The 55,987-nt window shown below is 37.0% G+C and overlaps 5 protein-coding genes and 1 non-coding gene across 13 annotated transcripts; 3 read left to right on the forward strand and 3 right to left on the reverse strand.

Annotated features, from left to right (window-relative positions):
• The first annotated feature begins 578 nt into the window (after positions 1–578).
• LOC113773585 (zinc finger protein GAI-ASSOCIATED FACTOR 1-like) lies at positions 579–3,352 on the forward strand. Its single transcript, XM_027318222.1, has 4 exons — positions 579–777; positions 1,602–1,998; positions 2,188–2,802; positions 2,962–3,352. Exons 1-4 carry the CDS (start codon positions 579–581, stop codon positions 3,350–3,352), a joined length of 1,602 nt encoding a protein of 533 aa, XP_027174023.1.
• Positions 3,353–4,974: 1,622 nt separating this feature from the next.
• LOC113752931 lies at positions 4,975–5,065 on the forward strand. The gene has a single exon (XR_003464931.1). It is a non-coding gene; the product is annotated as a small nucleolar RNA R41 (small nucleolar RNA).
• A 3,144-nt stretch (positions 5,066–8,209) lies between these two features.
• On the reverse strand, positions 8,210–14,624 carry LOC113751575 (metal tolerance protein 2). Its single transcript, XM_027295632.1, has 12 exons — positions 14,020–14,624; positions 13,834–13,903; positions 13,300–13,397; positions 12,955–13,109; positions 12,426–12,541; positions 12,196–12,292; positions 11,185–11,269; positions 10,217–10,279; positions 9,990–10,095; positions 9,060–9,199; positions 8,637–8,728; positions 8,210–8,509 (listed from the first exon to the last, which is right to left on the reverse strand). The coding sequence occupies exons 1-12, from the start codon at positions 14,407–14,409 to the stop codon at positions 8,350–8,352; spliced, it is 1,572 nt and encodes a 523-aa protein (XP_027151433.1). The 5' UTR covers positions 14,410–14,624; the 3' UTR covers positions 8,210–8,349.
• A 660-nt stretch (positions 14,625–15,284) lies between these two features.
• Positions 15,285–24,943, reverse strand: LOC113777568 (homeobox protein LUMINIDEPENDENS). Of its 2 annotated transcripts, none has more exons than XM_027322699.1 (13): positions 24,580–24,943; positions 23,624–23,651; positions 23,197–23,327; positions 22,316–22,665; positions 22,112–22,205; positions 21,929–22,022; positions 21,199–21,328; positions 21,056–21,107; positions 20,930–20,973; positions 20,766–20,836; positions 19,993–20,427; positions 17,075–17,616; positions 15,285–16,480 (listed from the first exon to the last, which is right to left on the reverse strand). In XM_027322699.1, the coding sequence occupies exons 1-13, from the start codon at positions 24,757–24,759 to the stop codon at positions 15,509–15,511; spliced, it is 3,123 nt and encodes a 1,040-aa protein (XP_027178500.1). In that variant the 5' UTR covers positions 24,760–24,943; the 3' UTR covers positions 15,285–15,508. The 2 variants fall into 2 exon arrangements, with proteins under 2 accessions (XP_027178500.1, XP_027178494.1); XM_027322693.1 differs by having other exon boundaries at positions 20,751–20,836.
• Positions 24,944–29,757: 4,814 nt separating this feature from the next.
• Positions 29,758–38,736, forward strand: LOC113780197 (cullin-1-like). 2 transcript variants are annotated; one of them, XM_027326020.1, is made up of 20 exons: positions 29,758–30,099; positions 30,821–30,992; positions 31,183–31,282; positions 32,138–32,323; positions 32,449–32,496; positions 32,577–32,780; positions 32,887–32,964; positions 34,103–34,192; positions 34,285–34,365; positions 34,495–34,554; positions 35,248–35,277; positions 35,361–35,447; positions 35,527–35,676; positions 35,768–35,823; positions 35,977–36,097; positions 36,185–36,346; positions 36,460–36,603; positions 36,690–36,908; positions 37,010–37,177; positions 38,292–38,736. In XM_027326020.1, the coding sequence occupies exons 2-20, from the start codon at positions 30,853–30,855 to the stop codon at positions 38,391–38,393; spliced, it is 2,226 nt and encodes a 741-aa protein (XP_027181821.1). In that variant the 5' UTR covers positions 29,758–30,099; positions 30,821–30,852; the 3' UTR covers positions 38,394–38,736. The 2 variants fall into 2 exon arrangements, with proteins under 2 accessions (XP_027181821.1, XP_027181813.1); XM_027326012.1 differs by having other exon boundaries at positions 30,827–30,992.
• A 3,228-nt stretch (positions 38,737–41,964) lies between these two features.
• Positions 41,965–52,791, reverse strand: LOC113762776. Of its 6 annotated transcripts, XM_027306377.1 has the most exons (15): positions 52,220–52,791; positions 51,454–51,526; positions 51,247–51,377; positions 50,771–51,160; positions 49,324–50,669; positions 48,497–48,963; positions 46,583–48,411; positions 46,347–46,504; positions 45,158–45,318; positions 44,708–44,868; positions 43,687–43,905; positions 43,081–43,518; positions 42,852–42,985; positions 42,670–42,765; positions 41,965–42,178 (listed from the first exon to the last, which is right to left on the reverse strand). In XM_027306377.1, the coding sequence occupies exons 1-11, from the start codon at positions 52,358–52,360 to the stop codon at positions 43,711–43,713; spliced, it is 5,052 nt and encodes a 1,683-aa protein (XP_027162178.1). In that variant the 5' UTR covers positions 52,361–52,791; the 3' UTR covers positions 41,965–42,178; positions 42,670–42,765; positions 42,852–42,985; positions 43,081–43,518; positions 43,687–43,710. The 6 variants fall into 6 exon arrangements, with proteins under 6 accessions (XP_027162178.1, XP_027162210.1, XP_027162172.1 ...); XM_027306409.1 differs by having other exon boundaries at positions 43,081–43,905; positions 44,708–44,817; XM_027306371.1 differs by having other exon boundaries at positions 43,081–43,905.
• Positions 52,792–55,987: the final 3,196 nt, after the last annotated feature.

Genomic DNA, 55,987 nt, shown 5'->3' on the forward strand with positions numbered 1-55,987 from the left:
AAAAAAAAAAAACCCTGCTCCACCTAGTGAATTTAATTAATGATAGGGAAAATCCAGGATTGAAATTCTCTCTGTTACTTTTCTGTCCATTTATTTATACATGTTTTTCTATATATATAAAGGTGGAGCAGGTTTTTTTTTTTTTTTTTTGGGTTGGGGTTTCAAGTCAAGAGTCTAAAGTCTAGACTGGAGGCCTTAGGACTTTTATAATTTTGTTTTTCCTACTATTAAAGTTACGGGCCTTTACCTGTCATTCTCCCTTCTCTTATCAGTACTATATATATAGATATATATATTAGTATAAGCCAAAGAAAACCGAGTTTGTATGTTGTTCATATGCCAGCAAGAGTTCACTCTTCACCAGAAATAGAGGAGAGTTACCTGGTTTTTGTCTTCCTCCGCTGAGAACAAATTCCTGATTTTAAGTTCACCAAAAAACAAGCCCCAGTTTAGATTACACCAAGGCCAACGTTAGCACAGAGAGAAAGAAACAGTACAAGCCTTTAAACAAAGAAAAGACAGACAAACCAAACTTTATCTATTACCACTACTATAACTTCCTTAACAGCCTTTATCTGATGTCAAATCTTTCAGGTGATGAGGGAAGTTTCTCTTCAGGAGAAGAACATCAAGCCGATAAGCAGCCACAACAGCTGCAGAGTCAGTCCCATGGCTCCAATTTCGCTGCAACTAATACCAATGGTTCTAGCTCCCAACAGCAGCAGCAGCAGCAGCAACCTGGAGCCAAGAAGAAGAGAAATTTACCAGGAACTCCAGGTGATGATCATTTATTTCAGCAGCCCTTTACCTGAGTTTTGTTGCTTTTGTCTCTTGCTCGATGAGGCTACTGCCATCTAGCAAGAATCAGTTAGACATGTGCTAAAAGTCCAGTTGAGCACTCGAGCATACAAGCATCAAAATTTCTTTAAAATAGCTCAAACCTTAGTCAAAACATATTTTCTTCTCATAGCAAATATTCAGATTGTAAACAAATTAGCTGAAAGACTAGTGCAGTCCTGCCTTAATATTCCAGTATGATACATCGGGAGGGATATTGATCCATAATGTACTTACTACAAAAGAAGATGTGAGAAATTTAGGACGTCTTAATCTGTGAAAAATGGAGGAAAGATAATCGATTTTTCTTTTTAATCAGTTTATTCAATCCAAAATTCAATGCATAATATCTAATTGCGCTGGAGTTTCTAAATCTTTGGAGAGTGCTCTACGGAAATCAATTCTAGTCATTCGAAGAAAGAAAAATGGAAAATGGCAGAAAGAAAATTTATCAATATTGTTCGAAATATCAGATCAAATAATTGATTGGAGATGACAATAATTGATTGACACTGTGCATGATTGCACCTTTCTTTTCTTTCAGCTATTTAACTGTTTTATATGGCTAAGGGGCCATCAATACAGTGCGCACTTTTTGGATTTGATGAATCTATTCTGTAGTCTCTTCGACACTGATGGATTTACTGAAACGTTAATTAATGTACATTTCCTAGCACTGAAGATCAAGCATTCCGGCCCCCCAGAACATTCATTAGAATTAGACTGGCCTTGGTTTGTGACTTTGATCTTTTTCTGTCCTGTAGATCCAACTGCAGAGGTCGTTGCTCTCTCACCAACGACGCTCATGGCGACTAACAGATTTGTATGTGAAATTTGCAACAAGGGATTCCAGAGGGACCAGAACCTCCAATTGCATCGAAGAGGTCATAACCTTCCTTGGAAGCTTAAGCAAAGAACCACAACTGAGGTGCGGAAGCGTGTCTATATATGTCCCGAGCCAACCTGCGTCCACCACAACCCTGCTCGTGCATTAGGGGATCTTACAGGGATCAAGAAGCATTATAGCCGGAAACACGGCGAGAAAAAATGGAAATGTGATAAGTGCTCAAAGAAATATGCAGTGCAATCTGACTGGAAGGCTCATCAAAAAACTTGCGGCACCAGGGAATACAAATGTGACTGTGGAACCATCTTCTCAAGGTGATAATTTTCACAATCTTATTTTTTTTTAATACGTGCCCTTGAAAATACAAGTGCCTGCGTCTTAATTAGTATATGATTCCAGTACATTAGCATAGGGTTGGGTTGAATTTTTGTGTTGAAACAATTTACATAGGTAAAGCCGGTCTAAGATAGGACAAATGTTCACTAGAAACGTATTTGGTGCAGGAGAGACAGCTTCATCACTCACAGGGCTTTCTGCGATGCGCTGGCAGAAGAGAACAACAAGGTGAATCAAGGCTTGATGAACAGCATGGGACCAAACATGCAAGGCCAAATGCCCGACTTCATGTCGTCAATGCCCATGAACCCCAACGCTAACACATCCATGGGGCTGTCCGAATTCAACAATTTTGACCCCAAAAACCCACTAAAGTCACTCCCTCAGGACCTCGTGCCCATGCCGTTCAAGCCCACGAACATGGTGGGTGGCATGTTTTCGAGCAGTTCAGGAACTCTTTTCGGCAGTCCAAAGGGCATATCCTCGTCATGCTCCGGCCTTCAGCTCAGTTCGAATACGCCTTCAAGCTTCAACTACCTTCAAGAAGGCAAAAACGGAAGCCAACTTTCCGGATCGCCCCACATGTCGGCAACCGCATTGTTGCAAAAAGCAGCCCAAATGGGGGCAACCGCCAGTAACACCATTAATTCTCCCATGATGCAGAAGAGCTTCGTCAGCAGCATGGCCGGTCCCGATCAAATTGCTGGGCCCAAATCATCAGCATACTCTTCGATGCAGCAGCATAATATTAACAACAGCAATAACGCTTCGTACGAGAACTTCACAACTCATCAACCAGACCAATCAGGGTTAGCAGGGCTTCACAATGCAGGAGGGTTTAACCCGCACCTCTTGCACAAGGGCCCATCACAAGAAACCAATCATCATCATCATCATCATCATCAGTTGTTTGATCACTCTGGAGATGCTGCGGCTGCTGGGACCTCAGCTATGAACGACTTGGGAATGTACAGCGGAATTCTACTGGGAAGCGATCAAAACCTGGGATTCATAAAGGGAATGGATCGCCGCGGCGGTGGAGACGATAGCGATAGTCCTGCAGGCCTCATGCAGAGTAGAGGTTCGATGAGCAGGAGTCCAGCTGCCGGGCCAACCAGAATGCGGGGGGGAAACGGGAACGATGTGACGACAGTGGATTTCTTGGGGATTGGAGTATCCCGGCCTCCAAATGTACATGAGCAGCAACAGAGGCTGGACCAGTTGGAGGCAATGAGCCAACATCGGATGCAAGTGATGGACCCTTTTCACCAGCAACTATCCCACGGCCATGGGGAACCCGCTCACGTTGAAAAGCCATTATGGGATGTTTGAGAAATGCCAATGATCCAGAAGAGGAGGTACGTATATGGTGCAAAGTGCAAGACGAGGGTCAACCTAGATAGCTAATTACAAAAAAGTTTGACAGTGCAAAATTCAAATTCATATACGTCAACCAAAAAAAAAAAAAAAATTACTCACTAGAGGAAGACATGACTGGTATGACTGTGAGTTTCCTGCATGCATGTCCCTACGCCACAGCTGTAATGCTTGAAATAAAGCCCATTTAGAAATTAATTCAACGATTCAATTTCTCTACAGTAACAGTAAGACGACCTTTTTGTTTTCCCATCACTTCGAAATTTTGATTGCAATGACTTCTCCAATCATTAGTCTGCCGTGGCTATAAAGGAAGTGTACTTTCCCCATCACAACCCCTCCCCACCCTCCTAAAATCATACCAATTGCAACTAAATAAGCACTCAGTTACTATTGTCAAGAAAAATGAGTGGAAATCACTGCTGTTGACCCTCTTTAAATAAAATAAAGAAAGAGAGAGAAAAAAAAAAAAGCACTACTATTTAGTACGTACCCTAGGAATGAAATGGAGACTAAACGCACACAAAATAAGTAGCAGGACAGCAAAATGGGAAAACTCATATGAAAGTTGAGGAAAAAAACCAAAAGCGTGCATGGTTTTGACACAGACAAACAAAGCAGTAATCTGTGTATTCTTCTGCAGGCTATAAACTTGAAGGGTTAAATGCTTACCAGTTCGGCAAGCTGCTGAAATGTGACCAATAATTAAACTCCACGTTGCATTAATGGCCCACTTGGTTTTCTGTGTTACTGATTGTTGAACTAATTAATTGGGTATGCGTGTCATCATTGCCAAGTCAAAGGTCCATATTTTCAGTTCACTTGGGTTGCCTGTCGGAGGCATCATCATAATATGTTCTTGGTTTGAAGACTAATTTCGGGTGAAACAGATTGAATTGAAAATTATACTTTACCAGAATTAAGTTTAGATTTTGCAAAATTTGATAAGTATATAATATAACGAGAATCAGCAAAAACTCTTCTTTTTTTTTTTCTGGTCGATTATAAACTTCTTTCTGTCTATTAAAAAAATCTATAATTCAGATATAAAAGCAAATGAAAGATTAAGAATCTATAATTAGCTAAAATAATTAACAGTACATAATAAGTATAAACTTTGAGGGAAAGGAAATGATTTGTGCAAAACATTTCCCCCGCTGTCAATGAGGTCCAAATGTCCAATGGATGGGTTAAGCCCAATCGGGCAAACTTTCAGTTCCCCACATGTTAAGCCTCCGCAAAGCCCAAGTTGAGTTACCTTTTGCGGGTTTACCAATAGAATGGTATGCCATAGGACTGTCAAGACCCATGACTCATGGGCCTGAGCCCCTGCAATCACGAAAATAGTCAGAGCTTCGTGAAAGTCTTAAAAGAAACCCTAACCCTAGTTGCCAGGCGTCTTATAAATGGAGTATTATTCGGTAGCTCCTCAGTCTTTGAAACTTCCATTCCCTTGTCAGGGTCTCTATCCGGACGCCGCTGGTTTATCGATTTTAAGGTAGATTACTGTCTCCGTACTGTGCCTGTGCTTATTCCTTTTTCTTTTTTCTTTTTTTCTTTTTTTTTTGTAATTCTGAATGAAGGCTATGATGTTGAGAACTACCTATTTTCTTAGGGAAAAATTTCCCGTATGATTAAACAAACCAATGGATCCTTCTGAGCCTTTGAATCTCTCTCTCTCTCTCTGTATGATACGCATATCGATGTGTGTATTGGTTAGCTGTAATTTTTTGCCCTTTACTATTTAGGGAGGTTTTGATAGGAATTTGTTTGTTGAACCATTGAGGTGAGGATTACTAAGTCGGAATGGTCAATGTCGATTAAAAAAAATGCTTCCAGGCTACAATTATCTGATCAATGGTTCAGCCTATTTGTCATTGCCTGCACGATTGTGTCTGTTTATCTGAAGTTCTCGGGTTCTAAGAATTCTACAAAGGATGAAGGTTTTATGATTTTTAGGTTAAGCAACATTTTTCTAAACTAACACCACTAGTCTTCAGAAAAAAGAAACATTCCAGGATTGTTATTGAGCGGCTTGATTTTTTTTTACTAATAATAAATAAAAAAAAAAAGATTTCCCAGGATGTTGATTTGTTATTCCCCCACCGATTCTTACAATTGGTCGTTGCAATGGGCCTTCTGCCTAGCCTTGGGAGCGGAGGGCTTGTTGGCCATCCAATTTTTGCTTAAAAGTTTGTTCTGGAGAAGCGTGGTTTCTGCCCTTGCAGGGCTTGGTTTATAAATTAAACCGTGCGTTAGCAAATCATTATCAAAAGGAAAAGGTAAAGATTAATACTAACCCTGCATCGTGGAGTTTAAAAGGAAAAAAAGAGGAATGAAACGATAGCAAACTTAAATGAGCTAGTAATGCAAGCCTACAAATTTCGTGCATCCAAAATAAGTGCCACCTCCCCAAAAGTAATGCCAAGTTTACTAGAGGTGGTAAACATATGTGCGAGTGGAACGCAACAATGACAAGAATTCTTCCCTGGTATGTTTTCAGACTTAGACTGGACATTGACTCGCAGTTGAGTTTCTGAATTACATATTGGACTTTTAGGTGGATTCTCTATTCCCTAACAAATTAGTATCAGAGTTTCAAGTTATGAGATTAGGCTACTCATGGACAAGTGAATTCTTTTCGGAGTTGGACCGGTAAAAAATTCTCTTCTTGATGGTGGATCGAGGTGCCAAGGAGTTTGGTAAGTGTTGGACTAGGTGTGCTGTGGGTTGGTAGGAGTCCAAAATGTAGTTTAGATGTTAAAGAAGAGTGGGTCCATGTTTAGAAGAAGAGATGACCTTAAGTGATAAGGTGGGTTTGCGTTAAGTGATAAGGTTGGTCATGAAGTGTCTAGTTTGTGAGGATTGGACCATGAGATTGGTTCGAGAATTGTCAGATTGATTGATTGCAGATGTTACGACAGAGATCGAAGAAGAATCCTGTCAGTTGAATTGTGATTATGAAAATCATAAAGTAAATTCAATAAGTTGACATCAAATTGGGTGACGAAAACAATCTATCCAAAAGCATGGATTATTTTTTGCAAGTGGAAAATAAGTTGAGTGACTCTATACAGGTGTGTGGAATATTACAGCAGCAAAAATCAAGGGAGATTATTGATCGTGATGATGGTGAACCTGGTCCAAGAGAGAGCAAAGATTATTGATCGTGGTGAATCTAATCCAAGAGAGCTTGATTTAAGGAAGGCAATGTTGGCATATTAAATCAAGGCTCAAAATTAAAAATTTTCATATTATTATTTAGTAGTGTTGTAGTCAAGGCACCGAGGGTTTGATTGGAGCAGATGACGTTATATATATATATGTGCGTGTGTGCGTGTGTCAATTTTTTCCTGCAAATTAAATATACAAAATATAACCAAGAACTAGTAATGCAAATCCAGATCGAATTCATCAAAAAATTAATTCAAAATGATTATATCAAAGCAAACATTAGCTGAATTGTTAAACTAGAAACTAAATGAATGTACAGGATTGATTTTCCAAATTTGCTTATTGCAGCCTTGCGAATTTACTTATTGCTTTAGAATATTGTCACAAATTACATACCAATATTTAAAACAAGAAATTAGGGCAAAGAACTTCTTTGGAACTTTAACTAAATTTAACTCTCTTAAGCTGCATATGGTTACAATTAACATTTTTTTAAAAATCTAATAAATATTTTAAGCCTTTTGAAAGTAAAAATTTCAAACATTTGGTTATGGTTAACAAGAGTGGAGGTAACCTTTCCAAATAGTAACAAGAGTGGAGGTAGCCTTTCCAAATAGTGTGTATATTTTCTCCAATTAGAGTGTGGTTGTAATCTCTAATCAATTTTTCAATCGCACACTTTTTGATTTTAGAATCATGAGTTCAACTAAAATAATTCAAAACAAGGGCCACAAGTAACTTCTTAACTTCATAATTACACTTGAAAGAGTACAATTAACATGCCAATCAACACCACAAGATGGTAAAAGTATGCCCAGATCAATGTTCACATGAGAAATCCAGTCAAAGGTCACGCAACATCATCAATCCAATAATCCATCTCACATCACGAATTCTCCACTGTAATTTATTTGCAAGTATAGTTTTCAAACATTTGTACATCACAGAGATCAGGAACAGAGGAGAAAAATCAGTTGAACTTGTCCTCTTCAGGCAATAAATTAAGAGATATGCCCAAACCGATTCTTGAAAATTGTAGTTCGGCAAGGTCAGCATATTTTGAGATACATTAATCACACAATTGAGAGCTTAGTCTTATATTACAACACGTTGTGAGTGCATGACCAAAAAGGGCCAAATTAATAAAAGTTTTGAGAAAGATTCAACCTGCTGCCTCCACTTTGAATTTTAAGTCTGAACTCCGAAGGAGGTGGCGGCAATGGAAGCTTGAAGTCTGAAAATTACCAGAGGAGAGGCGACTGCAACCTTTTAGGAGCGGCGGTGGTGGACTCACGATGGAGGAGCTAGGGTTACCAACAAAGTAGAACCCAAGAGACATCACATATTTCGTTTGGCACGCTTTGCAATTTTTCCAGCTTTTTTCCTCTTGTTTGTTTGTTTTAATCGGTCAAATGAAAGACCGAACGTTAATGACTTATGTCCTAAAGTTTAGAAAAAAAAAAATAGGCAAAAAAAAAAAAGAAAAGGAGAAGAGAAAATTCGGGTTTAATACAACTACACCGGTTCACTGGTTAGACCAGGTTTTACCGGTTTTTTTAATTTTCGAGTTTTTATACTGACTTGAACCGGCTACCTGGTCCTAGTCTGACCGATTCAACCGACCATCCGGTCCAAACCTGAAAACAAATGCTTCCTGTCATCTAGGATTAGAAATCGTGTCGTGTATTCTAATACTACTGCTTTTAGACAACTTAGATTCATTTAGGGCTTTGCACCAAAAATAGCCCCAAATGTCTGTCGAAAAGAACTGCATTGAACTATGGAGATGTGACTCTACTGCCATTGTCGCTTTCTTTCCATTCATAATGCAAGTTTGGTGTTGCATGTGCAAGTCGTAGCTGCATAGAAATGCTGACATTGTTTGGTACAGCCTCGAAGATCACTTTCTCTGCCTCTTCTGCAACTTTGACAGCATCCCTGGTCATAAAACGGCCGTTACCAACGAAAAAGAGTAACTAGGCAGAGGAAAGAAGCAATTGATACCATATGGTGCATCATAGTCAATGAAGCAAATGATGCCAGTGAGGTTAGTAAAGGTTTTTACCTAATTAACATATCAGGAGGCATAGTAACCTCAATCTGAAGCAAAATCCGCCCTTGCAACATGTGACGAGTTATCCGCTGAACTGTCAGTTTCTGAAACCAAAATCCATAAAATGTGTTGAGATGCACGCAAGAGTTTTGAACCCTTCTTTTTTGTGTCCTCTAATGCAAGCAATTTATCAAGTATATGCCATGTAGCAATTTTTATCAACCTTTTCTAGATTATAATGAAACGCTGGAACAACAACTACATGAATCCAATTTATGAAATCCTATCTTCGCCTATCTTCTGGAGTCAAAATTTTCCTAAATCAGCAATAGATGGCTTTACTCCTACTCCGCAGTAAACAATTACAAGCTACATGCCACAACCTTAACGCATAGAGCATGCCCGTAATATGAATTAAACAATGAAGATGTATACCTCTGCAAACTTTGATGACAAGATATTGGACACTATATCTTCAACATCTGAGCATTCCAAAGACCCACTAGGATTTTCATTAGATTTACCATCTTCCTCTGTCGCACTATGGACTGGTGGAATACCGGAGCTTGAAGGCTCTGACAAAAAGATGAATATGAATGAGAAGTCACATGAGAGGCAGACACCTTAAAACATGATGAAAAATATAGACAGATATCTCTCTTTTTTTTTTGGGTTGGGGGGGGGGGGGAGTGTGGGGGGTTACTGTAGTTAATCCATTGAAAGAAAAGTCACAATTCAATTGTCCGCAATGAAAAGCTGCAGTTCCTACGAGACAATAACGCATCCTTTGCCCCATCTGAGGCAACCAAACACGTTAGAATCCCTCTAGACCAAAGCCCCAACATGATGAACCTAAAAAGAGGTAGCATGGAGGCTTGTTCCCAAACTCGCAGCTAATCAGCAAGAGAAAATGGTGTATTGTGTATGAAAACAACAAATCAATACACTATTTTATTTTGTGTGACATACGTGTTTCACTTATTAAAAGAAGGATTAGAAATTCCAAGAGAGTTGTACAGAAGAAAGGGTCATCCAAACTCGAAACATCACTATTGTTTTCCACATTTATGCAGTATGACCAGCTAAGACATCACGATCAGCCTCCAAACCTAGCATTCTTTGAAAGGTGTCAATAATATCCATAGAAAGCACCAAGCATAAGTTTTCATGTGTCTAGGTAAAAAATTATTCTATTCTTTCTCTTTTGATCATTTTAATTAGTTTTCAAGATGTGTCTTGCACATCCTTGGATACACAGGATGTTAAAGCTGGGCTTTTTAACCTTCCAATTCCATAATCAGAGTCAATTGCACTTATTTTGTTCCCTTTTAATCTTTTTGGCGGATAGACTTAAAAGTGGTTCACCTATATGGATGAAGACTTCAGCTATTTCAGGATGGGACTGCTGTATTTTCCGACGAACATTTTCACCAACATCATGTGCAGCACTAACACTAGAAAAAGGATCAACCTGAAAGACAATACTTGTCAGATGTACATCTAGTCTAGATAAAAGTGGAGAACAATATGACCAGATCATAACAGAACAGCTTTAAATATATCTAATATATTGAACATCATATGAAGTGTACCTCCACGTTTACATCAAGATAGAGAAAAGAACCAGCCCTCCGTCCTCTCAAATGGTTGCATCCCTACGGATTTCAGTGCAAAAAAATTATGCATCCATATCAAAAACTGAATTGAGTATTGATAATACTAAAAGCAATACTGAATCAAATTGTAAAACAGCATCTATGAGGCAGCAAGGGTTGAATCTGATTTCAGGAATAGAAACCAAGAAAGCATCTTTCTATTCTAGTCGTTTTCAGATAGTTAAAATGCTAATGCACTTCCTTTCCGCTGATCAAGTAGTTTCATCCCAAAATAAATGGCAAATGCAACAAGAGAGGTAAATGATTGGATTTAAAACTAGGACCAATTTGGCACCAGAGTACAAAAAGGAGCAGAAAGATCACATAATACTCCCCATAAAATTCTCAACTAAACTTTTTAGAGCAAAATGAAGGTAGAATACTACTAGACATGTTTAAAAACTTAACCAAATTCCAGTAAGACAAAAGGATTAAACACACGTTGCAAAACTGAAGCATATGCACAATCATGCCAAGACATGCAGAGACAAAATCAGTCTTTTGTTCCTTGGACCAACCTTCTGTCAGGAAAATGTGGTCTTCTGACAAAGAGGTGGTGCTGCGAGAAACAAAAAAGCAGAGGTTGTGTTTGAAGAACAAATAATGCACAACCTGCAAAAACGGCTTTTAACCAGAAAATACATGCAACAGAAAAGCAAAGTTTGTTTACACCAGCTCTGCATGAGCAATTATTACTTTTAGATTTGCTCACACAATCAACATAATCTTTCCACCAAATAACAAAACCAATAAAACCTACAAGATAACCGGGTACACTCAAAATAACAGAAACATTGGAATCCCCACAAGCTGCACGAGTAACAGGAGTAAATAAACGTAATAGCACATCTAAATCAACCATATTAGACTTATGTCATTCTACATGGTTATTCTGATTGACATACCTTAACTCCTTCAACCTGCAGAATTGCATTTCTATAAGGTTCCATTAGTTGTGATGGTATAGCAGCATCTACCAGTTCCAAGACACTGAAAGAAAATTCAGGAGCACAACAGATTTACAACAGTAAGAAATACAATGTGTTAAGGTGGAGTAATCCAAATAAGTCAATAGAATTTAGCCTTCAAAAGTTCAAAACCTCATCACCTACAATATCTTATAACGAGAAGTATATCGAAAAACTATTTTTTGACAAGGATTTCTTTTGCTGGATGGGTTTCAGAAATCAGTTACTCAAACAACAAATTATCTTGTAACAGAGCATGGGTATTTGAAGATGCAGGATGATGCAGCAGTCAGACTAGCACTGATTATAGCTTCAAAATGATAATGGAGACATATACAGATTTTTGGAGGATGTTGATTTTTTAACAAATACAGATTTTTTAACAAGCAACAAACAGCTTCCCACCCAAATCAGGGCAGGAAGGTCTCAAGATATCAGATTGGCAATACTTTTGGAGGATGTTGATGATTTAGCAAATTTGTTTCCAATGTGCTTTTTTTGTTTAGTTAATACACCCTTTTTGTTTAGTTAATACAAATAGTATGGATGTATGTTCCAAGCTCAGCTCATATGCTATGAGCATATATCAGGATAAGGAATGGATCTTTAGAGTTCCTTAGCGCTTCAATGCACACTTTGTATAGGCATTTGGGCCTTTGTCCACACTAAAGATCTACATATCAACACATTCCATCTTTGAGAGGAAAAAAGTCTTAATGGCTTTGAAACACAATTTTAATGGCTTTCTAGGAGAAACCACATAGTAGTTTCGAAAATCAAGCTTTCAATGATTCGCAACTCAGTTGGGTAAAATGAAAAGGTACAGATATTCAGATTGTGTTTTTCAACAATGAAGCATCAGATTTGCAACCTATAGCAATGCAATCTCACACTGTTGCCATTAGTAGCATCAATCATTTGACCAAAAGATTAAATATGCAAGGTCACCTTTCATAACCAGTTTCAAGTCCAGTTTTTAGGATCATGCCAGAGACAACTAGTCCTGCCAAAGGATCAAGGAACCTCACTCCAAGTATGGACCCTCCTGATCTCAAAAGGTAATCCATAGTCATAAAACAGATCATGCAAACATGTTAGATGGTTGAGAAGAGGAGTTGAAGGGAAAAGGAAAACGATTGAGAAGAAAACAAACAGAAACAGAGGGGAATGGATATTACCAACCCCTATAAGAGCAACTACTGATGAAACAGCATCTGCACGATGATGCCAAGCATTGGCTTTCATTAGCCTGCTGTTAGCCCTTTCCCCAGCCCTCTTGGTAATACAGTATAACCTTCAATACAGAAACATTCATATAAAACATTGATCAGAAAAATGAAGAGTAAGCATACCTTTATTTATTGTCATAACCAGACACAATTGTTCCAAGAAGGAAAATATTAAGTTGCCATCTGACGAAAGAATCAATCGATCAAAGAGAAGAATTCAAGTTGCCATGTGAAGAATCAATTAACAGTCAAGGAGTTTGAAGATAGAGTGCTTCTTCCTAACAATACTGGAGTTCATTTTTGGCCCCAACTAGTTATTCATCAGAATAAAGCACTAGGGATGCAAATGAAATCTGCAATGTAATGTTGAGATAGATTCATGACTAACAAGAAAAATGGGAATTGCTTGATCTCTGAGGATAAATATAGATAAGCAAGATCTGATGAGCAGTATTTACAACTTGGATGACCACCATACCCTTCTTTAACAGCTATAGACACTATGGTCATGTTCAAAGCTAGGACAGGGTGAGCCATATCAATTCCATGGTGATGTCCACCCTGACCATGTCCATGCATGTGTTCGTGAGCCAATGACTGATTAATAACCTCAGGAGCTGCACACCAAAACCCCTACATATCACATATGAAAATTTAGAGAAGAGATCTAAAAATAGCCAATATCACTATGATATAATTAAACTCAATGGGTTGCTGCAAAACTAACCCAATTCCCGATTTTTTTCTTGAATTTCATTTCAGCACCAAGCAAAACTTTCATTTAGAAGCTCATGAAGAATTAGTTACAGAACAAGAACAATACCAGCAAAACATCCACAGCATGCCATGCAATTCCTCCAGCAGTAGCCAAAAGCGCAGCTGAAATTCCAAGGGCTCCAAGAGTCTCAAATTTACCATGACCTAAAAGATGGAAGAGTAAGATAAATCCCAATGTCTAACCAAGAAGCTCCTACACAACAGTTACTGGAATTTAAGAGTTTGGCGTATATCATCTGTCAAACAGGACATCATCCGAAGTAAACCATAAACTCCATTGGCACCAAATTTGCAAGCTTAGGTTCCACTCTTACTTACAGATTTCACTCTTCAAAGAGCATTTGATAAGAACCTACATCTCCCTTTCAAGTATTTACAACACGCAATAACAACAAGTAAACCGTATCTGCTTCCATATAATTCCCTGAAGATAACTAGCAGGCTGGCTTCTTTTAACATTCTCAGCTTATTATTCTCAAAGATGACGGGTAATTTCACGTCTCAAAAAGGAAAAAAAAATGTAAAGTGCATATGTATGTGATAAAAATGGAGTAGGCTGTAGATACAGATCAAAAGTAACCATATGGGTGTTCTTTATCCTTGGGGACCCTTGCAGCTTTAAAAGAAAACAATGCCACTCCACTGAGAACCTAAAAAACATTTTAAAAAAAAAAACATGTAACATTTATTGTTGGCTCTAACATTGCACAAAAAAGCGACGACCACAACCACCGTCCTTATTAGAGACATAAAAGAAAAAGATTACCACGTCGGAGACAGAGTGAGCGGCATCGGCAATGATGGCGGTGCTACCGGAGAGGTAACCCGTCAAGGCTTTACCAGCAGCCAAGCCGACATCGGAGGCGAGTCCCAGGCGGAAAATCCTCTCGCCTTCCTTGCCGGAGAGGAGGTCGTCTTCATGATCGCGGTGGTGGTCGGAGTGGCCAATGTGCCACCTCTTAGAAATCTTAAAGTTAGGGTTTTCAATGTAGGCCAGGGAATGGTCATTTTGGTGAGGGGAACTGCTGAGTGTGAGAGCTCCAATGACCGGATTGAAGTTGGTAGTACGACCACGACCACCTATACCTAGCAACCACAGGGTTTTCTTGTGGATGATGATGGTACTAGCCAGATTTTTCAATAATCTTATTCTCATTTTTTTTTCTTTTCCTTTTTTTTTAATTGCTCATCAAAACCGAAATAGTATATAAATATATGATGTAACACACTCTATCATAGTCGGAAACCAACCAACCAACAGAAGGGATTCTCCATTTTCATTCTATAGCATCTTTGATTTCCGAGGATTTGGGGAAGATGATGGTCGTAGTAGCGTTAACGGCGTGCCGACGCAGTAGCCAGTAGTGGAAAATCCGCCGGAGGGGGGGGGGGGAGAACGCAAAATAGTCGCGTACTACTTACTGTACAGGTAGTAATTTTCTGTCTTAACGTGGGAGTGATCGGGTGCGGCTAGGGACACGGTGAGGCGTAAGAAACGACCTATCAAACCACATAGCAATAACCGACTTTAGGGTACTTTAGTAAATTGATGGTACAAAAGTTGGACGGCTGTCGTCCTGCCCGATAGTCAACGCCCATCATCCAGCCCATACTCTTCCTCCCCGCAAGAAGTTCTGTAAAACTTTCACTCACTATTCCTTGTTACTCGTCTAATCGTGAAAAAATACAAAAATACAAAAAAAAAATTCCACCCTCGCCCCCCGCTCCCCCCCTTTTTTGTTCCATTACATTGTCTTACATTGCAGAAAGTAAGCATGTTTTTGCAAATAAACCTAATCCCCTCCCCCCCTTTCGCCAGAAACAATCCCCGGGGAAGAAGAGACATTTTTCCGCATGGCCTTTGGTGAGCTTGTTTTACTCGCATCTTTTCCTCTTTTATTAATAACTTTGGTGTCCGTGCATCCTTATTTCAAAAACATCAAAAGTTCATTTTACTTCGCCATGGGTCGGACGCAAGGATAGGGTTGAACCGTCTTGGTATTTTCTTCCTACTTATTTTAACCACTAGACTAGAAACAAGGAAGAAGATATCGGTTGAATCATTTACGTAATCAATATATCTTTACTACACCTGTGAAACCAAACGGGTCCCAAAAAAGGGTGCTTCAACGTTCAGACATCCTACACCCAGCACCATCTCCATCTCCATCGCTTCAATGTACAGTCCCTGAATAACATAATCAATCAGCAGAAAACTTAGCCCACTCCTCCGAAGCCCGAACAAAAGCCCTGGGCTATCTTCTTCTGTCGCGCCATCTCTTGGTCCCACTTATACCCGGATCGTGGTATCCAGAACTAGGAGGATACCCGGCATGCCTATATATTGGCCTTTCTGGTCTATAGCTTTGCCCAGGGTTCACCATAGGTTCCTGGACGTTCCATCCAGGCACGTAGCCATGGGATCTAGTAGGACTATTCTCCGGGCTCCATGATTCAAAGTCCGGCCCAACCATCAAGTCATTTTTCTCCCAAGAACTCCGGGCAACTGGAGCCCTAGCTGATGCTCCGACAAATGCTTCATATTCGTCTGGGGTTACATTATTCTGACGAGAAATAGGATCCAAACCCGGCCTCGGCCTCCAGGAATGAGCCAGCGGAGCCTCTGGTGCATAAGAAGGCTGCATTTGGGTTTGCGGGCGCAGCGGGCTACCTACCAGGGACATTGACGAAGGATTAACCACCATGGCAGGTGCTACTCCATTCATAGAATTTGTTAGTGGAGGTGATCTAGAGAGAGAGGTATTGTTCATGTTTAGCAACAGTTCGGAGGAGGACTTCAGTTGCGCATTTGAGGCGTATGCGGGGATATTATGGTGCAAAGAGGAAGTCAGAGGAAGCAACCGCTGTTCATGCGACCCAAGCACTTGAGGTGCCATTTGTTGGGCTAATTGTTGGACAGTTGCTGCCTGTTGGGGTGCCAAAACTGTAGCAGGTAAGACCTGAGGCTGTACCAGGCCGCTGGCTCGAAGCTTCTCCTCTGAAAGAAGAGCATGCGGAATTGCATGTTGTGCCAATTGTGGGAACGTTGTCGACGGTTCAGCAACCATGGCTCCGGTTGGCAGGTTATGTGATTGCACCACGTTACTAGCTGGTACGCTTTCTTGTGAACGGATGGCTGCGGTCCCTGGGATGCCAAGTATTTCATTGTTCAGTGTTGTTTTTTGCTGGGAGAAGGGATTTTTGGCATAGTCTGGCTTCCGTGCACTCTGCAATTGCAAAAAGAAAAAAAATATATATATTAGAAATGCACGAGACAGCAAATTCATCAATCACCCATCCGGAAACCAGAATAATATTTACTGTTAATAATGGAAAATGTTTAGATCACTGACAGACAGTTTCTACTAGTGCACACAGACAAATGGAAGATGTTTGGTTATTTCTTCTTTAAAGAGTGGCACATCAAACTACAGCTGATTGCTGGTGATGAAGCTTCCATCCAGACCACAACGCCTCAATCCATCATCACGCTGCCAATTTGATTCAATTTACTTTACGGTAACTCTATGATATTTAGTAATTGCCCATCTTTTTTTTCTAACTCATTTCGATGCTCATTCAATTATAGAAGTAATCTCAGTCCGTTTTTCGGTGCAACAGAGGAACCCATTTGCGTGCATGTGTGGCAAACCCCCTTTCAGGGAGTATGGTAGCTACAGTTACAACTAGAGCATCCAACAGTCAGCAAGTGAGACGGATGAAGAAAGAATGGAAGTGTAATTTAGATGAGGAAAAATAACCGGAACCAATTTTACTATAAATTTTCCATAAAGTGGTACAAAATGTCTTAAAAGACGCACCGTTACAGGATCACTGGAAGGAGTAGGGGATGGTAGAGAAACTTCAACCTTCTCCTCAGGTTTGCTTTTTCCTGATGAAGCAGTTATATTAGCCAATGAGTTCATCTCATTGGCCTTTATCATATCAAGCAGCTTTATAGTTTCCTCATTTGACAAGTTACCAGCTTGACCAGAAGTCAAGGCAAAAACTAATTCTGGATTTTTAAGCAATGCAGCAAGCAATTCCAGGTCTGGTTCAGGCATACTCCCACCAGCAATCAGGGAGGACGAGTTGCCAGAAGTACCAGCAGTTCGTTCATTTTCACGAGGGGAAACTGAAGCTTCCGCGAATTCACCATCTGGCAATTGCTCAATTGGAATTTCTGCAGTTAACGAGTCATCATAGTCTATTTCTTGGTCCCAAGGTTCCTTGGGATCTGATGGAATCTCCTGGAATGTCTTGTAAACAGTTTCGCGTTCACGATGTATTCTTTTTTTCTGAACTTCTACTTCCTTACTATTCTCCCCAGCACCAACTCTCCAGGAAACACTGATACCTATTTCTGCAGAAAAGGTAAAGAGGGCAGCAAACGCTCAATCTACATGGAATCATGATAAAGAAAGGACAGGCTGACATCAGAATACCAAAACTAACACATCAATTCAAATGAAAGTACACCTCTCTTAAAACCTATTCACCAGTAAATAGATTCAAATTCTTGATGGTGATTTGATTCTTTAGTCAAAATCAATGATTGAATTACATTCAAATTAAAATTGCTTTATTCTACCTTTAACCAATAAGGTACAGATGCTAAATGCAGTCATGTTCAACTTATTCAATCTAAACAAGTCAACAGCAATCCCCAGATAACCCTTCCAAAATAACACCACTCTAAAAAACATATAACGCTGGATTGCATGCACAAGAGGACCACCCAAAAAACTAGAATAAGAGGGAACCATCTTCCTATATCATGAGGACACACCATCAGCCAGGCTCAATTGGGGGACCTTGGACTTGATTATGCAATATGTCAATGTCAATAAGATAAAAGAGCTCAATGATTACTTTGACTTAATCACCTATATTTTGACTGAACCAGTATCAATCAAGTACAGCAGATACATGGAAGTTTTCAAACAATGCATTCTAACGAAGATTCTGCATGTCCAACTTGAACTGCATTCATAGTTCATCTCTGCAAATTTCCAAATCAATATATTATCCATATCTTAGTTTTGAACAACTTGCTCAATGAGCCTCCGTGTAATTGTTTAAACAAAAAAAAATTGTTCAGACCCATGTTGAGGCCCACTTAGCCATCTGATTACATAGCTCTGGTCTCCATATGCAGCTTCAGCAGTTTATTTCCACAAATCGAGAAACTTAGATTAAATGACAAACCCCCCACATTCTTCAACAATCTTAGCATATTTTAAAACTTCAATCTGCCAACTGTGCAAAGAGCAAGTGAAATCAGAAGCAAAATTTTTTAAAGAATACACAACTGCACGAAAACAAAAAGTGATTGCCTATTTAGCACCCTAGTTAGAAATTTTTGCCGCCCACACCACCCCCCCCAACAAAAAAAAAAGAGGGAAAAACCCCTTACGATAATAGAAATAGGGATTTAGAAAGATAAATGAAAGGGGCCAATGTTTTCCATATACCCCTAGTGCATAGGTTATTGAATCTCCAGCCGATGCCTTTAAACAAATTTAGTGCTTTCCAAGCCCGTTAAAAAAACCTAGGAGAAAAGAATAAGGGAAGAAAAAGAAAAGTGAAAAGGGCCAATGTTCACCATAAACCCGTAGGTTATTCATTCTCCAGCTGACACCTGTAAACAAATTTAATGCTTTCCAAGTTTGTCCCAAGTTACTTGAATCAAATTTTGGTGTGGGTGCCTCACTGACTACAACAATAAATTTACATCGTTGCGTAGCCAAGAGAGGCCAAGAATGAATATTGCTAACAGTATCACCTGTCCTATATGAAACATTTGTAAGGCATCTACTGGAAACCTCTGCAACATTTACTTGAAATCTGTCATTAACTCAACTGATTAGCGTTTATTTACTCTTAATGAGCCCCTCAGGGGCACTAAGAATACCCCTAATGCCATATTTTACCAGGCCACCGCAACTAATTAGCATTTCTCTACTCTTAATAAGCTTCTCAGGAGCAATACGAATCCCTCGTCACATTTTACCAGTTTGCCACAGAAGGACTTCATAGAACTCAAGTGTCAAATTGTATTTCGTGCATTTGGAGCAATATGGATACCCTTCCATCACTATATCCATCAAGGATACATCAGACCAATGGCAACCAAGTCAGCTTCAGAAATGCTAATGCTAAAACAATAAACCAATGTTCTCGTGCTCAGTAATTGGCAATTCATCACAAGGCTCTGGCATGTCATAACAGATAAAGTTCTCCACCTCTTTCAAGGGAAAGTTGTTTTTTTTTTTTTTTTTTTGGGGGGGGTTGGGTTGAGGGGTTTGTAATACCATCTTAAGTAAATGTGTCATCCATGCACTAAACTGAAGAAATGGAAATCTTAGACCAAAAAAGACTGATACCCTTCAAATTTAGCAATTTAAATATGTTTTTAGTTTTAAAGATGTCACAACAAGGAGACGACAGAAAATCTGAGCTAGATGGGTTATTCTTTTCTTTCTTTGCAGTCCAACATATGAATCTAAAGAGTGCCCACCAGAGGAAGGGAAAATTTCCAAATAAACAAGGAGAAAAGCGAAGCCAATAGTCTATGTCAAGAAGCCAAAGGGAAACAAGCAAAAAAGGAATGTCAGAAAACTCTAGTTCATTTAAATTGGAAGAGAATCTACAAGATGAACAATAATTAGTTATTTTGAGACAAGTACTGTTAAGAAATTTTAAATGACTAATGCATGGGAACAAAAAGCAAAATTACCTGGTGGTATCTGCCAAGGGATCTGAAATCTCTTGCACTTTTTCCATGGAGGTTCTTCTGAATGACAGTTATTCTGTTTATCAACAGAAGCGTCCTCTGGATTGGCTACTCCTACTGGAATACAACCAGATTTATTTGTTTCCTCGATTTTAGTACCTGTGTGCGCTTTGGATGGTGGTACCAAGATGCTGGTGTTAGACAATGCACTCTTGTTTGCACCTTCCGGCTGCATCTGTGGGCTAGCATCAGAAATGGAATTAGTTTTCCCATATTTACTCTGCATGAATTGAGCACGCATCTTTGCTTTCTGTATGTCATCTGCAGAAAGTGGACGGCCTTGAGGTGCAGTTGTAGATCTCACAGTCTGAGTGGTCCTACCAGCAGATTTCTGCCCAGGTTGCTCCACCAATAGTACTTTTCTGCGCTCTCTATTTTCTGTGATTGGATAAGGAAATTAAACATCAAATATACTATAAACACATAGAAATCCAAAAGATTAAATAAATTAAGGACTGGCATGGTTCTCATTCAGCTAGTAGGCTGTTCAAGCAAAGTAAAAGGAAAATTACAGCATATAACAGCTGATACTGCAGAGGTTTTGTCTGCCTTAGTTATCCTCCAGTCTTTAAAGTCGAGAAAATCTACTTAATAAGCATTTTTCTCTAGTAATTATCAAATTCCCTTGCTTTTGGTTTGAGCCATTAAAGGAAATTATAGTAAATAAGATTCACAATCAGGTATCAAAATTTTAAGGATACGAGATGTTAGAGCACCACGAATAAGCTTCCTATTTTGGTCATCTGCAGAAGCTGTAAGCAACTTCGCTGGTTGAGACTCCAACTTCCTGAACCAAAAGACACTCTTAATATCTCCACCAACAATCACAAAAAGATGTGTCACCAGAAAACAAGCAAGTTCAATAACAAAAAACAAATACCTGAAATTTCCAAGACTCTCATCCATGAGAGTAGAATTATCTTCCTGGAAAGCCGGAATGAAAACCAATCACATATATTAACATGCTCTGAGCAAAATTATGAAATAGAACTTGGCAGAAACTTACAAGGACATCAATTTTGGAATCCCACGATTCATTGCCCATAACTTCATGGATGCTGCACAGGATCTTTGCATGAGATGAATAACTTTAAAAAAATGGAAAAGAAACAAGGAAATAGAGCAGATATTTAAAACTGATGCCCTTACCTTTGCTTCAATAACATCTCATCCTGAGCATCAATAGCAGATTTTGTTCCATTACTTTTTCTAAGGGTCTGGCTCCTGGCAAATGCTTTGCTCCATCTGGATAACAGAACCCTTGCCCTGTTTGAAACGTCTGATCTTCAAATCAGATAAATGAGAATTAAAATATAAAAAAGGCAAATATATACTCTTAATTCTTCATTATTTGTATTAGTTTTTGACTGTTTCAGAGCAGAGGTTAAACAAGACAATTACTAGCCTCTGTGTGTCTAAAAGATGCTTTAACAATCAAAATGACATATACGAAATACATCTAGCAACACCTTTGGTTCAACCTCTGCAGATAAAGTCAGAGTTTTTTTTTTAACCTAAAAGTACCAGTTTTTACTCATCAAAATGTTGATGGAAAAAGGTCTATACATGAACTAATTCATGGAAATCCTTATGCGGACTTGGTCTATGGCCCCAACTATAGACCTTGCCACCACAAAGGGTCCAAGTTATCATTGTTACATCTAATACCATCAGCCATGTGCAGTAGAGTCACACCATACGATGTCAAATTGATAACTCGGGTACTTGGTGGCCACAAGGTCCACAGATGGGGCTATGAATCAAGACCACTCAAGAGCTTTCCACTATGCTCAGAATCCAGAGCAATTATGCTACATATAAACTTATGCATACAAACCTTTTATGCAATACCAAGAAATCATTTGCAATAACATCACACCTGATATCCTATAGAACCGCAGACTATTTACACTCTGTAGTATGGCTGACATATGCACAGGGAGAGCTTTCTGCAGCGGCAGATGACACAAGACCTGAACATGACCAACTAACCTTTAAAACCCACAGCAACTTTTCAAGTACAAAGCCAAAAAAAATCATTTATTATATGTAAAACTTGTACCTTAAGTATGACGCGAAGAACGCTTGTTTGTTCTTCCAGTGCAGCTTGAGTCAACCAGGTTGCTAAAATCATTACACCACCATTGTTTAAAAACCTAAAGATAATGTCCAATGAGCAAAGATAATTGACTTTGTAAATACTGCAAGGCCACATGCTTGTTTTGCTTAGTGTATCGACAGAGTCATTAAGTCAAGCTGCAAGTACCAATAGAGTACTGACGAGTTCTGTATTTGCAAAATCCACTCCATCAACTTGACCTGCCCAGAGAAGGATTCTTCTTTCCTCATCAAGCTAAATATGTTGTCAAGAAAATATTTATCTGACTGATCTGCTGATGGAAGGACCTCATTTTGGGTCAAGGAAGTAGGTCCTTCCTCTGTGCTGGTTGGGCCCACACTATCCAAAGGAACTGGAGTAAGAGGTTCATTAGGATCACAGCCCTGTGGAATCCCATCAAGCACTTCTTTACAAGAACTAGATCTGTTTGACTTCTCTATGGATAACCTAACAAATTTCCTAACTCTTGCTCGTTGAACAGTAAAAAACTCCCGAACCTACAAACATACAGATGAGACAAGTGAAAGGAGATAAATACCCCATTAATAGCATGATAGCACGATAAACCAAAACCATCTATCCCCCCTCACCAAAGAACCAGAAAGAAAAATGTCACTGTTACACGCAGGGGATGGGCAAAAAGAAGCGGTGGGAACATTAAATATGTAACTCTGCATCTATAAAATGTTTATCCTCAACAGAAATAGAAACTAATGTGCCAAAATTCATTTCCTATTTACCCTGACAAGAACCGCACAATCGGAAAAGAAGCAAAAACTGAGGACCTCCTTCAATTTGATTGATGATGCTAGGATGGAATCATACAATTAAAGAGTAAAGCAAATGATGTTATAATCAGTATGTATCTTATGGTCATCAAAAATATAATCACTTTACTCTAACATTAGTAAAGATCCAAGTCCACACATACTCCGAGAGTCAAGTGATGATGGAGACAAGCAAGCCAAAAAAAGTTTCCTCTCCAAACCCCAAATCTTGGGACCAAAAAAGAAAGTAAGAAATAAAACCTGTGTGGCTGTAACGCCAAAGAGGGCACTAATCTCTCGAGTTTCCTTCTTGGTAATTGCATCTTTCACAGAGAAGATGGACTGCATATACTTAATGGCCTTAGGATTGAGCAGATCTCTTGGCCGTTTTCCTGGCAAAAATGGCTTCAAGAGGTAAGTACGTTGAAGAAAGACCTAAGTTACAGCTTAGAACTTTTACACATGACCTGAAGAACTGCTGATGTTACTACCAATAAAAGTGGGTGGCAGAAGAAGGTTTTAGTGGCTGACTGTGTTAACTAGTTAACAAGTTCAAGAACTTCAATCTGAGAACGTTAACAGGCATGATGATCACAATTTCTCTAGATGTAAACAACACATCTTGCTAGGAAGGATCAATCTATGTATATTGCATAAGAAAATTAACAAAAAGCAGATAAAGACTCACCGATTTTAATTGATAAAGCTCCTGCTGCCTGCATAATCATGACAGTGTACATGAGCAAGCAGGCCAAACAACAGCGCTAATGAAATGAAACCTCAAGACAGAAGTTTCAATTTCTGAAAATTAAAATGCTCAAAAGTAATGGAGAAAAGTTCCAGCATTTGAACATACACTTTTACAACAATAAGCTTATTAATCATAAAAGGATGGCAAAACTTTATGGTCAGATGAAAAGGTAAAATACTCTATGTATATTTCACTTAAATTCCATTAGTCTGTGAGTAAATATGAACCGGCAGCTTCGTTGAAAACAAAAATCAAAAAGAACAGTGGTATAAAAATCAGGTCATATCAGCATCAACTAACAATACCCACACCCAATGAGCCGTTATACTGCAAGATAAAACTGTATATGATACAGGCTATAAAAGAAAAGGTAAATAAATCCAGGTAAAGAGTATAGTCGTTGGTAGCAGGCACATGACCTAGAGTTGCAAATGGTGCGAGTCTAAGATGAACAGACTGTCTAGAGTCCAAGATGAACTGATTCTCAATGTCAATTTAGTTGATTACGTAGCTCACATGGTGTAACCAAGCATTTCCCCTCCAACGGGAATAAGTTTGATATCATCGTTATGTTCTTGCATAATTCTCCAGTAGTCCAATTCAAAATAAAAAAACAAATAAATAATACTTCTGATAATAATCACACTCGCGGATTTATTTACTTATTATCTCGAGTAGGGTGATGGTATACATAACTATTAGAACAATAAATGCAATCAATGCTTCCTTAAACAAAATCAGCTGATGACGAAAACAAAAAATTAATTAATTAAACAGCACACTCAGCTGAAGTACACAATAATTAGCTAATGAAAGCCTTACTTAACGTTTGTTTCAATCAAACTATGAGGTAACTGCAGGGAAAAGATCGCAATTGTAGAAATATAACCAACCATTTCCTGAGAAAGGGGGTTGACGCCAGTGAGCTGGCATTGGGTCAGGACGATGTTCTCCAGTTCATCGATCTGGCCGCGGAACAGGTCCGTCTGCGAATCCAACAAGTCCTGAAGCGACGTCGGTGAGTTGGAAACCACCAGCTCTAATTGATTTTCGTTAGCAAGCTGGAGCTCCATTACTACCTCCAGGAATTTTCAGTGCTTAGCGCAACAGATCAAAATAATTCATGCCTTAAAAAATCCGAGTAGAAAAGAAAAAAAATAAAACCCCAAAGATAAAAAAACGCTAGGGCTAAGCCGAACCAATTCAAAGTACTTGTTTCATAGATTCAGGTGGGGCTCTGCTTTCTGGTTGGGCTAGGGTTTGTAAAACCCGAACAAAAAGCGGTAATAATTGGTTATACGTGACTCGGAAATAAAGCGGGACGATATCCTTTGCCTAAATTTGTTTATTAATTAAAAAACAAAAGTGCATTTTTCAAATAAAAAATGCAAGCTAACTGTGACTGTGGCTTTGAAATCTAAAAATATATAATTTGAATATATAACTGTGAATATGGTAAATATAATTTTGGGTTTTTTTTTTATTTGTCCAGTTGGTCTATCTTGTTACTATTACCAGCGTCCTAAGCTGTGCAATTTATATTTCAACTTCCAAATTGAAGAATTAAATTTGAAGCAAAAGAAAAAATTTAACTTCTAATTTAGTTTTACACTTTCAAAATGTATTGCATCTTCTAGGGCTGCAAACGAGCAGAGCAGATTCGAGTTTTGGCCTAATCGAATCGAGTCTTGACATAATTTTAGTGAACTCGAATTCGACGAGCCGACAATTTCAAGCTCGAGTTCGAAAAAATAAAAAATAATTATTTTTATTTTTTAAAAAATAAATAAAATAATATTTTTTCTTAATAAATAATAAAATATTAATGATATATATGTAATTTTACTATTAAAATAAAAAATAAAAAATATATATATACTTAAAATAAAAAATATATATATATATACTTAAAATATATATATATATATATATATATATATACTCGAGCTCGCGAGCAACGAGCTTAATATCTTGAGTTCGAGTTCGAGCTCGACTCGAGCGGCTCTGTTCGTTTGCAGCCCGAGCATCTTCAAAATAAAAAAACTAGGTTTAGTATTTTGTAATATAAATGTCGATTGAATGGTGCCAACTTTTCTTCTGAAAACTTTTGTGGTTGATTCCATATTGCTCCTCTAATTTAGAAGATAAAATTTGAAGCAAATTACCAAAAAAAAAAAAAAAACCTCAAAACCTACAATTTAGTTTAACATTTTTAGGATATATTATCTGTACGTCCCATAATATGATAACATATAAAACCAAGAATTGACCACAATGGTTGCAAGTGTTGCATCTGAAACTGCAAATAAAAAACTAATAGTAATATCTTATAATATCCCCAATAACTAAAAATAATAATAATAAAAATGCACAAAATAATTAATAATGCCCAAGGTTATTCTCAGTTGTTGGGTTGAATTTAGATCAAATATATACAAATTGAGTAAATATAGTTTATGGCCAAATGTTTTACAACTTTCTCTTAAACTGTATTTTTTTTTTGTGTATTTTTTGGTAGGATTTGTGTTGTTTTCATGATTGTTTTTATCAAAAATAAAAGATTTCTAGAAAACTTACTTTGGAAGGGCTAGTAAGACTTTGTTTTTAGGTTAAGGAATAGTACGATTATTGATTTTTAAATCCATGATCAATTAATTTTTTTAAAATTTTTTGTGTAATTTGTCCTTTTAGTTAGGGTTATTGAGTTGAAGGATAAAATATTTGTTAGGATGTTTCATGTTTATTTACCCTCCCATGAATAATTTTCAAACCAAATTTCTATATTAGTGAAGTTACTTCTTATATTTTAAATTAAAATGTAGTACAGAATATCTGATAATTAAAAAATTTTCAAAATCCTAATAAAAAAAATAAGGAGTTGCAAGTATTGGGACTTGAACATCATAAAATTTCCATCTATAATTTATATAGATTTAATTATATATATTATTAACATATCGTTATATTGGACTGAGTTTTTACTTGGTATCTTCTTTTTTTTTTATATCTACTAGAGTGGGCAGGTTTTACCATTATATTCAATTTCAATTTTTACGCAAAATAATAGTAAGGCTCAATGCACGCCAACATATGTGCATATAAGAAATTTATCCCAATAAAATTACAAACTAGTAATGAACACTGTAAGTACATTTCCTGTCATTTCTCCTATTTTCTAAATTCCACTCCTCCTTTGTTAAAAAAAAAACATAAAAAATATGTCTGACGAATTATTTCTATAATTAGAAAAAGCAAAAAATAAATAATAAACTTTTTTAATGCTAACATTACTTGACAAAAAAACTAGTATGTTGAAGTTATAAATTTACTCTAATTTATAGTCATTGCATTTGCGGATATTAGGGGTAATTTTGTTAAGTCAAGTGTTGCATGACACATATATTTTCTCCCTCCCATTATAGTTAGGAGTAAATAGGATATAAAACAACATAAACTAAGATAATTGAAATACATTTCAACTTATTACATGCCCTTGATATATGTTCTATTATCACGAGTTATATATAAATTCTGTATTATATACATACACACATGTATATATGTGTGTGTATATTGAATGTAGACCTTGAACTAATATATCTATCGAACTTATGGAAGGCTGTTCAAAATTATTTATCCATCTATATAAAAATTTTCAATTAACTCCAAGGACCTTGAATATGATTCTTTGCTGTGTGTTTCAATGATAACTACTTCTTAGTTTGGATTAATAGTTTTTTAGACAATTAATTTTTATATTTGGAATCTACGATAACACACTTCAAAAAACATCCTCAAAAAATATTCTAAATGCACACAACTCAAATACAATTAATCGAAATAAATAAATAAACCTACCACCTATTTCTTCTACTAATGGTGTTTTTCATCTAATGTTTGGTGTTTTTCTTATTTTCTCAGCTTGCATCTCTAGTTAAATGGCTGTTCCATGAAAGTTAACGGGTCTCTTTCTTAAACATTCCAACCATATTAAAACCGTGTTAAATTGAGTTTTTCTTTTGATTTTTATTTTTGGGACAAAGAAAAATTGATTAAGTTAATATCCATCGAAGGTTAAAATAATTACGTAATAATACATAAAATTTCACAACTTAAGGAGAAATTTAAATTGATGGTAAGACCGATGACAAATCTTTTTTATGAAAAAAATAATGACATTTGAAATGTATGTAAGAAAAGCCCTCTTATGAATACAAGAGACCTTGAGATATATTCCTGTGCATGCTTAAATTATGACATGGAGGAAATGAAGTATGTCATAAAAAGACTATCTACTTTATTACGTGACCATAAATAGACTATCCACTTTGGGGAAAAAAATCTGCGATCTTTCTTATAAAGTGTGGTATATAAAATTTATATACCTGTTAAATCATCAAAATTTTAAGAATGTTAAATGATATCTACCAATAAATATTTAACCAGATTTTTTTAAAAAAATGCACGTGGAGGGATTTGTGTTTGGATTGTAAATTATTACACGTTACTTACACCTTATTTACACACACTGGCTTGCTTGCATCATTAATACATTTTCCAATCATCTTTTTATTTCACATACATCATATCAAAAAAGTGCTACAGTATTTTTTCACAAAATTATCTCAAATAATTTACAATCCAAACACACTTATATGAAAGAAATTTGAGTAATCCCTAGTAATTGAAAAGTGAAAATTTAAATATGAAAACTAATACTTAATTGCCCAATTAGTAAGAAAGAAACACACAAAGTATGTTATAAATAAAATAATCATATTGTAAGTGCACGCATTCTATAGTAATCACAACGCTTATCACTTATAGTGAACATTGAAACTGTGGATAATTTCAAAAACTTCCCTTGAGGTATTTGACTATTTCATTGGTCTCCCTTCAAATTTTTAAAGTCATACTAACCTCCTTTGAGGTTAATTATCTTGTAACATTTAGATCCAATCAATAATTAAAAAGTGATACTAGGAGGGAGAAAATAGCATGATTGCACCATTGTCTATCATCTACTAAATTGTTTAATTAATTTAATACTAGCCCAAACGTTAAAGAAAAAACTAAAATTTGCTGTTTATTACTAGAGATTAAATTATATGTGGTATCACAAATAATATATCATTCTATATATTTTACTTAATACAAAATCTAAATTACTCTTTTTAATTACAAATCAATTGTCAAATATGATCAATAATAAGTAATTTAAAAACGTGAAACCAAAAAATCACAGAGAACAAATTTTAATATCACCAATATTCTTGTTAGCACATTAGATTAGTTGTTGAAATTTTTGTAGTATTAAAGTTCATTTTTTTGTAATATTTTGGTTACAGATTTTTTTGATTAATTGTTGTTAACCATGTTTGACAATGGATTTGCAACTGAAAGAGTAATTTAGATTTTACATTAAGTGAAATATATAGAGTGATATACTATTTTTGATGCTATATGTGATTTAATCCTTGATGATAAATAGCAAATTTTAGTATTTTTTAAAATATTTGAACCGGTATTAGATTAATTAAACAATTTAAGAGATGAATGATAATGGTGGAATCATATTATTTTCTCTCTCATAATATTACTTTTTAATCGTTGGCTGGACGTAGACGTTACAAAATAATAAATTTCAAAAAAAGTTAGTGTAATTTTCAAAACTTAGAAGGAGGCAAGTGAAAAACCTTAGCGAGGTTTCTAAAATTATCCCTTGAAACCGCTCCGCACAAATATTAACCTTTTATAATCTTAGACGCTATACTAAACCATCGCACAATTAAATATTATTATGACAAAAGTATTTATTTGATGAAATTACAACTTAATCAAAAGTTAACCATACAATTTTTTTTTTTGTGGCAACTCTTCCCAAAGAATACCAAAATTACTGTTTAAAATTATTTTATTCAACGTGGAGCACAAGGAAGAAATTTTGAGAATAGAAATAAAGAATGCATCGAAAAAGGGGAGGGGAAGTGTGTAATTTAATATTAATATTAAAATACCAACCAGCTGAAATCTGCTAGTGGGTATCTAAATCCTACCCGGGTGAACGAGAACCGCCTCTGCCTTTTCTTTCTGCCCATAGCAGTCGTAGTTGTAGTACATAACAATTCTTCTCGCTGTATAAGAAGAAGACGAACGTTAATACAACTACAAGGCGGATGAATTCTGGTGAAGTTCTAGCATTGATTCCCGGAGCCTAGGGTTTCGTTGTCACTCCACTTTGGGAGCGAATTAGCCAGGAATTTGTTGACTTCGATCACCGCAAATCGCTTTCTCGCATCGCATTGCCCCTTGACTTCATCGTCTTGCTTTTGGAAACCCGTAGGAGAGTTTCTAGGGTTTCCACTAACGCTGCAAGTATCTGTGTCCTGTTTCCTGTTTCCTGATCATCTGAGGTGAGAACGATAACTCGCCGATCACATAGCAGTATACGTAATACAAATATTTGTACGTATGCTTTGTATGTGCAGTAAATATTTGTACGGAAAATGGAGATGAAGGAAATAGGCGATGAAAAAATTGAATGAGAATTCCAATATTAATGGCATTGCTAGTGATTCTGTTTTGTCATGGACTTGAAAACCAAAGTCCATTTATTTGTCTATGTTTTTGGTGGAAATTTTTGAGGACTGAAATTGATGAATACTCCGGGTAGGGTTTTAAAAATTTTCACGTTGCAAGTATATGTACTCCGCAGTATTAAACTTCATGGTGGCTATTGTACAAATATGTATTATGAGCTGTTGGTGAAATTTGGCGTTGGTTTTATTTCGGTATAATTTGATTTTGGGCATCTCGTGGTGATACATTTTTGCGGGTTGACACTTGACACTCTGTAGTTAGAATTTCATGGCCCACAAAATTTTGTTTTGGGCCTTATGTGCACTTGACTTGATTAGCCTAGGGTTTTTTGACGTATGATTATGTGATAGAGCGGGAATGCGAGTTTATTTGATGTGGTTTTGCGTAGTGACTTGGATTATATGGACTTAAACTTCTGAAAGTGGTTATTATATTGTATTTGTGATCTTAGAAGTAGTTGTGGCTGTTTTTCTTTTTTCTGTTCTGTTTTGCTATGGCAGTTTGCTGTATAATCATGGATGTGATTCTATTTAGTTGCAGATTGTAGTTTAGGGAATTTATAAAGGATGACAATGAGTCAGATGCCTCCAATACAACTGGAGCATGGTTGGGAGTTCATGCAGAATGGTATTCAGAAATTGAAGATAATTTTGGAAGGGAACGCAGAGATGCATTTCAGTGCTGAAGATTATATATCTCTGTATACGTATCCTTTATTGGAAACTTCCACTTATAATGGTGTATTAATGTGTTGTGCTTGCTTAATTGAGGTTCTGAAAATTTACTTATGCTATTTCATTCGATTTGGTTCTATTTTATTTTATTTTTGGGTTTAAGTTCCACTAGAGAAGATTGCTTTTTAAAACTTCATGATTTTCTCCTTATCTGGAATACAGAACCATTTACAATATGTGTACGCAGAAACCTCCTCATGATTATTCTCAGCAGCTATATGAAAAGTACAAGGAAGCATTTGATGATTACATCACGTCAACAGTAAGAATATAGCTTGATTCATGCTTTGTTTGACTCAGTGTATATTGGAAGCAGATTTTCATATGGTGTCTTTACAATACCTTAGAGAACAGCTAGAGTTAAGCTGCTCTTAACAGGATTTTTTTCTTCAAAATTTTATAAATTTCTCAGGGTTGCAGTGGCAATCATTTGTTTTAAAGGAGAAGAAAATGATGCAATTTCTTTTCTTTTTTTTTTATTATCTAGAATGTTGTAGTTCATGTAGCCATTCTTTTTTGTTTTTTGGCTCCCGAGAATTTATGTCATAAAAAAGTAATAGTCAAGTGACAATGGTTATGTGATCATTTGACTGGCTTACTTTGACTGAATGAGCTGCTGAAGTTTTTACACTCATCTATGTTAAAACTGATATTTCCAGGGCAGAACGTGAAGTTACACTGGTAAACTTTGATGTATCAATTATTGATTTTATATATAAAGAATGAATAATGGGGCTCCATGTATATAAGTAAGCAATTGATATCTCGTGAAGTGGTTGGGACATGATCGAGTTTGTTATATTAAAACTAGTGGGGTTAATACGGCAAGTATTAAGAGAAGGCAATGAAAACGTGGCATTTATGTTTCAGAACTACAAGCTTACCTATTTTTTATAGGTTGTACTATGACTTTCGTAGAGTCCAGGCTTTTACATGTTGGTCATATGTGGCTTGCACACTGCACCGCTTTCAAACACTCAGTGGTCATGATTTGGACTTCAAATATACAGCTCTAAGAGCAAGCTTTGATTGTACCCTTTGTGTGTTATACTAGTTTTGAGGTTATTAGTATTGTAAAATTTGGTACTACATGCTGAAGCTGTTACTTTCTTACCAGGTCTTGCCATCTCTAAGAGGCAAACATGATGAGTTTATGTTGAGGGAGCTTGTTAATAGGTGGGCAAACCACAAAATTATGGTCAGGTGGCTTTCACGCTTTTTTTTTTATCTTGATCGATATTTTATCTCTCGGAGGTCACTTCCTGGTCTGAGTGAAGTTGGGCTGACTTGCTTCCGCAACTTGGTATGTGCCCATTCATAAGGTTTGGTGGTTTCATTTCTCTAGTATCCCTCTAATTTCCTGGTTAACTTCTATTTATTGCAAAAGTTGTGCGCATATTTTGGCTGACTTGTTTTAACTGGTGATAGGTTTACCAGGAGTTGAAGGTCAAAGTTAGAGATGCTGTTATTGCTCTGGCAAGTTCCTTTCTTTTGAAACAGTTTCCTTTTGTTTTGAGGGGTTGTGGTTGGCTAAATAAACTGTGATTGCATATCAGATTGATCAAGAACGTGAAGGAGATCAGATTGACAGAGCTCTGTTGAAGAATGTACTGGATATATTTGTTGAAATTGGTATGGGACAGATGGACTACTATGAGAATGACTTTGAGTTAGAGATGCTTGAGGACTCGGCAGCTTTTTACTCCGTAAAAGCATCAAACTGGATTGTGGAAGATTCTTGTCCTGATTACATGTTGAAGGCAAGTTTCTTTTGTTCACTGTTTTATCAGATTGTCACTGTAGTCTGAGTTAGTTATAATGTCTTTGGTGCCTAATAGTTTTTAATGGTTTTTTAATTCAAAACAGGCTGAAGAGTGTTTGAAAAAGGAGAAGGATAGAGTATCTCAATATTTGCATCTCAGCAGCGAGACAAAGCTTTTGGATGTAAGTCTTTTGTGTTATAATGCTTGGATATTAGGAACCTGAATTAAAAATGGCAAAGAGCTGCATTAAAAATAACGGCGAATTTGATAGTATCATCTAGCAACAAAAATGTGGTATTTCTGTTGTTCTCAAAACTTGTTGCTGGTATTTTTTTTCATAAAAGGCCAAAAGCTTTTTGTTTCTGGATCTAATGTTATAGTGAGAGGAGAGTTGCAGTTTCTGTTTTGGAATCATAAACCAATCAATCATGTTTCAATTTATTAAGTTGTCATTTGAATATTTAAAATGAAGTAAAGCTTTTGGGAAGTCTGTAGCTGTTTCTTTTTTCTGATGTAGGTGATACTTCATCCAAAGACTCGAGGGAATAGCTATTTTATTGTGCAGTGAATAAAGTGTATTTTTTTTATGTATCTGTGTTATATAGATATGTCGTCTCATTTTTACCTTGATTTTTGATACAGCATTCAAATGCATGATTATCTTGATTCAAGTTTATAGATGATAAACCTATACATTCTAAAATGCCTGTCTGGTCGAGTTTTATTATGATAAGAAGAAAAAATAGTCAAAATGTCCCTCACATTTTGGCCAAATGTTTTTTTTTGTTCCTCACTTTTAAAATACTGACTTTATGGCCCTAACAAAATTAAGTCTGCCAAATTTAGTCTCAGTCTAGGTTTCCAATCATTTTTTAGCTTGAATTCACCATGTGACCCACACATGGTTATTTTTTTTAATTGCAAAAGGATCAGATCTCATTTTTTAGTGGCAAAATGGAATGTGGCTTAACTACAAATGACCTGACCTGTATTCCTTTTTGCCCTTGTAATTAAACAAATGACTCGACCCACATTCTTTTTGCCAATTAAAAAATGAGATTTGATCTTTTTGCACTTAAAAAAATGTCTGTGTGGTTTATGTGGTGGTTTCCAGCTAAAAAGTGGTCAGAAACCTAGGTTGGGACTAAATTTGGCCAACTTGATTTTGTAAGGGACCTAAAGACACGATCTTAAAAGTGAGAGATGACAAATATGCATTTAATGAAATGTGTGGGACATTTTGAATGATTTTCCCTGATAAGGACATGGATATCATTTGCTTTTAATTTACTTATGATTTGCTGGCTGCTTTTTTGTAGAAAGTGCAACACGAGTTATTGGTCACGTATATTAACCAATTGCTCGAGAAGGAGCATTCTGGATGCCGTGCACTGCTCAGAGATGATAAGGTACTTACAGCTGTATTGTTTTAGTGAAGCTCTATCATTGTGTCTTTTGCAAATGAAGACGTAATGCAATGCCTGTGTCCTTCGGATATCAGGTTGATGATTTATCTAGGATGTATAGACTATTCCATAAAGTTCCAAAAGGACTTGATCCGGTGGCAAATGTTTTTAAGCAGGTATAGCTTTCTATTGTCTTATTGAACACAAGTTTACTTTAAGAATGCTAGGTGGCAGCAGTGGTGGCTATTATTTTCTTTTGTCTTGACAATTCATGGCCTTGTGCTGTTTGAATGTTGCCTGTGCAGCATGTCACTGATGAAGGTATGGTTTTGGTACAACAAGCTGAAGATGCAGCAAGTAACAGGGTCAGTATTTTTAGTATGAGACACAACATGAATTGCTATTCATTTTGATTCCCATGACCTGAAGATCCTGCTCTATCATGGATGCAGCAACCTAGAACAGAATACCCTCCAACCAAAGCAGCCCTCAAGAATGATACTATTTATTGAGGAAAAAAAGAAAGACAGTTGAATACTACTTTAGGTGATATAATTTGACTTATCCTACATATGGTTTGCCCTTGTCTCCAAGCAACAGAAAAGGCTAGACTGTTTAGCTAATCTGGCAGCAGTTCCTTGAACATGACCAATGCATTGAGCTTGGCATCAGTGAATTTGAATTGTTACTCTTTGTATGGATTATGAACTTCTAGAAGATAAAGGGTGTTATAACACTTACAATGCAAATTTAATAGATTGATATCCACATTGAAGCATAGTGCCAGAATTCCTTTGTAAGTTTTAGGATAGTACCCATATAATTTTTTGGGGTTTTTCGCACCTTAAATCTTACTGTTCGTTACTGAGTTTCCTAGCATGATCTGAAAGTAGCATTTTGAATGAAATTAGAAATTTTAGGTGGTATAAAATATGGATATTTATATATATATATATATATATATTTTGCCAACTAACTAGTTATGTGCATTGCTGTGAAGTAGCATATTGCTTGGCATCCTTTTTTTACATTTAATGCTGACAATAGTTCTTGAACAGGCAGAAACTGTTGGTGCCTCGCAGGAGCAGGTGAAATAGAATTCATACTTGTTTATAGCAATTAATTGCATGGTTGTGCTGGGCCTCATAATTGACTTATTTTTCTCCTCCAGGATTTTGTGAAGAAAGTCATTCAGCTGCATGATAAATATATGGCATATGTAAATGACTGCTTCTCAAACAGCACTCTTTTTCACAAGGTATGGGTTACGAAGTAGAACTTTTCTCCTGTTGCTGATAATTTTTGCTTTGAATTATCAAGTTCTTTAAAACTTTCAGGCATTGAAAGATGCTTTTGAGGTCTTTTGCAACAAAGTGGTTGCTGGCAGCTCAAGTGCAGAGCTGTTGGCTTCATACTGTGACAACATCCTGAAGAAGGGTGGTAGTGAAAAACTGAGTGATGAAGCTATTGAAGACACCCTAGATAAGGTGGTGTTAGATTCTTTTTCCTGTCGTTTCAGGTTTTTTTAGTACTACTTACATCTTATAGGCTTTCTGTATCTTTTTGATTCTTTGGCAGGTTGTGAAGCTTCTTGCATATGTTAGTGATAAGGATCTGTTTGCTGAATTCTACAGGTGAGACTTCTACTTTGTAAAGACTTGTTTTACTTTTCTTTCTATGTGTTCAGCCATGCTAAGTGAAAGTAGCAACTGGAAAAGCTATAATATTACAAAATTTGAAGACGTTTTAGTGGCATTGCATCATTTGATTATTACCACTGCTGGCAGGAAGAAGCTTTCTCGTAGATTGCTTTTTGACAAAAGTGCCAATGATGATCATGAAAGACTGATTTTAACTAAGCTAAAGCAACAATGTGGTGGACAATTCACATCAAAAATGGAGGGAATGGTGTGTTGACAGATATTTACTGTGGAATCTATTTTTACCTTTCGGATGTTATTGACTGTTAGACAATGTCATTTTTTCCTCTTCTAGGTGACAGATTTGACACTGGCAAAAGAAAATCAGAACCACTTTCAAGAATACCTTAACAATAACGCAGTTGCTGCTCCTGGGATTGATTTGACTGTCACAGTTCTCACGACGGGATTCTGGCCAAGTTATAAATCCTCTGATCTTAGTCTCCCTGAAGAATTGGCAAGTTTTTTTTTTTTTGGGTTCTTTATTTCTTTCTTTCTTTTAAACTGCTGGTATATCTTGATTTCTTTGTACAATCACAACAATGATTTCTGTCAATAAACTCGCTTCAGGTGAAGTGTGTTGAAGTCTTCAAGGACTTTTACCAGACAAAAACAAAACACCGCAAACTTTCATGGATTTATTCCTTGGGCACTTGCAACATAAATGGGAAGTTTGAGCCAAAACCAATTGAGTTGATTGTGGGGACTTATCAGGTTACTGAACTGTGGACCTGTTCAATTTCAGGGATCTTATCTCACTTTGAATGCACAATTTTAAGATGTACGTCCCTGCTTTTCAGGCTGCAGTCTTGTTGCTGTTTAATGCTTCAGATAGATTGAGTTACTCTGAGATCAAGACACAGTTATATTTGGCTGATGATGATTTAGTCAGATTGCTTCAATCTCTCTCATGTGCCAAGTATAAAATTCTGAAGAAGGAGCCTAACACTAGATCTGTTTCTCAAAATGATTTCTTTGAGTTCAATTCCAAGTTTACAGACCGAATGAGGCGCATCAGGGTTAGATGTATTCCTGTGTTTGATGTTGTTTTCTAATCACTTACCTTTCCTACGGGCTTCAATTTACAGCTCTTCATTTGTTTGCTGATTTGTATACCCAGATTCCTTTGCCTCCTGTGGATGAAAGGAAAAAAGTAGTGGAAGATGTTGACAAGGATAGAAGATATGCCATTGATGCCTCAATTGTGCGTATTATGAAGAGTAGAAAAGTTCTGGGTCATCAACAATTAGTCCTGGAGTGTGTTCAGCAGCTGGGCCGCATGTTTAAGGTATGTCATTGAGTCAATTTTATTTCACGATAAGAACTATGACTACGAACAGTCATATGGTTCAACATCTGTGGAATCTGAACAATTGTGTCTAATTTTGTCAACTAATGGCTTCTAGATTTTCAGTGTTGTATTTTGCTATTTAATGTGAAAAAGGAGTTTTTGGCATCTGGAATAGGACCTTTGAGTGTAATATTACTGCATCTTTCTGATTTTTGGGGCTCATTCAAGGACAAGTTTTTCTTTTAACATTAACACACCCGTTCTGTTTTACTTATCCCCTCTCATTCTAATTGTCCCACACCCGTTCTGTTTTTCTTTGATATCTAGTATTTGCTTGCTTAATTTCTTGCAGAAGTTGTATTAACTTTTCTGATGTTTTTGAATTATGGTATGGTTAATAGGAAGGTTATGTTTTCTTGCGAGTGTTTGAGCAAAGAATTTGGGCAGGAAAGTAGACCAGCTGTGGAGAAAATATAATTTGGTTGTGGTCACCTTGCAAAAGAAAGGAAACAGCAAAAAAAGAGTAAACAATCATAATGAAACAACCTTTTCATTGTGAATCTTCTTAATTTATTAATCATAATAAAACAGCTTCTATATGTGTTGAAATTACTGATACTCATAATGAATGCTTTCACCTAGCAGTCCTTAGCTCTTTGAAAAAAGCCACAACGCAAAATGGAGGTAAAGAATCCAATAAATAGCTGCTGGGTAAAAGCAAAAGCCCCTTTCTTGTTTAAAATGAACATAAAGCAATTCAAACCTGTAATAAAGGCTGCAGCACTGGTATGTGGGGGTACTACACGGATGAGTAAGAAAGCATTTAGAGTGATAAAGATTGAGTGCATTTCCTGTGTTCTGCTTTGAATATTGTTTTGCACAATTATTTGCCTTTAATATTGGTCAAGTATAATTGTATGCTCTTGGAAAAGCCAAAGCAAGATGTTTGGTTGCTGAGCTGCTTTCTCTTTTTGATTGCATCACTCTTAAGATAAAATTGTGTGTATCCCGATTTGGAAGTATTTTAGTGCATTGTGCAGCCTAACTTTTTTATTGCTTCTTGTTTCTCTAAGGTTCTTTGATGGGTAATCATCTTTGATGTTTTATGCAGCCGGATGTCAAGGCAATAAAAAAGCGGATTGAAGATTTGATCACTAGAGACTACTTGGAAAGAGAGAAAGAGAACCCAAACTCGTACAAGTACTTGGCCTAATTTACACTGCTGGTACCTGCAGTAACATAGAGAATCTACATGACGCACAGATTCCATTCAAGTGTAAATGCGCAGTGAATTCGGGACATCATTTCCCCACCATGATGTTTGACAACGTTCAGCGGCTGGTGTAGCCTACCCCTCAATCTTCACCAGTTAAAACTCTTTTGGCCATGCTACATCACTTGGTATAGCTTTAAGCAAAGACCAATTTTGTCGTTTGTTACTGTAGGCTTGTAAATTTCTATGCCGTAACACCGTCGTATTAGGGCATATTTGCTAAGTATATCTGAAGAAAACATTTTCTATTTGGGAAATGGGATTTCAATGCGATTAACAAACATGCTAATAGAACTATTCTCTAGTTATAATAGTTTCTTTGGGGATACTTTGCACCATGATCTAAGGGGTACTTGTTTCACATATTGGAATTGTAAATGGAAATGGAATCATGGACTCTGGTTTTGGAATTAAAATTTTTATTCTAATATTTTAGCTTAGTTCACACATTGGAACTAGCATCATTTCAATTCCTGATGTTTGATTTGATGAATGTTTCGAAATTAAATGCAATTAAATTTCAAATTTATCCCTGATATAAAAATTTGGACGACCATCTTGACTGGTTGACACAATTGTAAAGCTGCAGAAATTCTCCAACACCAACACCTCATCATCATTCCATTCAATGGCCTTAATATTCCCTTCCTCCAATTTCTTCACAACCTTTTCCTTGGAAAAATGTCTGCATTGTTTGGAGGATGGTAGATGAAAAGGGACCAATCCAAACTTGGGTTCGCCTTTCCATTTCATCTTGACGGCTATAACCTTTTCCTCAACGTCTCCTTGATTTAGAGTGCAATCACTATGGTCAATGTCGACGTCATCATCATCCGAACATCCTTGCAGGAGGAGGAGCTTCATGGACTTCACCTTCACCTTGTACCTTGTGGTGGCCAGAGTCGGCCACGGTGACCACTTCATCATCTTCACCACCATCCCTTCTAACTCAATTGGAATTTGATTAAACAAATCCAATACAAGCTAGTTAGTTAAAAGAAACAAAATAAGGAAGAAGAAAACTAGAAAAGAGAAAAAGGAAAGCTTTTGTCGTTGATGGTTGAGGGTTGAGTTTTCTTTTTCAGTTTTTCTTGCAGATCTTTCTCTTGGAGATCTTGTTGAACAAATTGTCTACTCAAGATATTTGCCCACTGTTAATCCATTTAGATCTACTTTAGATCTTTTTTTTAAAGAGATTTTGGATAAGAGATGAAGAATATATGGGATGATAGAAAAACTGATAAAGAAGAACAAGAGAGTGAAGGGCATGTGATAAAGAGAGAGAGAGAGAGAGCAGAGGCGTTAATTGTATGTGATGGGTAGGTCTGTCCATAAATGTTGTGAAAGAATAATTTGAGAGTTTTGTCCAAAATCCCCCAATTTGTTCTGGAATGGGAGAAGTCCGATTTTTTAGAAATGATTCCAAAAAGTACATTCCAATAGATTTAATCTAAACAACAAATAAGGGGATTATTCTATTCCGTAATTTCTAATCCCTTTAACCAAGCGGCTCCTAAGAAGATTCGAGGTTCTACCATTAGCAATTATATTTCTTAATAATGATAATTAGTCAATTTCTATCTTGTTTTGCCATTTTGATTATCTCAATCTCTTTTCCTGAATTTATAATCCACGCGCGACTTTTATTCAGGGCAAAATGGCTATTCTCATTGTGGTTTTGTTTTATCAATTTATTCTTCGAGTTTTACCAAATTAACTAGACAGGCGACTCAAACGCACTTCTACCTTGATGAGTTGCAAGGTGGCTTTTTCAACTCAAATTGTTTATTCAGGCTATAAGAAAAAACAGGGGAAAAAATAGGAAATGGTAGAAAGACAAACTACCAAGAAGAAAATGAATTCCCCTTATTTTTTGCAATATAGCCTTTTCAACTCAAATTGTTTATTTAGGCTATAAGAAAAAACAAGGGCGGAAAAAGGGAAAAATGTACAAAGACAAACAACCAAGAAGAAAAGGAATTCCGCTTATTTTGTGCAATACGAGTGTGCTCGTATTAGTGTTTTAATTATGAACATTGTGCTGTTAAAAAAAAAAAAAAAAGAGTATGGACATTATGTTAAGAGTCCGTACAACACTGATTGACAATGCACATTCAAAACAAACAAATTCTTGGCCGTTTTCAAAAGATGGCAATCGTTTGGGCCGTCCATTTCTGACGCAAATCCCAATGCCCACACTTTTCCCATCATTTGGATTTCAAATATGGGCAGACGTCGACATGACAGATATAATATAGACACTACATCAGATAATGCTAGGGACAATTTGGATCACTTCCGCAGTTGTCAGTGACATTAACACGATAAACATAAACGATAAATAGAGACATTAAATAGGATACACAGACAAAGTCCATAACTTCTGATGCAACACTAATACGATCGCTTAACCTATATCTAAATACAGACTTACAGCTCTCTTGATGAGTAATATGATTGAATTCGTTAAACGTTAATAAGAAAAAACTAATACAATTGAATTCGGGGCCTTGGCAATTGATAACGGCAACTTGTGGTGATTCAATAATTGACCTTATATAGCTAGTTAAATGAGGAACTTGGAAAACATCTATCACCACTAATGTCTGCATTCACAATTGAATTTTGACTAGTCCTCAGGTCCATCATTGTCTCTTTTGGGTTATTTGCATCAAAAGCAAATAATGTCAAGTTGAAAGATTGATGACGGGCAAAAAACATTTGGCATTTGAATGATATACTAAAAAGGATTTTCTGATAAAATGAAAAGAAAACCTAAAAGCAACGTGCGCCGCAAACCGGCATATTAACATAGCGAAACAATTATGTTTGGATAGTAAATTATTTGAAATAATTTTATGAAAAAATACTGTAACACTTTTTAATTGTGATATTTGTGAGATAAAAGAGTGATTGAAAAATGTGTTAATAATGCAATCAAATTAGTGTGTTTAAATAAAGTACAAATAATGTGTAATCCAAACACACAACTCATTGCGGCACTTATCCGAATTATTTAACACTAAATGATAAGCTCTGTCACCGTACGTACGACGACTTTCATTGCCAACGATTGAAGTGATCTCTCATTCAATCTTCTGGGTGACAAGCCAAGTGGTGATATACCCATAATATTCCTGCTGAATAGTGGTTCTTTATGAATCCCCCTTAGATTGCTTTCGGACCGTTCTTCGATTAACTCCTGTGTCTGTTTAAATTAGGTGGATGTTTGTGTAATTTATTTATCGGTTTCAATAAAAAACAAACAAACCATTCAATTGGTGAGAGTGTTCGCCGGGGGGAGGGGGGGTTTAGGGCATCCTATCCTACATCGAAAGATCGTGAGGTCTTTACTCTGAGTTTAAGGTCCACAGAAACCCTGTTCAATTACCAATTGGCTGAATAATAGTTCTTTGTGAATCCCCCTTAGATTGCTTTCGAGCGGTTTTTCGATTAACTTCTGCGTCTGTTTAAATTAGGTGGGTGTGTGTGGGTTATTTATCGGTTTCGATAAAAAAAGATATACCCATAATATTCATTATTCCACTTGCCCACCGTACAAGATTAATGCTACATGATAGAGAAACAAAAACTTCCAAATTTTGTAAAACAAAGAATAAACTATCAACATTAGATATTCATCTTTCAGCTAGTATACATACTAATCAGTTGCTAAGCTATTTAAGCTAGTAACCCCAGCTGCTGCAAATTGTGGGCGCATCTTCCTGCACGCATTTAACATCTAGTTGGAGCCACACAGTAAAAACAAGGATAAAAGAGGTGGCAATTATGCGAGAAGGGGAAAAAAAGCAACTTTAAGTGGCCAAATTAGAAAAGAAAGCACCCTCTTGGAGCAGAATGTCAAGGAACTCGTACATAGGGCTTACTTCAGAATATGGTAAGAAGAAAAACAGGGGAGATCTATCATGGTACTACTGCGTGAACTTGGAACTCTCTGATGTTAACCAAAGTAATGATGTGCATTTCAAAAAACACTTGCTTTATTCTTTCAAGTGGTTTCACAGGATAATGACTAGTAGATAAAATTATGAAAATTAGACTGTTCTACACATAACACCTAACAGAATTGAATTCAACCATATTTGCACTGGGAAAACAAAAAGCCTACCTATCTTGACATAATACTAACCACTGAAAGACTCATGTTAGCATATGCCACCTTAGGAAGAGCAAAAAAGGAATCTCAGTTACCAACCGTGGGTGGCTAACTGAAGCAAATGGACCCATGGAGGAAGGCTGGCACTAGTGAATTGAATTTTGATCATATGCCACATGTATTTACAAATAGGAGCTGCAGTGGAAAATAGAAAAACAGTTTCAGAGTGAAATCTAATGTTATGTTCATGAACTTTGAGGTGTTTTTTCAACCTTGTATACCATTTCAAAAGAGCAGTTGGCCAATCAGCCCATCAGTCTGAGGCAGATACAAACTATAGAATTCACCCTCGTGCAATGCATATTACATGCTTCAAATTTATCAAGTAGGCTACAGAATAACAAAGATGAACTCCCTGCAAGATTGGCACAGTGTAAACTTAAAAAGAAGAACAAAAGAAGGCTTAGAAAAAGTCTTTTTTTTTAAGGCATGCATAAAGAATAATCATACCTGATATTGTGATTATCATGTCTTCCTCCATGGAGCTTCAACCAGATACATTCACCAGGACCAGTTCAGTCCCTTCAGTGAAGATGTTCTATCACCAAGCTCAAAAATTTCTCTAATCTCCTAATCCATACTCTCCTAAAGATGAGAAATTAGTATAAAATATTGACAGGTGCAGGTTCTCAACTCCATGAATACAACTTGGAGACGTAACCATAACAAAATTTAACTCATATCGAGTTGCTCTGAGATGTGGTCTAAAACTCCTTGGCAGGAATTATTTCTTTATCCTTCTGATAACCATTATTCAGTACTTTTATGCAACCAGTTATCCTCGCCTTGGGCATTTAACATGTGTTTTCACTTCCTCTGGAGTTCCAGAACCCCCGGTCAAAGGGGCCACTGCCGCATGTAAAGGTCCATGAAATGTTGCAATTCCAACTATCATTGTACGGATGCACAAGGGTCACCAAAAAGATGGAACTCATTATTCAACTGATAATAGCAAATTGTCTCCAACCAAAAGATCCGCTTCGGTTTCGTTCTTCCTTGATTTGGGAATGGGGGAGACGAAAAAAGGAAAAGGCAAAACTGCCTTCCAGTGATTACCTTTACTTTAACTCTAAACGCAATTCAGCGGTTGATTGCCTCCATTGCAACCCGAACAAGGCGTAGTAATCCATCGACATCTTGGAAGTTGAAATCCAGGGCAGTTTTAACAGAAGATATACCCTCTTTATGTCGGGGCCCATCCAATTTAGGATTAGCAGCAGCAAAAGCATTTCTAGATTTCCTAGAGGCTTCCATGGCATTATTAACATCCTGTGCCTAAAATTGAGAATATTCTTAAGACATCAGCAAAAGAAAGGAATACCATAGACCTACTTAACAGAACTTCCAGTTTTGGATTGGAATAATGGTGATAAAAAATGGCTGGGAAATGATAGGTAACCATAACTATGCAGATTAGTTGAGCAGGAAAACATGATTTAGTTCTTAATGGATAGGCCATAAATACTTAAGTTCAAATTGTTTTACAGTAAAGCCTTGTCATCATACTTAACATGATTTAGTTCTCGACAGACAGGCCTAAAACACTTGAGTTCAAATTGTTTTACAGTAAAGCCTTGTCATCATATTTAACAACTTTAGATATCCAAATAGGGTGTTTCAGCAACTAATTGACCCAATTTTCCCCAGTGACCACTGAGCAGCAAACCAGAAGTGAATGAGTGTCCCATAAATACTTTTGCACAACATGAAAATGAAAAGGAGTTCACCCTACACTGAATGCTACACAAGGCAAACTATTTGGGATGCTCCTGGGAAAGACAAGTGTTTCTGGCACCCACATCTGCCAGAGTAGGATATGTTTTTTAAGTGAGGTAAGGTGTCATTTTCTTATGTTCCAAAATACCAATAATTTTTTCCCACCAAAATCTGTTAGCCTTCATATTCTGAAGCAATTGTTTCTGTTTAATGTGTTGACATCAGTCTTTCATGTTTCAAGTTACTAATAATTCTTTTCAGTACAATCAACAGAAACCCAATCTAAGGGCTTTAAAGCATCCTTCTTCGGAATTTAACAAGAACCAATCTAAAATCAAGGTAACTTACTGAATGTACTCACATAGTTAATTAGCCGCATGAAGCTAGAACGGTTCCGTGCTGTGAAAACATGATTTCCAGCAACTTGGGGAGAACCAACACCTTTGGCTTGCACAGCCTTGTCGACATTCACTGGGTTGTTCAAATTGTCAATATCAGAGGCAGAAGAGGAAGGAGACTCACCTAATAATGGACAGAAAATGTGTCATAAGAGGTCAAGTCAAGACAGGAAGACGGAGATCCCATGAATGTCTAAAATTATAGCATGAGAATACATGGAGTTGATTTTCCAGCCTTATAACTTACATCTCCATGGATTTCCCAAGCTCTTCCAATATCTTTTTGTACATGGCGAGAATAATATGGTAACATTTCTATAGCTTACAATTACGGAACTCTAAAATGAAGGCCCTCAAGGAAAAACCCTAGAGCAGACAGAGCAGCATCCAAATTCACAAAGTTATCATGGTACCTGTAGGAAGAATTTGTAGAGCTGCCTGCAACTCATTCCGATCTCTGCTTGCACTGTTATGTGAAGTATAAATTACTCGCATATATGCAACCTCCATGCATTTATAGGCCAAAGCAGCAGCAGCCATGTCTTTAGATTTCTCATATTCATGGGCGCAAAACCTACTTACGCATAAGTGCTTCAGTGATCTAATTCAATCTATTGCCAGAAACCAAGAAATGCACAGATGCAGCAACAGATGAAAGCCATAGTAATGAGAGAGGACGAGCAGACTAATCTGACATTTTGCTCGTCATCAAAAAATCATCACAAACTTCATTCCCAGTTTCATGGCAAAATCGTTATGCAGAAAGAGTATCTGTAAGCAGGATCACTCCTTGCCCAAAGTTTTTACTTCTGCTTCCAACTAACGAGTAATTTATAATAGTAGACTAACATGCTCTAAACATAAAACTGTTCGGCACTTATCGTGCCAAAATTTTTTTTTTCCTACAAATCTATTATGAAGATGATGCCCTTAGCCTCTCAAGACAAAATAAAGTTGACCAACAATCCTCAAATAAAGACATTTTCAACTAAAGAACCTCATAAAATATAATAATGGAAGAACTTTATGCCTGAACTAATAGCTAGTAAATGCATCTTAAACTTTTTGCCTTTCATATTTAAAGAAAGAAGGAGAATACTTCAAAATGTCCAATATTTGTTGTTCTAGTCACCACAAATGACCTCAACATTCAGCCAAGGCTTGTAAACATGATACTGGTATAATCCAAGAACATTATTTTAATGCTTCCTATGGTAAATGGGCTCATATGGCTGTGCACCTTTTCCCAGCTGAATAATTGATCAAGTTACTCAAGCCAATTGGGGGAAAAAAAAAAAGGCTACCAAAGGAAACACTTTGGCTGGCATAAGCATAGGAAAGCTAAATAATGCTCCCACTCAAGGTAAGTCTGGCTTGTTTTGTGGAAATACGAAGAGAAGCCTTAAGGTCTTGAGTCCCCACTTTAACCTTAAAATTCAGTAACATGTCTCCATTAGAAATTCTTCACACTTGGACAAAATTTTTAGGTTAACACCCCCCTCCCCCAAAAAAAAAAAATCTAAAACTGCAAGCAAATGAAAATATGAGCAAAACGACTCCCAATAGGAAGAAGACAAAATGATGATTTTGAATTCAACATACTCGCAAAGCTTTGCTGTGCTGCTATACATCTGCATGGACTGAATCATCTCGTTGTGCTTTGTGTTCTCACTGTTGCTGGATTCTAACAAAGAGGCTCCATGGAGAAATTTAAGAGCAGCTTGGAAATAAAGTCCTGTACTTTCAGTTGAACCAGAGTTCTGCAACAGAGAGACATGGTGTTACATTAGGACATGACTAGTGAGGAGCAAGTATCACGAGTAACAGAAACAGTAAACCTTAAGACGATCAGCCAAGTGTTTGAGGTCCTTTGCCTCTTTAACAGCATTGGTAACAGCTTGACTTGAGGAATCCCTTCTAACAGGACTTGAGGTATCAAGGTCCCGGCTGTTGTATGTAGGAGGAGTGGGATGTCTTAGATTGACAGGGTGGCTTCCATTCTGCTTTTCAGCATTTTTACTCTGTTTTAATGCCCTATGTATAACATCTAGTTCTTTATTTTCACCAACTTCTTTCTGAGATTCAGCAATTGGCTTGGGACGCGCCAGTGTGTCAACTTGACCTCTCATAGAAGGTGGTAATGAGTGTGACTTCCCCCTACTGGACACCTCAACCCCTGCTTTATCAGAAATCAACTTCCTTGATGATCTATCATTGTCATTGTCCTGAGCCACAGTCTGCTTCAAATCTTGGCTCCCAACAACATCTGGTCTAACAATTGAACCATTGCGACTACCAGCCTTTTGTGGATTGTCAATTCTACTAGTGTCTCTCACTGTCTTTCCATCAGAATCTTTCTTAGAAACAACATGACTTTCAGTTCTATCAGAACTAATGCTAGATTTTTCTTGAGATCTGTTTCTTCCAGCCTTCAATTTTTCCTCATATGAAGACTCATTACCATTTTCAAATTCAGATATTGAACTCCGAATCTTTTCTTTAGACCTTGATGAGGATCCTTTCCCAGACTTCTTGGAATGAGGAACATTACTAGCATACTGATCATAATTCCGTTTTCCTTCATCTTGGATTACTTCTGAAGTCTTTGTCCGGGAAGCATAACTTCTTTGACCTTGTGCATTAACTTTGCTCTCAGAAGCATAATGTGCAACAAAACCAGTCGAAGATACAACCTCTGCCTTATCCACAAGGCTTGCTACATCATCTAAATCCCTGCCCTGAAGATCATTCACAGTGGACTCTAGGGACCTATGATGGATGACACTGGGAGTATCATCCTTCACTTTCAATGACTGTTCACTCAATCCAACATCTTCTCCATCTAAAGATCTTCTTGGACTAGCTTTGGCAAAGAAGCCAGCATCCTGAAGATCCTCCTTTCCTGCAACAGTCCTTACTTGTGGCAGTTTATCAGAATTAGAAATCCTCAAAGGAGATGAAGACACTGATTCTACAGGTGAGCCTTTCATTTCCTGGTGATTGGTTCTACTTATATGTGATCCAGAAACCTTTGAAGAGCTTGAAGTAGCTGCCACAGAAGGCTGTCCAGAACCTAAATCTCTTCTGAAAGAATCTGCAGCATCAATGCTCCTTTGTGATGGAGCGCTATCCAGATCTTGCTCCATTTTTTGGTCCGTCAACCCTCTGGCCTTTCTTTCTGATGTAACATCTTTGTTCCCACGGGAGTCCTTCCCCTCAGACTTCGATACCCGCGCTTTCTTTTCTTTCCTGCGATCATTTTCTCCTGTGTCTTCTGAAAAACCCTTGCTTCCTTGGGAATGATGTTGCGAACTAGGTAGAGGCAAACAGTCGACTTCTGCATTTAGATGTACGTTCCCTTTCTTCTTCTTCATGAAATTATCATGACCAGACTTGTCCATTTTCAGTGATTGGACTTCTGATTTTTCAGAAGACCACTTCCTCTTTGGATCACCTTTAGAATCCCTAGAATAGTTGCTGTATTTGTAGGGATCATTCAATGATGCACTACTTGAGCTTTGACCTGCTTTTGAAGAGGTTACACCATGATCAGAAGTGCAATTTTCATCTCTATTACGTACATCTTCCGTCTTGATCTTCTTAGAAGCTCTCAGGCCATCAATATCACTCTCTCTTGGGTTCTTCAGCTTTGATTTAGTTCCATCACCTGTGAACATATTACATTCTGGCTGTTATTTCTAAAACAAAATGATAAATTTAAAACAAAAAGAGTTTTGTCCACTTGATTATACCTTCGCCAGAGTTACTATCAAGTAGAATTTTCTTCTCCTTTTCTTTAACATGTCTCCCAACAACTGACCGACCCACCTGGCCCATGCACTGAGATCCAAATTCATCAAATAAAGGGGAGATGTCCACTTCATTCAAGTTTCTACTATTAGAACAAGCCAGAAGGTTCTTCTTCAGATTTGAAGATTGTATAGGGCCATCCTGGCTATTTGCACTTGTTACCTCTTTTGATCCACACTTCTTCCCACCAGTGGCCATGGCTTGTAATCCAGAAAAATGACAATCTTCATTTGATCTCCGCATATCAACAGGAGATACTCCCAACACGGTCCTACCAGGATGAGCATGCTGATTAAGTTGACTACTAGAAGCAGCAGCAAAAGGAGCTACCGAAGCCTGGACTTGGTAAAGGGCCCTTGAAGCATTGGTCGTTTCCTCCTCACTGATACTACAATGGTTCATATGAGGCCTACAAACAAGTAGCAAAATCTAAAAGTTTAAATTGTTTAGTTAATCACCGGCACAACTATGTGCCTCACGAAAACACACAGGGAGAGGGGGAGAGAGAAATTTAGTTTATTTGTGCTTTCAGGCACCTCCTGTCAATTGGCTTCAAGGGGTAATCACAATTGGGAATTTGATCCCCTTAGAGGCTTACAGTTGAATTCGAAAATGTGTTACAAGATGACACGATCAGGGAAATATATTTTTCACCAACAAAAGGTTAAAACGCAAAAGTCTAAACTTAACGGTTCTTCTGGATAAAAACTAACCCAGAGATATTGTCAAGAATTATAAATGAGAAAAGCCAGGGAGTGGCAGAACTTACAGCCAGTCAAGCATGCTACACAGCCATTTCTCAGGAAGACTCTCGGGATTTGTACCAAGTGGAAGAAGCCTCCAAGTTTGACACTTATCACAACAGACCCAATCTTCTTTAACTAGAGGGGCCACCATTGTGGTAGCTGCATCATGATTCAGCCCTTTACCAGCGGGAAGGGGCCTATATGAAGATGACTTTGGATGATTTCCTGTTACAGATGTGCCCTCAACTTTTTTACAATTAGGTCTCTCGTTAACAATATTAGATTCAGACATGCTTCTCTTTTCAACCAACACAGAGTCTTTGACCATCTGTACTGAGGGCACTTCCTCAGAAGCAATTTCTTCATCTTCCTGTCCAAGTTCTAGGTCCCCAAAGAAGTCCTTGTACTTATCTGTTGCTTTTCCATATCCCTTTCTTAAACCCTCTGAATCATTTTTTGATAAATGGATGTCTGAGTTAGAAGGCTTCTTACTTTTAGGCACCATAGAAGAATTAGAAGTCAAGCCATCCTCCACAGGGTCTGTGCCTTGAGTGCATTGGCTTTGGTTTCCTTTTGATTTCTTTTTGCCTCCAGATGAGGACTGGAGCTCCCCAGTATTTGACTTTAAATCATACTCATTATGAGATGCAACTTTCTGATCAACATTGTGATTTGAAGAATCATCAACTTTCGGATATTTTCTTTCGCCAGAGACATTTGACTCAATCTTGATCGAAAACTCCGCCTTATCTTCCTTGTGATTAACTTCTTTCTTTTGGTGAACTGATTTTTCATCAGTATAAGTTGGTTTGCTACTTTCTCTTACCTTCTCAGATAAGCTTAGCTTTCTATTAGACTTCTCGACCCTACAGTTCTGTGCCACAGGCCCCAAAAGTTCCTCTTCTCCCACATTAGATTGGTTATCATTTTTAACCGAACTCTTCGGTACAGTGGTAGAAACAGTGACTGACTTTACAACTTCTTTTGCATCTGCGACACAAGCATTGGACAAAAGTGGGAGTTTCAGAGCATTCAAAACAAGATCTTCGTATGATGAATGGTCAACATCTGTTTCCTTCTTTAATGTAATACCTACACCATCAAGAGTATCCTTACAATTATTAGTTGATAGATCTACCGAAACACCAGATTTCTCAACCAACTTTGGCTTCTTTTCTCCATAAACTTTCCCATTGGTCATCGCAAGATCAGACCCACTCCTCGCCAACCTAGAACCCCCCAAGTTTGCCTTTTGTATAATTTTCGGTTTACTCTCTCCACAAGGCCAACCTTTTTCAGTCAATCGATTGACGTCATTAGAAATTGGGGACAGGAGTAGCCCTCCAAATAATCCGACTGATGTCATAATCTGTAACAGTAAATATACAAAGAAAGGGACAGAATATGGATTATCACGTGAATGGAAAAATGGAAAGTCAGAATAGGGTGATGATGCAGTATAAATTTAACCTGAAGAATACTGGTAGGTGATTCATCTGGGATGTCCCGAAGATCATGACACAACAACCCTTCACTATCCATTGGGCTGTCCTCCAAAGATGATGAAGGAGAGACATCAAGACCAAGCCCACTGTAAATCTCAGCATTTTTGCGAGTCGACAAATTATCTATACCAACTTTGATACGAAACTTCAGAGCTTTCCCATCAGAAAAATTTGTGGACTTCTCAAGTTCAACTTTCGAAGTCAAGTCATCAACAATATTAGATAGCATGCTCACATCCTGAATTGCTTCATCAGTTCCAGATGGGGCTCTAGGCTCAGGCCTACTTGAAGATGTTGTTCCAGGCCTTGCTGAAAAAGAAGCAGTTGGTGCAGAAAATGAATTTTGTCGAGCATCCTACAAATAATCCAATTAAACTCCTCAATTTAATGATCACTTTTAGCTACAGAATAGCTCTAGCATAGTGCTATCAAAAAAACTACCTCAAGTTGCATATTGTTTGGGAATATTTGCTTGTTATGGTTATAGACTTCTGGAGGAGTCTGTGCATGAGACCACGAAGGAGAACGCTGATAGGTAGGTAAAAATGAACCATACCCGCCAAATTTTGCACCTGTTAAAAAAATTAAATCTCTGATCAACCTCATAATGTTAATCCTTATAGTTCTATAGCTCTTTGTGCAACTTACCCAAATTCTCCGCTGACACACCCCCTTCAAAATCCTTTTGAAAATGTCCCAAAACATCTTGGACTTTTTCATCCTGAATGGTGACAGGTAAAATAGCTTACAAGCATTGAAAAACAAGAGCAGAAGAAATAATAATCCATTTCAATACTATTACACACAAAATGATTCTGCCTACTGCAGTACCTTAATTTTTCTAAGAATTTTTGGTTGTGCATTTAATTGTTTACCCACTGAAATCCAATCCCATATTGCCAAACAATCATCCCAAGTGAGGTACATATAAAACGAATCAACAATTGCAGCTATAACAAAAAAACTAATTGAAATGCCGATGGTGAGTTTCTCTTTCGCTCCAATACATGATGATCGATCCAGAAAATTCACAGAACAACATCAACTGCCCGCCTTGATAAGAATTCAAACTGATCATTCCATTTTAATAGGCCTAAAACCAAGTGAACAGCAAAATGGCCATAATACCTATTTTCAGCACTTTGCCGGAAATTACGCAATCAAGCACCGAATCCAAAACCAAAGGAAAAGCATTACTCCCCTCAGACAACTCAAAATTAGCAAAAGGCTAAAAAAAAGTTAGCTTCAAAAGTCAAAGGCACAACCTGCAAAGCTAACAAGTCCAGTAAAATCGCACAAAGCGTAATATTGGACAATAACGAGTACTGCTATCAGTACAAGCTAAAACTTCAAAGATCAATACAACTTGTCTTCAAGTAAATCATTGAGATGGAGAAAGCAAAAATGAACTTACGAGGTAAGACAGCGCAATTTCAGGGTCAATTGACGAATCAAGCGAGGCCTCTCCTTCTTCAAGCTCGGTCTCTTCCATATTTCCTCTTCCAAACCCTAATCCTATCTCCTTCCTCCCATTCTCACCGCGAACAGAAATCATCAACAATAATTTTGAAGAAAAAATGAATTATATCACAGCTCAAAAATAACTACTACTGACGTTTCCATCTCTACTCTCGCTGCACCAACAACGAAATCTCCAAAACTTATCAATTTAATAAAATAAAAAATAACTGATCGAGGATTCGATCGAAACCTCGATATAACCAACCATACTAACTTTATTTTCAATACAGTACAATTACTATTATATAACAAATTTAAAAAAATTCGGATAATATTTCCTAGAGCTAAGTTTCGAGATCCTGGGTGAAAAATGTTTAGCTTGTTATTTCGCAGCTCGGATCGTTCTCTTGAGCAATCTTCGAAGCTCAAATCGATGAGCTAAGAAATAAACATTAAAATAATAATAACAATAATAATAGTAAGAGATAGAAAGGTGGGAGGAACAGAGGAGAGAGAAGGAGTGGTTTGTTTTGGTGTGGAGCAGCCGCGTTTGTTTTTCCTCATTTGATTTTCTATTTTTAGAAAATTAGAAAATATACGGGAAAGTTCAATAATACTAATTGGATACTAACCGATCTAAGCCAACAAAGAGGCCCAAAGACTAAAAGGGCGTGAGAATACGAAATCGATCTTTTTATTACTCCTCTATTAGCTTTTACCTATTTTGTATTTTTGGAAGCTCTTTTCTCTCTCACGATCCAACTTTTTAACAGCAGTAGATTTTCTGTGAACGCAACGGCTTTCTCCCAGAGGAAAACAAACCATCACAAACTAAGAGACGCACGGATGAGCGTAATTACACGCGACGTCTCCTTACTATTCCCATGGATTAGTAGGTCCATTTGAAAGGTGAGTTTTTTGGGTATTTGCAGTAAATTTTGTTGTTGCAGGTTAATGTAGAAGTTGTAAAAAAACTCTATTTGAGGATTGGAGATAAAGTTTCTTTTTTTTCCCTTTTCTTGTTCTTTCTTTTTTGTTTTTTTCCTCTCTTCTTCGTATCACTACTATTCTTCCTCCTCCCTATCCACCAGCGCCTGCCACCGGCTACCACCATTACCACTTCCTCCCTCCATTTTTTTCTCTATCCCTTCCTCTCTCCTTCTTTTATCTCTCCCTCCTCTTTCCTTTCCCTGCCCCTTCTTTCTGGTCGCACGACTAGTGCAACCAATCACACTTCTAGTTGCATGACCAGCTGTACAACCACATTTGCTCGCGTGGCCAGAAGGAAGCGGAAGGGACCAATTGTGCTTCTGGTAGCATGACTAGCTAAGTCACCATATCTAGTCGCGTGATCAAATAACCAAAATATCAAGAATGGATTAACCCTTTGTTTCTGAGCTTCCATTGAATGCGTAATTCAAGAAAACACAGTGAGTAGCGTGAGTGGAATAAAAGTGAGAAGGTGATGGGTCCAAGCATAGCATTTTGGTCCAGTTAGTGTTATTGTGTCAGATTCCCTTCTTTTCTTTTTTATTTTTAGCTAACCAGTGAGTAGCCTGAAAAAACAGAGAAGAAGAAAGAGAAAAGCTTGCATACGGAGAAGAAAATTGCAGAGGCAACGGAGAAGAAAATTTTGCAGAGGCAACGGAGAAGAAATTTGGATAAGAGATGAAGAAGAAGAGAGAGGAAATCTGATGAAGAAGAAGAACAGAAGGTGCTGCGTGTGATGGAGAGAAAGAGAGGGTAGGCCCGTCATAAATATTGTCTGAGGGAATCAGTTGAGGGTTTTGTCCAAAACCTCCCAATTTGCTCGGGAATGAAGGAAGTCCGATTTTTTAGAAATGATTCCAAAGATTGCATTCCAATAGGTTTAAGTCAAGCAACAAATAAGGGGTTTATTCCATTCTGTAATTTCCAAACCCTTTAACCAAGCAGCCCCTGATAACAACTTGGGCTATACCATTAGATCATGGTGCTAAACCTGACATCTTGAAAGCATAGGCAATTAGAACAGCCATGTTATATGCAATCCAGCAAAAAAAAGGCAGTAATTGTAATATGCTCGTATTGCAAGATAGTAATAGATGGGATTAACAAAGCAGAAGTAGATGAGTCTCTTTTGGCCGTGGTAGTTAGCGACATTTTGAAATTAGCAAACTCTTTTTGGAATTGCTCCTTCTATTTTGTCAAGAGGGAGAACAGTGACGCTAGTCACTCGCTGGCAAATTTTGCCATTAAACTTGTTCAAGAGTTGAAGTGGGAAGCTAGGTTTCCATGTGGTTGAAAACAAAGTCACGAGCTTCTTGTAGGGCAAATCCAACAGTTGTAAATCTTTTTGTAAAAATTCTATTTACAGATATATATGAAAAAAATGCCATTTGACTAAAAAAAAAAAAACCCTTCCTCCACCTCTCAAGTCTTTACCATTGGTAGAGCAGATGGAGGGATGATGCTAATGATAAAATGCTCAAAATAGCGTGTAGGAACAATTACTTTCTTGTCGGACTATTTGCATGTTAAGTCAATCGATCGACGTGATATATATTTTTCATTGGTGTTAAATTTATCTTTCCTTTAAAATAAAAAGCAAAATGTTGCGAGTAAACTATGTAGTTAATCACCTCTATTTTTTCCAATTGACAAATTTTTTTTTTTTGAAGAATTCAGTCGACAACTTTAAATACAAGAAACTTCAAAAGTTATAACAGTCTCTACTACTACGATTCTCTACATTGGCAAAACTCGATTTCAATGTCAATTACAACGCATCATTAATGAATAATTAAGCGAATGATTATTCACACCATGCTAGCACAGCCTCTTTTTGCGTGCTCATCTTTAAGCTCGATACCTTTTGACCGTTTTCATGATTTATTCCACAATTTTATTTGTTTTCATATAATATTTTATTTTTTATGATATGATATATATGAAATAAAAATATGATTGAAAATATAAAAAACTAGTTAGAAAATACATTTGTAATGCAAATAAATTTTTTTTATTTGTTGTAAATAAAATTTTTCTTTTTTTTTTTTGTAAATAAAATTTGTATCTAAACAAGCCTACATATGTTTACTTTTTAGGGTGGATATATCTAAAATTTAGAGATAAGACTATGAATAGATTTAGAGATCTATTTATATTAGAATACTATTAATTGGTCTATATTATCAATGGTTTATGGACATCTATACTATTAGTAATAGTTTTTAGCTTCTGTAGCGCATTTGAATTGCAGATTTTTGAATTTTTTATAGAAAAATTTACTATTATGATATAATGTACCATATGGGATAAAAATACTTAAAAAATATATCAAGAGAATATTTCAAAAAATGCTACACGAAAAGCTACAATCGAAATGGGACGATTTCTTTTCCATAAAAGTGTAGCAATTGTATCATTATTAAAATTTTTTGTGGGTAGACGTAGAGTTATGTGATGCATATGTTTGTCTTGGTCAACGTATTTTGGTCTAGCGTATGAAAGAAAAATTGACGAGTCAACCAGTCAATTATACTTCGCTCAAAAAAATAAAAAAAAAAATCAGTCAGTTATACTTATCCACATTGATTCAGCGGGCTCTTGCCGCGGGCTCTTGCCAGCTCTGCATTTAATAATTTATACACTTTAAGTATATGAAGACAGGTTAGAAAATTAATATCCTCTCTGTTATCCCCGTTCAAATTTCTATTACCTAAGACAGAAGTACGAAACC

This window comes from Coffea eugenioides, chromosome 1 (genome assembly GCF_003713205.1).
Source record: "Coffea eugenioides isolate CCC68of chromosome 1, Ceug_1.0, whole genome shotgun sequence".
Classification (NCBI taxonomy): Eukaryota; Viridiplantae; Streptophyta; class Magnoliopsida; order Gentianales; family Rubiaceae; genus Coffea; species Coffea eugenioides.

What these genes read in the sequence shown, in the direction of transcription:
- LOC113773585 (XM_027318222.1), top strand. Translation starts at nt 579, where the DNA reads ATGTCAAATCTTTCAGGTGATGAGGGAAGTTTCTCTTCAGGAGAAGAA. An exon ending in TGTGGAACCATCTTCTCAAG is followed by an intron (nt 1,999 to 2,187) that starts GTGATAATTTTC and finishes TATTTGGTGCAG; the next exon opens with GAGAGACAGCTTCATCACTC. An exon ending in AACGCTTCGTACGAGAACTT is followed by an intron (nt 2,803 to 2,961) that starts CACAACTCATCA and finishes TGCGGCTGCTGG; the next exon opens with GACCTCAGCTATGAACGACT.
- LOC113751575 (XM_027295632.1), bottom strand. Translation starts at nt 14,409, where the DNA reads ATGAGAATAAGATTATTGAAAAATCTGGCTAGTACCATCATCATCCAC. An exon ending in AGTTGCTCTTATAGGGGTTG is followed by an intron (nt 12,293 to 12,425) that starts GTAATATCCATT and finishes TTTTGAGATCAG; the next exon opens with GAGGGTCCATACTTGGAGTG. An exon ending in TGAAGTCTTCATCCATATAG is followed by an intron (nt 9,200 to 9,989) that starts GTGAACCACTTT and finishes TCTTTTTGTCAG; the next exon opens with AGCCTTCAAGCTCCGGTATT.
- LOC113777568 (XM_027322693.1), bottom strand. Translation starts at nt 24,759, where the DNA reads ATGGAGCTCCAGCTTGCTAACGAAAATCAATTAGAGCTGGTGGTTTCC. An exon ending in ACCCCCTTTCTCAGGAAATG is followed by an intron (nt 23,652 to 24,579) that starts GTTGGTTATATT and finishes ATGATTATGCAG; the next exon opens with GCAGCAGGAGCTTTATCAAT. An exon ending in TCGTGGTGCTCTAACATCTC is followed by an intron (nt 20,428 to 20,750) that starts GTATCCTTAAAA and finishes ATCCAATCACAG; the next exon opens with AAAATAGAGAGCGCAGAAAA.
- LOC113780197 (XM_027326020.1), top strand. Translation starts at nt 30,853, where the DNA reads ATGACAATGAGTCAGATGCCTCCAATACAACTGGAGCATGGTTGGGAG. An exon ending in CTGTTTGCTGAATTCTACAG is followed by an intron (nt 35,824 to 35,976) that starts GTGAGACTTCTA and finishes CACTGCTGGCAG; the next exon opens with GAAGAAGCTTTCTCGTAGAT. An exon ending in TTAGTCTCCCTGAAGAATTG is followed by an intron (nt 36,347 to 36,459) that starts GCAAGTTTTTTT and finishes AACTCGCTTCAG; the next exon opens with GTGAAGTGTGTTGAAGTCTT.
- LOC113762776 (XM_027306377.1), bottom strand. Translation starts at nt 52,360, where the DNA reads ATGATTTCTGTTCGCGGTGAGAATGGGAGGAAGGAGATAGGATTAGGG. An exon ending in TGTGTCAGCGGAGAATTTGG is followed by an intron (nt 51,378 to 51,453) that starts GTAAGTTGCACA and finishes TTTTTTTAACAG; the next exon opens with GTGCAAAATTTGGCGGGTAT. An exon ending in TCATGCGGCTAATTAACTAT is followed by an intron (nt 43,906 to 44,707) that starts GTGAGTACATTC and finishes TCTCAATTTTAG; the next exon opens with GCACAGGATGTTAATAATGC.